Source organism: Salvelinus alpinus, chromosome 9, assembly GCF_045679555.1.
Source record: "Salvelinus alpinus chromosome 9, SLU_Salpinus.1, whole genome shotgun sequence".
NCBI lineage: Eukaryota > Metazoa > Chordata > Actinopteri > Salmoniformes > Salmonidae > Salvelinus > Salvelinus alpinus.
The window spans coordinates 5957241-6029329 of NC_092094.1; the positions used below are offsets into that span (position 1 = coordinate 5957241).

Consider the following 72089-nt stretch of genomic DNA (forward strand, 5'->3'; position numbering starts at 1 on the left):
ACTCTCCCCTGAGACAGTCTGCTACACCTGCAAAGTGGTACTCTCCTCTGAGACAGTCTGCTACACCTGCAAAGTGGTACTCTCCTCAGACAGTCTGCTACACCTGCAAAGTGGTACTCTCCTCAGACAGTCTGCTACACCTGCAAAGTGGTACTCTCCCCTGACAGTCTGCTACACCTGCAAAGTGGTACTCTCCTCTGAGACAGTCTGTTACACCTGCAAAGTGGTACCTTCCTCTGAGACAGTCTGCTACACCTGCAAAGTGGTACTCTCCTCTGAGACAGTCTGTTACACCTGTAAAGTGGTACTCTCCTCTGAGACAGTCTGCTACACCTGCAAAGTGGTAATCCTCTGAGACAGTCTGTTACACCTGCAAAGTGGTACTCTCCTCAGACAGTCTGTTACAGCTGCAAAGTGGTACTCTCCTCAGACAGTCTGCTACACCTGCAAAGTGGTACTCTCCTCTGACAGTCTGTTACAGCTGCAAAGTGGTACTCTCCTCTGACAGTCTGCTACACCTGCAAAGTGGTACTCTCCTCTGAGACAGTCTGCTACACCTGCAAAGTGGTACTCTCCTCAGACAGTCTGCTACACCTGCAAAGTGGTACTCTCCTCTGACAGTCTGCTACACCTGCAAAGTGGTACTCTCCTCTCAGACAGTCTGCTACACCTGCAAAGTGGTACTCTCCTCTGACAGTCTGCTACACCTGCAAAGTGGTACTCTCCCCTGACAGTCTGCTACACCTGCAAAGTGGTACTCTCCTCTGAGACAGTCTGCTACACCTGCAAAGTGGTAATCCTCTGAGACAGTCTGCTACACCTGCAAAGTGGTACTCTCCTCTGACAGTCTGTTACACCTGCAAAGTGGTACTCTCCTCAGACAGTCTGCTACACCTGCAAAGTGGTACTCTCCCCTGACAGTCTCCTACACCTGCAAAGTGGTACTCTCCCCTGAGACAGTCTGCTACACCTGCAAAGTGGTACTCTCCTCTGAGACAGTCTGCTACACCTGCAAAGTGGTACTCTCCTCAGACAGTCTGCTACACCTGCAAAGTGGTACTCTCCTCAGACAGTCTGCTACACCTGCAAAGTGGTACTCTCCCCTGACAGTCTGCTACACCTGCAAAGTGGTACTCTCCTCTGAGACAGTCTGTTACACCTGCAAAGTGGTACCTTCCTCTGAGACAGTCTGCTACACCTGCAAAGTGGTACTCTCCTCTGAGACAGTCTGTTACACCTGTAAAGTGGTACTCTCCTCTGAGACAGTCTGCTACACCTGCAAAGTGGTAATCCTCTGAGACAGTCTGTTACACCTGCAAAGTGGTACTCTCCTCAGACAGTCTGTTACAGCTGCAAAGTGGTACTCTCCTCAGACAGTCTGCTACACCTGCAAAGTGGTACTCTCCTCTGACAGTCTGTTACAGCTGCAAAGTGGTACTCTCCTCTGACAGTCTGCTACACCTGCAAAGTGGTACTCTCCTCTGAGACAGTCTGCTACACCTGCAAAGTGGTACTCTCCTCAGACAGTCTGCTACACCTGCAAAGTGGTACTCTCCTCTGACAGTCTGCTACACCTGCAAAGTGGTACTCTCCTCTCAGACAGTCTGCTACACCTGCAAAGTGGTACTCTCCTCTGACAGTCTGCTACACCTGCAAAGTGGTACTCTCCTCTGAGACAGTCTGCTACACCTGCAAAGTGGTACTCTCCTCAGACAGTCTGCTACACCTGCAAAGTGGTACTCTCCTCTGAGACAGTCTGCTACACCTGCAAAGTGGTACTCTCCTCAGACAGTCTGTTACACCTGCAAAGTGGTACTCTCCTCAGACAGTCTGCTACACCTGTAAAGTGGTACTCTCATCTGAGACAGTCTGCTACACCTGCAAAGTGGTACTCTCCTCAGACAGTCTGTTACACCTGCAAAGTGGTACTCTCCTCAGACAGTCTGCTACACCTGCAAAGTGGTACTCTCTGAGACAGTCTGCTACACCTGCAAAGTGGTACTCTCCTCTGAGACAGTCTGCTACACCTGCAAAGTGGTACTCTCCTCTGAGACAGTCTGCTACACCTGCAAAGTGGTACTCTCCTCTGACAGTCTGCTACACCTGCAAAGTGGTACTTTCCTCTGAGACAGTCTGCTACACCTGCAAAGTGGTACTCTCCTCAGACAGTCTGCTACACCTGCAAAGTGGTACTCTCCTCTGAGAGTCTGTTACACCTGCAAAGTGGTACTCTCCTCAGACAGTCTGCTACACCTGCAAAGTGGTACTCTCCTCTGACAGTCTGTTACACCTGCAAAGTGGTACTCTCCTCAGACAATCTGCTACACCTGCAAAGTGGTACTCTCCTCTGAGACAGTCTGCTACACCTGTAAAGTGGTACTCTCCTCTGAGACAGTCTGCTACACCTGCAAAGTGGTACTCTCCTCAGACAGTCTGTTACACCTGCAAAGTGGTACTCTCCTCTGAGACAGTCTGCTACACCTGTAAAGTGGTACTCTCCTCTGAGACAGTCTGCTACACCTGTAAAGTGGTACTCTCCTCTCAGACAGTCTGCTACACCTGCAAAGTGGTACTCTCCTCTGAGACAGTCTGTTACACCTGTAAAGTGGTACTCTCCTCTGAGACAGTCTGCTACACCTGCAAAGTGGTAATCCTCTGAGACAGTCTGTTACACCTGCAAAGTGGTACTCTCCTCTGAGACAGTCTGCTACACCTGCAAAGTGGTACTCTCCTCAGACAGTCTGCTACACCTGCAAAGTGGTACTCTCCTCTGAGACAGTCTGTTACACCTGTAAAGTGGTACTCTCCTCTGAGACAGTCTGCTACACCTGCAAAGTGGTAATCCTCTGAGACAGTCTGTTACACCTGCAAAGTGGTACTCTCCTCTGAGACAGTCTGCTACACCTGCAAAGTGGCACTCTCCTCAGACAGTCTGCTACACCTGCAAAGTGGTACTCTCCTCAGACAGTCTGCTACACCTGCAAAGTGGTACTCTCCTCAGACAGTCTGCTACACCTGCAAAGTGGTACTCTCCTCAGACAGTCTGTTACACCTGTAAAGTGGTAATCCTCTGAGACAGTCTGCTACACCTGCAAAGTGGTACTCTCCTCAGACAGTCTGCTACACCTGCAAAGTGGTACTCTCCTCAGACAGTCTGCTACACCTGCAAAGTGGTACTCTCCCCTGACAGTCTGCTACACCTGCAAAGTGGTACTCTCCTCTGAGACAGTCTGCTACACCTGCAAAGTGGTAATCCTCTGAGACAGTCTGCTACACCTGCAAAGTGGTACTCTCCTCTGACAGTCTGTTACACCTGCAAAGTGGTACTCTCCTCAGACAGTCTGCTACACCTGCAAAGTGGTACTCTCCCCTGACAGTCTCCTACACCTGCAAAGTGGTACTCTCCCCTGAGACAGTCTGCTACACCTGCAAAGTGGTACTCTCCTCTGAGACAGTCTGCTACACCTGCAAAGTGGTACTCTCCTCAGACAGTCTGCTACACCTGCAAAGTGGTACTCTCCTCAGACAGTCTGCTACACCTGCAAAGTGGTACTCTCCCCTGACAGTCTGCTACACCTGCAAAGTGGTACTCTCCTCTGAGACAGTCTGTTACACCTGCAAAGTGGTACCTTCCTCTGAGACAGTCTGCTACACCTGCAAAGTGGTACTCTCCTCAGACAGTCTGCTACACCTGCAAAGTGGTACTCTCCCCTGACAGTCTGCTACACCTGCAAAGTGGTACTCTCCTCTGAGACAGTCTGTTACACCTGCAAAGTGGTACTCTCCTCTGAGACAGTCTGTTACACCTGCAAAGTGGTACTCTCCCCTGACAGTCTGCTACACCTGCAAAGTGGTACTCTCCTCTGAGACAGTCTGCTACACCTGCAAAGTGGTACTCTCCTCTGAGACAGTCTGTTACACCTGCAAAGTGGTACTCTCCTCTGACAGTCTGTTACACCTGCAAAGTGGTACTCTCCTCAGACAGTCTGTTACACCTGCAAAGTGGTACTCTCCTCTGAGACAGTCTGCTACACCTGCAAAGTGGTACTCTCCTCTGAGACAGTCTGTTACACCTGCAAAGTGGTACTCTCCTCTGACAGTCTGTTACACCTGCAAAGTGGTACTCTCCTCTGACAGTCTGTTACACCTGTAAAGTGGTACTCTCCTCTGAGACAGTCTGCTACACCTGCAAAGTGGTACTCTCCTCTGAGACAGTCTGTTACACCTGCAAAGTGTTACTCTCCTCAGACAGTCTGTTACATCTGCAAAGTGGTACTCTCCTCAGACAGTCTGCTACACCTGCAAAGTGGTACTCTCCTCTGAGACAGTCTGCTACACCTGCAAAGTGGTACTCTCCTCTGACAGTCTGCTACACCTGTAAAGTGGTACTCTCCTCAGACAGTCTGCTACACCTGTAAAGTGGTACTCTCCTCAGACAGTCTGCTACACCTGTAAAGTGGTACTCTCCTCAGACAGTCTGCTACACCTGCAAAGTGGTACTCTACTCAGACAGTCTGCTACACCTGCAAAGTGGTACTCTCCTCAGACAGTCTGTTACACCTGCAAAGTGGTACTCTCCTCAGACAGTCTGCTACACCTGCAAAGTGGTACTCTCCTCAGACAGTCTGTTACACCTGCAAAGTGGTACTCTCCTCAGACAGTCTGTTACACCTGCAAAGTGGTACTCTCCTCTGAGACAGTCTGCTACACCTGCAAAGTGGTACTCTCCTCAGACAGTCTGCTACACCTGCAAAGTGGTACTCTCCTCAGACAGTCTGTTACACCTGCAAAGTTGTACTCTCCTCTGAGACAGTCTGTTACACCTGCAAAGTGGTACTCTCCTCAGACAGTCTGTTACACCTGCAAAGTGGTACTCTCCTCTGAGACAGTCTGTTACACCTGCAAAGTGGTACTCTCCTCTGAGACAGTCTGCTACACCTGTAAAGTGGTACTCTCCTCTGACAGTCTGCTACACCTGCAAAGTGGTACTCTCCTCTGAGACAGTCTGCTACACCTGTAAAGTGGTACTCTCCTCTGACAGTCTGCTACACCTGCAAAGTGGTACTCTCCTCAAACAGTCTGCTACACCTGCAAAGTGGTACTCTCCTCTGACAGTCTGTTACAGCTGCAAAGTGGTACTCTCCTCTGACAGTCTGCTACACCTGCAAAGTGGTACTCTCCTCTGAGACAGTCTGCTACACCTGCAAAGTGGTACTCTCCTCAGACAGTCTGCTACACCTGCAAAGTGGTACTCTCCTCTGACAGTCTGCTACACCTGCAAAGTGGTACTCTCCTCTCAGACAGTCTGCTACACCTGCAAAGTGGTACTCTCCTCTGACAGTCTGCTACACCTGCAAAGTGGTACTCTCCTCTGAGACAGTCTGCTACACCTGCAAAGTGGTACTCTCCTCTGAGACAGTCTGCTACACCTGCAAAGTGGTACTCTCCTCTGACAGTCTGCTACACCTGCAAAGTGGTACTTTCCTCTGAGACAGTCTGCTACACCTGCAAAGTGGTACTCTCCTCAGACAGTCTGCTACACCTGCAAAGTGGTACTCTCCTCTGAGACAGTCTGCTACACCTGCAAAGTGGTACTCTCCTCTGACAGTCTGTTACACCTGCAAAGTGGTACTCTCCTCAGACAATCTGCTACACCTGCAAAGTGGTACTCTCCTCTGAGACAGTCTGCTACACCTGTAAAGTGGTACTCTCCTCTGAGACAGTCTGCTACACCTGCAAAGTGGTACTCTCCTCAGACAGTCTGTTACACCTGCAAAGTGGTACTCTCCTCTGAGACAGTCTGCTACACCTGTAAAGTGGTACTCTCCTCTGAGACAGTCTGCTACACCTGTAAAGTGGTACTCTCCTCTGACAGTCTGCTACACCTGCAAAGTGGTACTCTCCTCTGAGACAGTCTGCTACACCTGCAAAGTGGTACTCTCCTCAGACAGTCTGCTACACCTGCAAAGTGGTACTCTCCTCTGACAGTCTGTTACACCTGCAAAGTGGTACTCTCCTCTGAGACAGTCTGTTACACCTGCAAAGTGGTACTCTCCTCTGACAGTCTGTTACACCTGCAAAGTGGTACTCTCCTCAGACAGTCTGTTACACCTGTAAAGTGGCACTCTCCTCAGAGACAGTCTGCTACACCTGTAAAGTGGTACTCTCCTCTGACAGTCTGCTACACCTGCAAAGTGGTACTCTCCTCTGAGACAGTCTGCTACACCTGACAGTTCCTAAATAACAGTCTTTATGAACCCATCATAACAGAACCAGTAGAAAGGGAGAACACACCCTGGTCCAACAATCGGCTGGTTGTTCTCTGAACGTCCTTCTGATGCCTGGTTTATATTTGTAAAAAAAATTGTGAAGAAATAGTTCCTCAAGAAAATAAAAAAATTATATTCACAAGCACTGGTGGTAATCTTAGTACAGTAAAACAATGTCTGTCTTCATTCGGTCAATACACAGACATCTTGGATATCTCAGTTACAATCACATGCTTCTGAAACTTCACACGAGATAAAACTAAGGTGATAAAAATCAAGAGGATGTAGGCTGCTTCTCCATTCAATTAGAATTCTAAAAGTTACTAGTAAGACAGAGAGATTCAATATCTCCCAGATAAAGCAGAGTTTTGCAGGACACAGCCTGTCTGAAAGCATAACATCTATTATCCACCTTTATGTTTGGATGTTCAGGGCAAAATGACAACTTAGCAGCTGTTATTTTCCAGATGGAAAACAAGAGAAATACTTATAAAAGGTTGAGAATTATTAAAATAATGGTGTCTAATTGGCAGATAACAACAATGCAAATCACTTTTTGGCAGCTATTAACTTTCTTCTGGAAACAACTAATGTTCTAATGCAAATGTTTTAATGAATCTGGTTCGAGAGGGATATTTCTTGATTAAATATCCGTTAAGAATTGAAATTGTTTAACATCATAAAATGCTAAACTACAAATTGCATTTTGGAAACTGACCATTTGCTAAATGTGTTCAGTTTGTAAGTAAAATATTGATACAGGATTGCACTACAGATTTACATATACTACGACTCAGAAAACATGTTTATTTACATAATTCCATCCTTACTGACTAAAACTGTTTTTTTCTTCAATCCAATTCCTTGTATTTTCAAGAACATTGTCAGGGACAGAGCCCATCTTTGATCTGGACAGGGACTGACCAAGCAGTGACTTCATTTACATTGAGTAGTTTGTGTATGGCAGACGCCACTGTTCTAAAGCCCATCGGCTTCCTGTTGTTATTGACTGATAGTAAACACATAAGAATGGGCCTTCGGGGTATCAGGTGTCATAAAGCATTCCCACCGACAGACAGCCCATAATAAAGTTACAATCTGGAGGAAAAGAGGAGTAAAACAGACCAATAACACTACGAACCGGAAGTTATTCCCCCTTATGGTTTTAGTTGGACAGAGAAGCTGAAACTTTTCATTTGACTCTATACTCCAGCATTTTGAATTTGAAATCAAAATGTTTTATAGGAGGCAACAGTACAAAATGTCACCTTTTATTTGATGGTATTTTCATATCTATTTTATCATTTAAAAATGAAAGCACTATTTTTCTAGTCCCCCCCCATTTGAAGGTTTCATAAGTATTTGAACAAATTCACTTAAAGTGTATTAAATTTAGTCAAATGTTTAGTTTTTGGTCCCACAGTCCTGCATGTAATGACTACATCAAGCGTGTGACTCTACAAACCTGTTGGATGCATTTGCAGTTTATTTTGGTTGTGTTTCGGGTTATGTTGTGCCCAATAGTAATTTATTTTCTAAACAAGTTTCTGAACACTTCAACATTAAAAGTTGGATGCTGCCATGATTACGGATAATCATGAATGAATCACGAATATTGGTGACGGTGAGAGGTTAGCATGTTTTTGGGGCATGATCTTTATGCATCTGTAACTTTCTCACTCATTGATATTTGGAGTTTCAGTGTACTTCCTGAAGTGACAGGAATTGAGATGGAATTGACCCCAAAACCTGTTTGTTAGTGACATTAAATAGCCATTTGGTTGTAAGGACAGTGCTTGTCCACACAGGAAACAAAATGCTGTTTGTCTACAGGTTTGCCATTGCATGTCACATTGTTGTACAACCACATTGCACAATTGTGCTTGAGAATAAATGGTGAACAGATATACTAAGTTCACTCAATGATAAAAGCCTTAGGGTGTTATAACCATAGCGGTGGTAATAACCATGATATCTGAGTGAGAGTGACTAACAAAATCAATGGGGTCGCCCCCCCCTCGGTCGGTAATTTGACCATGGCTAGACTACCTTACCAATCAAAATGTTTTATTTCTGACATGAGCTAATTGAGTGACTGACATAACAAGAGAGAAACTGCTGATACAAAACCAAATTTTGAAATTGGACCTTGTGTATTCTACCATTATAACTTAACATTAAGTTAATCTTTTTTTTGAGGGGGGGGGGGGGGGGGGGGGTTGATCTGTGGTGCCCATCCCTAACCTAGATCATGTAAACGGCTTCAAAGCTAACTGACCTGCTTTCCTGTTCTGGGTCACACGTACCCTTTTCACACTATCGTGCTGACTCCAACCGTACAGTTCTGGGTCAGATCTGTTATTTTCACACTATCGTGCTGACTCTACCGTTCTGGGTCAGAGCTGTTATTTTCACACTATCGTGCTAACTCCAACCGTACAGTTCTGGGTCAGATCTGTTATTTTCACACTATCGTGCTGACTCCAACCGTACCGTTCTGGGTCAGATCTGTTATTTTCACACTATCGTGCTGACTCCAACCGTACAGTTCTGGGTCAGATCTGTTATTTTCAGACTATCGTGCTGACTCCAACCGTACAGTTCTGGGTCAGATCTGTTATTTTCACATTGTCCTTTCCAGCACGGTTCCAGCAACAATGGTAGATGTGTAACCAGGCCAGGGCAGTATATCTTGCTTTGGCTCGGTTCAGCTCGGTTCAGCTCGGTTGTGTGAAAACAGTCATGGGCTCTGTAGGGGACTTTCTCACATTTTGAATCCTGTATTTCACATTGCTGAATAAATGGTTGCTAAACTCATCATGGAGTTTTTCTGTAGAAAATGAGGTTGTTTTAAAAACCATACTACTGGCTAGTACACTCACAGTACTCTCACAGTACACTCACCAACCCAGACTTATTTCCTTGTGAACTTGTACAGTACTTGGGAGAATTTAGAGTTTTTTATTTGAAGATAAAAATTTGAATTTCGATACGTCTGTTACTTTCTTTTTTTGTATTGTAAATCCAGAGAAACTGTTCAGAGATGTTCATACACTATATTTACAACAGTATGTGGACCCTCCCCCCTTCAAATGTGTGTATTTGGCTATTTCAGCCACAAACATTGGCTGTAGAATGGCCTTACTGAAGAGCTCAGTGACTTTCAACGTGGCACCGTCACAGGATGCCACCTTTCCAACAAATTTCTGCCCTGCTTGTAAGTGCTGTTTATTGTGAGGTGGAAACGTTTAGGAGCAACAAAGGCTCAGCCGTGAAGTGGTAGGCCACACACGCTCACAGAATGGGATCGCTAAGTGCTGAAGCACGTAGCGTGTAAAAATCGTCTGTCCTCGGTTACAACACTAACTACCAAGTTCCAAACTGCCGTTGGAAGCAACGTCAGCACAATAACTGTTGGTTGGGAGCTTCATGAAATGGGTTTCCATGGCCAAGCAGCCGCACACAAGCTTATGATCACCATATGCAATGCCAAGCGTCGGCTGGAGTGGTGTAAAGCTCACCACCATTGGACTCTGGAATGGTGGAAACACGTTCTCTGGAGTGATGAATCACACTTCACCATCTGGCAGTCCGACGGATGAATCTGGGTTTGGCGACTGCCAGGAAAACGCTACCTGCCCCAATGAGTAGTGCCAACTGTAAAGTGTGGTGGAGGAGGAACAACGGTCTAGGGCAGTTTTTCATGGTTCGGGCTAGGCCCCTTAGTTCCAGTGAAGGGAAATCTTAACGCTACAGCATACAATGACATTCTAGACGATTCTGTGCTTCCAACTTTGTGGCAAATGTTTGGGGAAGGCCCTTTCCTGTTTCAGCAATGCGAGGTTCATACTGAAATAATTGTCAAGATCGGTATGGAACAACTTAACTGGCCTGCACAGAGCCCTGACCTCAACCCCATCTAACATCTTTTGGGATGAACGCTGACTGCGGGGCCTAATCGCCGAACATCAGTGCCCAACCTCACTAATGCTCTTGTGGCTGAATAGAAGTCCCCGCACCAATGTTCGAACATCTAGTGGAAAACCTTCCCAGAAGAGTGGAGGCTGTTATAGCAGCAAAGGAGGGCCCAGTTCCATATTAATGCCCATGATTTTGGAATGACATGTTCAACGAGCAGGTGTCCACATACTTTTGGCCATGTAGTGTATGTGATAAAACCTCCCCTTCTCAGTAACACTTGATTTGAAGGGTACTTATATTAGAATTACATAACATTCATCAATCATAAATTGCACATTCATAAGCACACATTCATATTAAATACTTACACACTGCTTATGAATGTTATGTATATGGTTTATGAATGTTATAAAGTCCTTTTTATTTAGGTACCCTTCAAATAAAGTGTTACCAACCTTTCTGAGTTATTTATGTTCTTATCTATGCTAATTGAAATGGGATTCATTTTAAATATTTGTACAACTTTTTTTTTCTCCACCATCATGAAAATGTTAAAAACAATTAATTGTGATGGACTAACTGTGAGTTCGTCAATTCGCTCTGGCGATCTACTCCGATTTCTGAGCACTCCCGTCTGAGTGTCAGAGCGCAGAATAACTGCTGAATGGACAGTGTCAGTAAACGTCAGTCAAAAAGCGTCATTAAATTGTTGCCAACAGCACAGTTAGTCACCAACGCTCTGGATAACGTGAAAAAAGCCTCACCAGCTCTGCTAGGGCGAGTAAAATGGTCAGAGTGAGGTGTTCTCTCATTTGTGTCTGGAAGTAACTAGCTAATTTTAGCTGGTTAGCTTGTGTGCTTGACTGCCGTTGTGAGGCCAGAACGCTCGGATCAACGCTACTCCTCGGCCAGATGTGCGCTCTGAACGCTCCGTGAGCGAAACGCTCTCAATTTACGAACGCCCAGAGAGGCACTCTGGCGCTCTCTGTCACTCCAGAGTGAATTTACAAACGCATCCTAAATCTTTCATTCATTGTCATTTCATTGTGTCTGTTCTCCTGTGGCATGGTTTGGATTAGAAAAACAACAGCACAATAAATAATGCCAGAAAAATTTACTTTATTTTTTATTTTGTATTCTTCATGGTAAAAAAAGAGAAACGTTTCTAGATATAAAACATGCACTGAAATGTCAAAAATTGAGTTGAAAATGTTGTAGGTGAAATGATGTAGGCTGAAAGAACACAAGATGATTCAAAAGTTAGAAACTACTGTCTGATTTTAATGTTCACTGTGTTTTATACAGTATCAAAAAAAGTTGTTCACTTTTGAACATTTTTACAAAAAATTTCAAAAAATGTATTGTGCAAAGAGATGTAATTTTTTGGAGTACTTGAAATGCATTAATTAAAAGACTCGTTCAAAATTAACCGGATCCAGGATTCACTGTTTTTATTTTATTTTAGAATGTTCATCAGCTCTTCTATTGGTGTTCTATTGCAATGGACTGACTGTCTTTTTAATGGGAATACAATCTGAGACTGGCTGTCTTTTTAATGGGAATACAATCTGAGACTGACTGTCTTTTTAATGGGAGTACAATCTGAGACTGACTGTCTTTTTAATGGGAATAAAATCTGAGACTGACTGTCTTTTTAATGGGAATACAATCTGAGACGGACTGTCTTTTTAATGGGAATACAATCTGAGACTGACTGTCTTTTTAATGGGAATACAATCTGAGACTGACTGTCCTTTTAATGGGAATACAATCTGAGACTGACTGTCTTTTTAATGGGAATACAATCTGAGACTGGCTGTCTTTTTAATGGGAATACAATCTGAGACTGACTGTCTTTTTAATGGGAATACAATCTGAGACTGACTGTCTTTTTAATGGGAATACAATCTGAGACTGACTGTGTTTTTAATGGGAATACAATCTGAGACGGACTGTCTTTTTAATGGGAATACAATCTGAGACTGACTGTCTTTTTAATGGGAATACAATCTGAGACTGACTGTCCTTTTAATGGGAATACAATCTGAGACTGACTGTCTTTTTAATGGGAATACAATCTGAGACTGACTGTCTTTTTAATGGGAATACAATCTGAGACGGACTGTCTTTTTAATGGGAATACAATCTGAGACTGACTGTCTTTTTAATGGGAATACAATCTGAGACTGACTGTCTTTTTAATGGGAATACAATCTGAGACTGACTGTCTTTTTAATGGGAATACAATCTGAGTTTTGGCCCGTCTTGCATGTTTTTATTTGGGGAGACCCCCTGGCCAGATCCTTTCAACCCTAAAACCACGTTGATCTCCTATATATCCATACCATAGAGTGGGTATTACAACTGATGTCATTCTAATGTATGACGTACATTATCTATGTATTGTAAAATCATGACGTTAACAGAAACCGATAGGATCGTGACCATACTGTGTGTGTTTTTCATGGAAACCCCCAGGGCCATAGCACATACCAGGACATGTTCTGTGTCATAGATTGTCAATACAGATCCTCAATACAGTGATTGGCCGTTGGCATGTGCACACTGACTGAATGAACTTTCACCCACAACAGTTGAGTAGGATTCAATAAACAGTCTAACTAAAAAGCTAACTAAAAAGCAGCATTCCCCAAGAGAGGATGGCTTTCACTTCAGCAGTAATAAATTCATGAACTTCTTTGAGGAAAAAATCATGATCATTAGAAAGCAAATTACGGACTCCTCTTTAAATCTGCATATTCCTCCAGGGCTTAGCTGTCCTGGATCTGCACAGCTCTGCCAGGGCCTGGGATCGGGAGAGACACTTAAGTGTTTTAGTACTATATCTCTTGACACAATTATGAAAATAATCATGGCCTCTAAACCTTCAAGCTGCATACTGGATCCTATTCCTACTAAACTACTGAAAGAGCTGCTTCCTGTGCTTGGCCCTCCTATGTTGAACATAATAAACGGCTCTCTATCCACCGGATGTGTACCAAACTCACTAAAAGTGGCAGTAATAAAGCCTCTCTTGAAAAAGCCAAACCTTGACCCGGAAAATATAAAAAACTATCGGCCTATATCGAATCTTCCACTCCTCTCAAAAATTTTAGAAAAAGCTGTTGCGCAGCAACTCACTGCCTTCCTGAAGACAAACAATGTATACGAAATGCTTCAGTCTGGTTTTAGACCCCATCATAGCACTGAGACTGCACTTGTGAAGGTGGTAAATGACCTTTTAATGGCGTCAGACCGAGGCTCTGCATCTGTCCTCGTGCTACTAGACCTTAGTGCTGCCTTTGACACCATCGATCACCACATTCTTTTGGAGAGACTGGAAACCCAAATTGGTCTACACGGACAAGTTCTGGCCTGGTTTAGATCATACCTGTCGGAAAGACATCAGTTTGTCTCTGTGAATGGTTTGTCCTCTGACAAATCAACTGTACATTTGGGTGTTCCACAAGGTTCTGTTTTAGGACCACTATTGTTTTCACTATATATTTTACCTCTTGGGGATGTTATTCGAAAACATAATGTTAACTTTCACTGCTATGCGGATGACACACAGCTGTACATTTCAATGAAACATGGTGAAGCCCCAAAATTGCCCTCGCTAGAAGCCTGTGTTTCAGACATAAGGAAGTGGATGGCTGCAAACTTTCTACTTTTAAACTCGGACAAAACAGAGATGCTTGTTCTAGGTCCCAAGAAACAAAGAGATCTTCTGTTAAATCTGACAATTAATCTTGATGGTTGTAAAGTCGTCTCAAATAAAACTGTGAAGGACCTCGGCGTTACTCTTGACCCTGATCTCTCTTTTGACGAACATATCAAGACTGTTTCAAGGACAGCTTTTTTCCATCTACGTAACATTGCAAAAATCAGAAATGTTCTGTCCAAAAATGATGCAGAAAAATTAATCCATGCATTTGTTACTTCTAGGTTAGACTACTGCAATGCTCTACTTTCCGGCTACCCGGATAAAGCACTAAATAAACTTCAGTTAGTGCTAAATACGGCTGCTAGAATCCTGACTAGAACCAAGAAATTTGATCATATTACTCCAGTGCTAGCTTCCCTACACTGGCTTCCTGTTAAGGCAAGGGCTGATTTCAAGGTTTTACTGTTAACCTATAAAGCGTTACATGGGCTTGCTCCTACCTATCTTTCCGAGTTGGTCCTGCCGTACATACCTATATGTACGCTACGGTCACAAGACGCAGGCCTCCTAATTGTCCCTAGAATTTCTAAGCAAACAGCGGGAGGCTGTTCTCCTATAGATCTCCATTTTTATGGAACGGTCTGCCTACCCATGTGAGAGACGCAGACTCGGTCTCAACCTTTAATTCTTTACTGAAGACTTATCTCTTCAGTAGGTCATATGATTGAGTGTAGTCTGGCCCAGGAGTGTGAAGGTGAACGGAAAGGCTCTGGAGCAACGAACCGCCCTTGCTGTCTCTGCCTGGCCGGTTCCCCTCTCTCCACTGGGATTCTCTGCCTCTAACCCTATTACAGGGGCTGAGTCACTGGCTTACTGGTGCTCTTTCATGCCGTCCCTGGGAGGGGTGCGTCACTTGAGTGGGTTGAGTTACTGACGTGATCTTCCTGTCTGGGTTGGCGCCCCCCCCTTGGTTTGTGCTGTGGTGGAGATCTTTGTGGGCTATACTCGGCCTTGTCTCAGGATTGTAAGTTGGTGGTTGAAGAATCCCTCTAGTGGTGTGGGGGCTGTGCTTTGGCAAAGTGGGTGGGGTTATATCCTTCCTGTTTGGCCCTGTCCGGGGGTTTCTTCTGATGGGGCCACAGTGTCTCCTGACCCCTCCTGTCTCAGCCTCCAGTATTTATGCTGCAGTAGTTTATGTGTCGGGGGGCTAGGGTCAGTTGGTTATACCTGGAGTACTTCTCCTATCTTATCCAGTGTCCTGTGTGAATTTAAGTATGCTCTCTCTAATTCTCTCGTTCTCTCTTTCTTTCTCTCTCTCGGAGAACCTGAGCCCTAGGACCATACGTCACGGCAAACCGGGCATGATGACTCCTTGCTGTCCCCAGTCCGCCTGGCCTTGCTGCTATTCCAGTTTCAACTGTTCTGCCTGCGGTTATGGAACCCCTACCTGTCCCAGACCTGCTGTTTTCAACTCTTAATGATCGGCTATGAAAAGCCAACTGACATTTATTCCTGATTATTATTTGACCATGCTTGTCATTTATGAACATTTTGAAAATCTTGGCTCTCTCTAATTCTCTTCTTCTCTCTTTCTTTCTCTCTCTCGGAGGACCTGAGCCCTAGGACCATACGTCAGGACTACCGGGCATGATAACTCCTTGCTGTCCCCAGTCCACCTGGCCTTGCTGCTATTCCAGTTTCAGCTGTTCTGCCTGCGGTTATGGAACCGCCACCTGTCCCAGACCTGCTATTTTCAACTCTTAATGATCGGCTATGAAAAGCCAACTGAAAATTATTCATGATTATTATTTGACCATGCTTGTCACTTATGAACATTTTGAACATCTTGGCATAGTTCTGTTATAATCTCCACCCGGCACAGCCAGAAGAGGACTGGCCACCCCTCATAGCCTGGTTCCTCTCTAGGTTTCTTCCTAGGTTTTGGCCTTTCTAGGGAGTTTTTCCTAGCCACCGTGCTTCTACACCTGCATTGCTTGCTGTTTGGGGTTTTAGGCTGGGTTTCTGTACAGCACTTCGAGATATTAGCTGATGTACGAAGGGCCATATAAAATAAACTTGATTTGATTTGATTTAGCAGGAGCAGCAGTACAGTACCATGCCTCTAGCTGTTCATTATGTATCTACTGAACTGGCCAAATTCCACAGAACATATTAGCAGGAAACCCCAGACCAGTTTTGTGCTAACCTTCCACTTTGTGTACTCTGTGAGGAGGATCTCAATTTGTTTTGTCCCTCGGCTACTTGTGTCCTCCGTCCTTGCCTGCTTTTGAAAAATGTCAAAGGTAACGGAGGAGCGGAGTGCAAGGAGAGGAAACGTGGAAACAAATGCGCTTGTATGAAATGAGAATCTCCTTCTGTCATATGTTTGGCTTATGACACTGAGAACAAGGAGTGGAATATTAGCACAAACTGACTGGTAATCCATGCTAAGAATAAACACTACTTCTGGTTCTCCTGGCAGAGTTCTATACTGAGTACTGGGTTTGGGAGATGATACTGGGTGCTGGACTGTCCCCCAGACAGGAGTGAATAGAAGCCAGCCCAGATCTTCACGTCAGCCTCTGGCCCTGAACATCTCCTGGGAGTGGTGGGACAAAAAAAACACAACTTTTCATATTTAAAGCAAGAAAAACGAACAAAAAACCTAGTGGTTAGAGCTTTGGACTAGTAACTAAAGGTTGCAAGATCGAATCCTCAAGCTGACAAGGTAAAACAGTTGTTCTGCCCCTCAACCCACTGTTCCTAGGTGGGTGGGTCATTGTAAATAAGAATTTGTTCTTAACTGACTTGCCTAGTTAAATAACATTTTTTAAAAGTGGTTCAACGTTCAAATGTATTTTATTGACCACATAGAACAGCTTGTACAAGGCGACGGTCGGTGGAAGTCTGGCGCCACCAAGTGGACAATTATTTCAGTTCCCTTGTGGCAGCAGTGCTTCCAGAGATAGTTTATAAAAATGGCCCGCCGGGACCTTGGGTGTTGTGGGGGACCCTTCGCCTGGGGTCGAGGCTCCATTTCTTCTGTATCACCCCAGGGCATCCGTGGCTACCATGGCCACTGCCTGGAGGGTGGTCTCTACTCGTTTCGCTACCAGCAGGTTGCGGGAGGACCACAGTGCGTCCTTCAGACACGTAAGGGTGGGCCAGAGCTTGGTGGAGGCCTTCGGCCCACCCCATAACAGCACGAGCTGGGGCGTTAGGTCTTCCCCTGCTGGCAGACATGAGATCAGGGCCGGTTTTCTTCCACAGGTCCCTGGCGGGTCTCCCAGAGAACATATATTTTCTTTTGGAAAAGTTTTATTGTTGCATTTCCTTTGAAAACAGCTCACATATATTTTTGTACATAATTCTATACACATAAAAACGGCATTAAAGCATCAAAAACTATTTGAATTTGTTTTGATTAAATGGGTGACTGAGCACTATCTAGTGACATAGACTTTCTTAATTAAACCCAATATCCATCATGATTCTAATAAAAGAACCGTCCGGTTACCTTCGTCTGCTTTTTTCTTTACAACGGCAGGGGGTGCACCGTTCCTGGAGGTACTGCAATACCAGGTCGATGCGTGGAGTGGACGGAGCAAGCCCCTATTCCATCTCCCTATTCCAAAAATCAATTTAATATATGGTCCCCAGATAGGGGACGTATCAGATATTAAACTGATAAGAACAGATACTACACTTGATCTTAGCCAAAAGGCCGAGAAGCGATACCGCAATGCTTTCGGGAGGAAGGTGCCGTTCTCAGACACGTCAAATCCGGAAACGCTTACAGCAAAATGAGCTCTGTAAACATTACATCAAATATCAAAGATGATGATGCTGTTAAAAAATGGTGGCATAGATCGGGATTTGATCAACGTCGGGAAAAGACACTTTTCACTGATACAAAGTAACACATTGGTAGGATACAAAGTCACGCGGTCATCCGCCCTCCAATCGGAAACTAGACAAATCCTTATTGAGTTAAAACCAGATTTACAGCTAAATTGGAATAATAATCGATCAAATACGGGTGGGCGAAACAATTTGCAGATAATAATATTGACATAACATTTGATCTTTTATAAAAAATATCTCGGGAAGCGTTGATGCCACAAGGGAACTAAAATAATTGTCCACCTGGTGGCGCCAGACTTCCACCGACCGTCGCCTTGTGCAAGCTGTTCTATGTTGTCAATAAAATACACTTGAATGTTGAACCACTTGACTTCAATACATACATCAACGCAAAAATAGCCTATGTATTTTTTAAATCTGTCTATAGAGCCTTGTATGATAAGGCCATTGTGAGGATGCCTTTATAAAGTTTCCCTCCTAAATTACTAGAGGCCAAACTTCAACGATGTCCATGGCACTGGACTGCAGTGAGAGCTAGACCGACAGCGTGGCCTACGGAGTGGTCCCGGCCTGTGGTCCTGGCTGCCTAAATGTGTGCTCAGCACAATACATTTTTGCAAACATGACACTGTTGAGGCATACTTTTACAATTAGGCTTACTCAGTAACTACAACAAACTTCATTCATATCATGAACATAAAATGCTATTTACACACAAAATACTGTATATTGATGAATTAAAACTACACTGGTTTGATTCATTCTGAAAGTTAGGTTTAGGCTACTACATGATACTCACATTTTCACTATACCCATCATGAGGTTGCTACAACCTAGCCTATGAATGAAAGTTTACAACGTAGTTGCACAGGTTGAGAGACTTTTGAGTAATCAAGGTGACAGACATTGACACATTCAATACCACCTTGTTCAATCTTGCCTGCATCTAGCTGATCTAGAGTGTAATCATTAGTCCAACATTTGCAAATGAGAGTTTCCATTGGACAAATTCAGATATGTTTAACCCCGCTTGGTTCCGTTTGCTTTCGTTTTAATAAACAGTTTTCAACCGAATTGGCAGAATGAATACACCCCTGATCACTTTCAAAACTGTCACATAAACAGCACGATCCCTTTGATCGTTGGATAATTCCTTCTGGCATTTACGCTAATTCCTTCTGGCATTTCGCTTGTGGACTTCAGTGCACAACACATCAGCTGTCTGTGACCAGGCGAAAAAAAACTTTCCAAGCCAAAACTTCATATCATAACCACTAACTGCTACACACAGCCTACAATAGAGTACCACAGTATGAGTCATAATACCCATAACACCTAGCGGTCAAACAAGGAAATGGTTCCAAGAAATGGTTCCAAGTATTTCGGCAAGGTAATTTTCTTGCCTGCCGAAATTCTCCCCCCACTTCTAATTTACTTCATTTTGTGGCTAGAGTCAAATACTTTCTGTGGCACATATCAGAATCAAATACTCTCTGTGGCACATATCAGAATCAAATACTCTCTGTGGCACATATCAGAATCAAATACTTTCTGTGGCACATATCAGAGTCAAATACTCTCTGTGGCACATATCAGAGTCAAATACTTTCTGTGGCACATATCAGAATCAAATACTTTCTGTGGCACATATCAGAATCAACTACTTTCTGTGGCACATATCAGAATCAAATACTTTCTGTGGCACATATCAGAATCAAATACTTTCTGTGGCACATATCAGAATCAAATACTCTCTGTGGCACATATCAGAGTCAAATACTTTCTGTGGCACATATCAGAGTCAAATACTCTCTGTGGCACATATCAGAGTCAAATACTTTCTGTGGCACATATCAGAATCAAATACTTTCTGTGGCACATATCAGAATCAAATACTCTCTGTGGCACATATCAGAATCAAATACTCTCTGTGGCACATATCAGAGTCAAATACTCTCTGTGGCACATATCAGAATCAAATACTTGCTGTGGCACATATCAGAGTCAACTACTTTCTGTGGCACATATCAGAATCAAATACTTTCTGTGGCACATATCAGAGTCAAATACTCTCTGTGGCACATATCAGAGTCAAATACTTTCTGTGGCACATATCAGAATCAAATACTCTCTGTGGCACATATCAGAGTCAAATACTCTCTGTGGCACATATCAGAGTCAAATACTCTCTGTGGCACATATCAGAGTCAAATACTCTATGTGGCACATATCAGAATCAAATACTCTCTGTGGCACATATCAGAGTCAAATACTTTCTTTAGAACAAACCTCACGTCAGGATAGGCAACCGAAATGAATAATTAATGTATGTGTGTTATATTAAACGTAGAGGAGGGAGTAAAATGTAGGCAAGATATAAACATTTCAGAACAACTACTAGTCAAATAAGACATGAGAGAGATGACGAATTTCGGGCAAAGAGATTTATTTATAGACTAATACACTTGAAACAAATAGCCAAACCCGAAAACTGCATACATATATTGACTATGACAGCTGATATGAATGGTGAGTTAATCATCACATCAACGTTTATTCGTCACGTGCACCGGATACAGGGTGTAAATGGTACAGTGGAATGTTTACTTGCATCCTCTCCTAAACAAAAATATCCACAAATAGCTAAGTAATAAAGTTGTTTAAAAATAAAATAGTTATGATTGGAAATATATACACAATAACAATATACAGTATGAACTCTGAAATGTGTGTAAGTCATGTACTGATAACTTTACCTGTATGAGTGACAGTCCATGTTATCTGATGTATTTGTCTGAAGTCATTATTCAATAGGCTTTCTTTTTTTTTTACACTAGAATCTGTCAATCTCTATTTAAATATTTCTGTAAAGCCAATACTGAAAGACATTTCAATTTGCGTGATGTTTTGTCGTCTCTACCTTCTTGTCCTTTGTGCTGTTGTCTGTGCCCAATGTTTGCACCATGTTTTGTCCTGCTACCATGTTGTGCTGCTACCATGTTTTGTGCCTCTACCATGTTGTGCTGCTACCATGTTTTGTGCCTCTACCATGTTGTGCTGCTACCATGTTGTGCTGCTGCCATGTTGTGTTGTCATGTGTTTCTGCCATGTTGTGTTGTCATGTGTTTCTACCATGTTGTGCTGCTACCATGTTGTGTTGTCATGAGTTTCTGCCATGTGTTGTCATGTGTTTCTGCCATGCTATGTTGTTGTTTTAGTAGGTCTCTCTTTATGTAGTGTTGTCTCTCTTGTCGTGATGTGTGTTTTGTCCTATATTTTTATTTATCCCAGCACCCGTCTCCGCAGGAGGCCTTTTAACCTTTTGGTAGGCCGTCATTGTAAATAACAATTTGTTCTTAACTGTCTTGCCAAGTTAAATTTACATTTAAGTCATTTAGCAGACGCTCTTATCCAGAGCGACTTACAAATTGGTGCATTCACCTTATGATATCCAGTGGAACAAATAAAGAGGAACTGGAAGAGGTCTATTCCAGAGGCTCATCGACTTTTTATCGTGTAGCAAGAGTTACTCCTTCGCTAACGGCCATACTAGCCTGAATACGCCCGACCTCGGCTGCTAAGCAGGGTTGGACTTGGTTAGTACTTGGCTGGCTGACTGCCTGGGAATACCAGGTTCTGTACATTTCAACACGGTGTGTTCTTTCCTTGTTTGATCATCCGGCGAGCCACTGGCTTGTAATTTAGAACATTCATATTGTAATGAAACAGGCAGGGAGCGGGTCTCGAACCCTCGACCTTCTAGCCCGAAGTCCGGCGCGCTATCGGCTGTGACGCAAAAGCAGAGTCGATTTCCGCGCTTATAAACCCAAGGTCGTTACAGTATTCTGTCAGATCCAGTTAGTTAGAGGTGGTGTGGCTGAAAACCTCTGCCATTATAATGCTTTATTCACGCTCCCTGTTTTAACGTGCCAGCATGGGGGAGTGGGACCTAGGAGTTAGTCTGGCGAACACAAAGTCAGTTTTGTTGTTGTTGAGAGAACCAATCAATGTGTCGGCTCCATTTCTGAGCAAATGCTGCCTTTTTACAAAAAGGCTTCCTGTCCAGACCAGTGTGTCACAGCTCTAACCACGAAAATAACATGTCTTAAAACACGGAAGGCAGTCGGGAGGAAGCAAGATCAGGTGGGACCATTCTAGCCAATAAGAGGGCACGTGTGTGAACAATAGGCACAACTCTGCATATAAACAGTTTTTTTCCCTAAAAGTGGCCGTGATGTCACATGTCCTACCTTTATATATCAGTACATGTAACAGTATAACTTTACGTCCGTCCCCTCGCCCCGACCCGGGCGCGAACCAGGGACCCTCTGCACACATCAACAACTGACACCCACGAAGCATCGTTACCCATCGCTCCACTAGCCATTTCACATCCGTTACATACACTCAGAAAAACCTAAGCATGAGTGGGACTGGATGAACATTTTGGTTTTTGCCCTAGAACCAAACAAACCACAGCTGATTCAAATGATCAAAGCTTGATGATGAATTGATCATTTTAAGTCAGATGTGTAGCGCGAGGACAAACAACCTGTTCACCCCTTGGGATCCCCAGGACCCAGTTTGGAAAAAGGCCGCTATTGGACAGACTTTAAAACACGGCCCGCTATTGGACAGACACTTCAAAACACGGCCTGCTATTGGACAGACTTTAAAACACGGCCCGCTATTGGACACATTTCAAAACGCGGCCTGCTATAGGACACACTTTAAAACACGGCCTGCTATTGGACAGACACTTCAAAACGTGGCCTGCTATAGGACAGACACTTCAAAACACGGCCTGCTATTGGACACACTTTAAAACGCGGCCTGCTATAGGACAGACACTTCAAAACCCGGCCTGCTATAGGACAGACACTTCAAAACACGGCCTGCTATAGGACACACTTCAAAACACGGCCTGCTATTGGACAGACACTTCAAAACACAGCCTGCTATTGGACAGACTTCAAAACACGGCCTGCTATAGGACAAACACTTCAAAACACGACCTGCTGTTTCTGAATGTACCCTAACCCTAACTGAGCTCCAAAAGCCCAGGCCACCTTGGAGAATTTAAACTATGAATGAAACACAGAACACGTATTGGAATTGTTTAGTAAACCAGATGAAGAAATAATTTAAAGGTTAGAGTAGACCTATGTTCAGAGATTAATTCCCACAATCTATGTTACAAGCCATTCAAAATGTGTTTCATGTGATGTCAAAATGGTGAGAGGTCGGTATGCTTTTAACCCCTTGAATACCTTACAATCATAGCAATCCAGAAACATCCGGGTAGGGCAACAAGTACGCATTCTTTTTCCTCATGTATTTGTTTTCTTCAAATGGTGACACTAGTCCAGGGGCCTGTTGCACAAAAGTAGAATTAAGACATCCGGGATAAATGACTCAGCTGAGCTCAATGAAGCCAAAACATGTGCGTCCAGGCTTAATTGGTTGCACAAAGACCAAGCCAGGATGAGCAGACACGGATTCATTAAGCCAGGTGAAACCAATCCTGGATAGGTGCGCGCTCACGGCTCACTCAAATAGACCCCGCCACAGATCACAGATTAACTGATTTACCATGGCAACTAGAGCCGCGTACTTTTCACCGTCGGAAGCACAAATCCTCATGGAGGCATACGAGGAGGTAAAAGATATAATTAAGAAGAAAGGCAACACCGCCACAGTGATAAAGCAAAGAGAAAAAGCGTGGCAAAGTATTGCAGACCGCCTGAATGCGTAAGTAGTGCACAATTACACACTCACCGCTCCGCTGAAACATCACAATTACAATTCAAATATTTAATTCACATCTCCAAAAATGCAGTTGTACTGTAATTATGAAACGGTTAAATTTTTAATTGAAATGCACTGCAGATATGAGTGAAATTGTGTAAAGTAACTCCATCACACTGTATAAAGCTATGATACATTTTTTGATATTTTTACTGAAAACAAGACAAAAATACCAAGTAATTTTTTGCAGTGTGACTCCATTAAATGTGTGTGTGTGTGTGTGTGTGTGTGTGTGTGTGTAGATTAAACATGAACGGGCCAAAACGGACATGGCAGCAGGTCAAAATCAAATACAAGAACATTCTGCAGAATGGTATGGTCCCTGACTAATATTTAACAAAGCACAAGCATATATTGTACCCAGAAGGTGCCTGCTCACACATTGTCTGTACTGTTTTAGCAGTGAAAAAGAATACCCACAGACAAGGCACGGGTGGTGGGTCACCAAAGGCTGACCTTACCCCAGCAGAGGACATGGCCTTGGAGCTAAATAAAGGCAGGCCCGTCTTAGAGGGGATCCCTGGGGGGAAAGAGACGAGCATAGGTTCCTCCCAAGATGCCACCCGCTTCATTCAAGGTATGTCCTTCCATCTCTACATGGGATACAACCACATTCATATTGAATCAATTTGGACTGTCTGACTTTGGTTTACCTATTGCCTTGCAGTGTCTGGCAGCACTGTGTTCCTGTTAGAGCCACCAGCACAAGCACCAGACGATGCTGATCCAGTGAGTACTCCATCAAAGGCATACTGTAGGCCTGGCATGTCTTGTCTACTAGCTTCAATATGAATCCGATTAAATGTGATAGGGTGAAGGCCCCAGTGCAGCAGCAACAGCACATGATGGAGACGATGATGAGGAGGAGACCATCTCTCTGGATTCCAGAAGGCATGAGGTATCATGTTAAGACTGTGAAAGTACTATTTACTCTACAATGGTGAGGAGTCCTCATCAAAATCAAAAAATCTAATTTCTTTTACAGGACCCAGATGCTATACAGTGGGAAAACCAGCCTGGCAACATAGTGCGTATTAATAAAAGGACACCACATCCTGCCAAATTCCAGCTGCGCTAATTGTATTGTGTTCACAGAGCTCACAAGCTATCAGAAAGTTGTATGGCAACCACCTCCGGCACCAAATAGAACTGGCAGACATAGACATTCAGTACAAGAAGAAAAAGATGGAAAATCTTGCACTGGAGTCCGAAATAAAAAAGAGGACAATTAGGAAACTGGACCTTGAAATAAAAAAAACTTGAGAGGGAGGTGAGATATGCCTTCAATGTACACTGTATGCTAACTGTAACACAAATGTATTAATCATTATTTTTCTTTCCTCCCCCAGCTCCAAGAAGATGACACAGCTCAAAATAAAAATTAGGTATATTCTCGTAAAGTCAAGTGAGCCATGACATATGAGCTCTTATTGTGAGCACACAGGACGGTGGCATCTTTCTAAGGTTTTTTTTATTTTCCCAGCAATCAGTACAACCAAGTCATCGTTATAAGGCATCGCCCTCTTTTGCCCACCCCCCCAGCACCAGGTGTGGCCACTAGCCTATATGAAGGCCCAAAATTGTGTGTTCCTTTCTGCTCTGACAATGGCATGCCCATTCGTGCGAGATGTGGTGGATGAAGAAGCACTTGTGCTGAGGAGAGCCTTCAGGCGAGAAAGGGTCTTCAGGGACCGGTTGGACCCACTGGCCTTCCCTGATGACCATCTATATGAAAGATACAGGTTTTCTGCAGATGGCATCAGGTATCTATGCAGACTACTGGGTCCCAGGATTAAGCACCGCACTGCACGGAGCCATGCACTGAGTGTGGAGCAAATGGTTTGTGTGGCCTTGCGCTTTTTTGCTAGTGGAGCCTTCCTGTACTCAGTGGGGGATGCAGAACAGCTGAACAAGGCCACAATTTGCCGCACAATAAGGAGTGTGTGTCTGGCTATCAAAGCATTAGCAGATGTCTTCATCTCCTTCCCTGGCCACAGAAGACTCTGTGACATCAAAGAGGAGTTCTATAGGATTGCAGGTAAGAGGATCTACAAATTACAGGACAACTGTTAACACATAGTAGGATACTCATTACTTTGTGTGACAGGTTTCCCCAATGTCATTGGTGCAGTGGACTGCACACACATAAGGATAAAAGCCCCCTCAGGTGCCCATGAGGCCGATTTTGTGAATAGGAAATCCTTTCACAGCATTAATGTTCAGGTGAACATAACTTTTTGATATTGTCCATTGACGAACACTCTGCATTGCCAGTGATGTGCATTGATTGGTGTAATATTCCTCATCTTATGATTTCAGATGGTCTGCAATGCTGACTGTGTGATCAGCAATGTTGTGGCAAAATGGCCTGGCTCAGTCCATGACTCCAGAATCTTTCGGGCCTCTGAAATCTATCAGTGCCTATCACAAGGTAAGCCACACAACCCCTATTTATAACCATCATGGCTGTGTCAAGAATATCACTGTGTTTATGAGGTAGTAATGATGAGATTTTGTGTTGACAGGTGAATTCTCTGGTGTGTTGCTGGGAGACAGGGGGTATGGCTGCCAGCCTTTTCTCCTGACACCTTTCACAGACCCCCAGGAAGCACAGCAGGCCTACAACCATGCCCATGCCAGGGCCAGAGTTGAAATGACCTTTGGCCTCCTGAAGGCACGCTTTCACTGCCTTCACAAATTAAGGGTCAGCCCTGTTAGGGCATGTGATATTACTGTGGCTTGTGCTGTCCTCCACAATGTGGCCTGCCTGAGGAAGGAGAGGGCCCCCAGAGTGCCACCAGCCATGGACTGGGACAATCCGGCAATCTTCCCTGATGACGACAGTGGTCGGCTGCTGAGGGACCAATATGTGTTGAATTATTTTAGTTAGTATGTGTGCTTTCAATTTTGGTTAAATATGTCCTGCGGTGGCAGAGGAATTTGGTTTTTTTTGGGTTCGTTTTTTGACGAATTTGGCCTCTTATGATGTTTGTGCGGTATACTGTGTGTAATACAAGGCTGCAGGGAGGCTACTGCATCCATTCATTTGTCTGTTCAGTTGATGTGTATGGATTTGTCCTGCATTTATTTTAGTGTGCAGACATGCAGGGTGTGTTATATACAGACCTTTGAATGTGTATGTATCATTTTGTATAATATGCTTGGATTCTGTGCTTTCCATCTTGTAGAGTCACTGTGACTTCAGTTTCGAAAGGAGCTGATGGTTTACCTGCTTTGTTTTGTCCTTATTCAATAAAGGAACATAATGTTACACATTGTGTTTTTATATTCATATGGAATGTGTATTTGTTTATATGACAGAGTACTAGGGCCACACTGAAGAAAAAGGATGAAGTCATAAATTTATGAGGCTGGTTCTTTCTGCAGAAAAGCTACATATTGTTTTTACAGTTTTGATACTTATGACAATGTGATACTTAATATTCTGGCACATCAGCATGTCTTTGTTTATGAAACCATACTGAAGTACAATTTCACGAAATGCCCCACATCTGTCATTTTAACAACTGTCCTCCTTTAAAACAACTGGTTACAATATTATGACTTGTGTTTTTTTCCCCTCTGTGGCCCTAATATTCTATCATTTTATATATAGCCTTATAGTCTATGGGAAACTGTAAATTATCTAATGATAGCAACATCATCTAAAAATCATTTTTTATCCAAAATCATTGAAATTAATGATCACAAACGTTTAAATAATAACAGTGGGTCTAGTTATATGTGATAACAATGTATAGTGAGCAGTGAAATAACTATTGGTTTCCATTTGTGGTGACTGCTGACTGACATTAGGGATGAGATTAAATAGATCCTGGAATTTAGCCTGGTCTGGAGCAGGCTAGCTCCACAGAATAAATCTCCATGGTAATTTATACCATAACATATCCTCCTGCCCCCTATCCATCTTTAGTGCAACCGGATTACGGATCAATGGAGCCAGGATCACCAAGATATCCTGGCTTAATCCCTTATCCTAGTTTTGTGCAACAGGCCCCAGGCCACTGGGTAGTTTGATCTGTAGACCTAACGAGCTACATGTATTTGTGTCAGAGAAGATTTAGTTTTCCTGTACCTTTAAGAGTGGTGCGCAGTGGGAGGACTACACTGGGTACGTATTTCAAACACTTGACTCCTCCTAATTTTACGGGTTTCGTTTCCTGGTGGTCTAGTCTGTCGTGTTGTTGACCAAAAAAAACGAACAAATATCGTTTTTTACTGGACAAAATGGGTCAGTCGTTTCCGACCCCGGACTGCGAGCCCTCGGTGTGTCCTTTGTGCCACCGTATATGTCGGACTCCGACCGCGCTGGCATGCAAACATGTTTTCTGCTACTGCTGTATACAGGAGTTATGGAGTGGGTCGCCCACCGGTCCATACTACTGCCCCGAGTGCAAGGAGGAGTACAAGACTTTACCGTTTGGGTTTAAGAGAGACACTACCGCAAGTCCGTGGCGAGATGAAGCGCCTGCACATACACGCACTACCGCACCAACAGGTAACTTCCCAAATTCACCAGACAGTTCTGCCCATGCGCAATTAGCCTGGGGACAAGGATACAGGGGGTTTATTCATTACGCCGATTCGGTTGCAAAACGTTTCGTCTGTTACAAAACGTTTTGCAACACAAACCGTTTACTTCAAACGGAAAACATTTAGCAACGAAAACGAGAATTTCAATTGGACAAATTCTAATAGGTTCTTCCACGCTTCGTTCCGTTTGCTCTGTTTGGTTCTTAAACGGTAAACGGTTTCCGTTCCAAGACGTAATAAATACACCCCAGGTTGGCTGGCTAGTCTTGGGAACGAACATTTCCAAATGTAGGCTACTGCTGGGAAAGATGTACATGTGTAATGATACTTGGCCTACAGTAAAACTATAACACATTGTTTTAATATGGTGATGATGACTTGGCTATGAGAGAAACATTAACAACAGTATTAGGCTAAGTTGACTGACGCACAGGTCAAAGTCTACTGAAGTCCGTTGACTTGCATTAGAATAGAATAAGGTCAATTGATTATATCATCAAATAATATGATATTTCCCATAATTTTTTAACTCTGCATCGTTGGGAAGGGCTTGTAAGCAAGCATTTCGCTTAAAGTCTACACCCGTTGTAGTCTGTGCCGTGACAAATACAATTTGATTTGATTTAGCTAGGTTTGTGTCTTTTTGATGTCTCCCAAAATAGGCCTAATCACTACTAATGTATTTGTGTTATGTATGTCTTGTTGGGTATAGAAGGCAGAGCCAATGAAGAGGATGTCATTGAGATCAATCCGGTGGGCTGGACCCTTGGGAAGAGAGCCTCCATCTCTCTATCCAAGCGTCTGTTGGGGAAGAGACCAGCCAGTTCTCCTGTCCCAGGAGGCCATCTTCACAACAACAAGAGACAAGCCACTGGCAGCTCCTCTTCCTCCCACTCCAGGGGACAGTCTGGTGACCGTAAGAGACCCGCCTCTTCCTCCTCTTCAGCCAATCAGAACACGTCGTCTGACGTCGAGTTGTCCAGTGAGGAGGAGTTGCCAGCAGCACCATTTTCCTCAGCAACCAAACCGTCTAGTACTGCGTCCGTCGCCGCCAGAGGTCCGGACCTGACACGTGATAGGTCTAGGTCCCGTAGGAGAGACCCGCCCGTTGAGCTGGACGAACCCCCTGCTGCAACAGAACCTCTTACAAGAGAACCCCTGAATGACCCTAGAAATTCACCTGAAGCTGCAGCCGGTAACGTGAACGACACATCGCCGAGAAGAATCACCACCGTTGAACTGGACCCACCGCCACCCCCTGCAAGAGATCCGCACACACCCGCCAAGAATCCTGCTGAAACGCCCCACACGACCCATTTACGTTTAGTCACCCCTACGAAGGAGAAGCCTGTTGAAGCCGAGAGGGAGCCTCTTCCAGAGATCTCCAACAGATCCCCTGGTCTAATTGGCACCTCCACCTCTCCTACCCGTGCTGCCAACAAGATTTCCCCTGGACGTACCAACCTGTCCCCCAGCCTGGCTCGCCAAACCTCTAGGGAGACCTTCCTACCCTGCCACTACTGCCCCAGCCGAGGGGCTCTCCCTGCGGTGAAGACCTGCCTGGTGTGTGGAGCCTCCATGTGCTCCGACCACCTCCGGCCCCACCTGGAGTCCCCCGTCTTCCAGAGCCACACCCTGGTTCCCCCCGTGGAGGACACCTCACCCTGGAGGTAAGGGTTCATTCTAATTTGGGGAGAATCTCAATTTACTTTCCTTTTTCTGAGCTGCACAAAGTCAAATTCCTAACACCTTTGGACGATATTTGCAGTAAAGTCTTGAATTATTTTAAAATAATTTTGCGTTTCAACATTTCATTTTAAAGTTGACGATTTGTTTATTTCATTTATTATTTGACAAATCATTAAACTGCTGGCTAAAAGTACAACTTACATTTGTCATCAGGTGCCAGGAACACCAGGAGAGGAACCAAATCTACTGCCGTCAGTGTAGCGTGTGTGTGTGTACCGTGTGTACCGTGATCGGGTCGCACCGGGACCACGCTTGCATCAGCATCAGAGAGGCCGAGAGGGAGCTGAGGGTGAGAAACAGAGGAGGGGGATTACCTGACTGTTTACCAAACACACAACAACAACCTGATCACATCCCAGTTGTATCAGCCATAGTATTAATGTTGTCTTAAGTAACGTCGGTGGTAAATAACCGTAGCACACGTGTTATAGTATAAATACATGTTTCAGAGAACTAAAGCATGTTTTCTATTGATGGCAGGATGTTGTCACTATGTTTTTTTTTGTCTTGGCAGGGGAACCTGAAAGAGGAGACGGAGAAGATGCAGGAAACGGAACAGTCTTTAATCAGCAGAGTGACTGAGATGACAGAGAAGAAACAGAGATTCCAGGTAAAAGCAGACAGGACCTCAGTTGGACCAAGTATTTTTTAGGTCTGACCTGACGCAAAAGCCTAATGTACACACTCTGTATCCCTCTAAATCAAATCAAATGTTTTTTGTCACATGCGCCGAATACAACAGGTGTAGACCTTACAGTGAAATGCTGAATACAACAGGTGTAGTAGACCTTACAGTGAAATGCTGAATACAACAGGTGTAGTAGACCTTACAGTGAAATGCTGAATACAACAGGTGTAGTAGACCTTACTGTGAGATGCTGAATACAACAGGTGTAGTAGACCTTACTGTGAGATGCTGAATACAACAGGTGTAGTAGACCTTACTGTGAGATGCTGAATACAACAGGTGTAGTAGACCTTACAGTGAAATGCTGAATACAACAGGTGTAGTAGACCTTACAGTGAAATGCTGAATACAACAGGTGTAGTAGACCTGACAGTGAAATGCTGAATACAACAGGTGTAGTAGACCTAACAGTGAAATTCTGAATACAACAGGTGTAGTAGACCTTACAGTGAAATGCTGAATACAACAGGTGTAGTAGACCTCACAGTGAGATGCTGAATACAACAGGTGTAGTAGACCTTACAGTGAAATGCTGAATACAACAGGTGTAGTAGACCTAACAGTGAAATTCTGAATACAACAGGTGTAGTAGACCTTACAGTGAAATGCTGAATACAACAGGTGTAGTAGACCTCACAGTGAGATGCTGAATACAACAGGTGTAGTAGACCTTACAGTGAAATGCTGAATACAACAGGTGTAGTAGACCTTACAGTGAGATGCTGAATACAACAGGTGTAGTAGACCTTACAGTGAAATGTTGAATACAACAGGTGTAGTAGACCTTACAGTGAAATGCTGAATACAACAGGTGTAGTAGACCTCACAGTGAAATGCTGAATACAACAGGTGTAGTAGACCTTACAGTGAAATCTTGAATACAACAGGTGTAGTAGACCTTACAGTGAAATGCTGAATACAACAGGTGTAGTAGACCTTACAGTGAAATGCTGAATACAACAGGTGTAGTAGACCTCACAGTGAGATGCTGAATACAACAGGTGTAGTAGACCTCACAGTGAAATGCTGAATACAACAGGTGTAGTAGACCTTACAGTGAAATGCTGAATACAACATGTGTAGTAGACCTGACAGTGAAATGCTGAATACAACAGGTGCAGTAGACCTTACAGTGAAATGCTGAATACAACAGGTGCAGTAGACCTTACAGTGAAATGCTGAATACAACAGGTGTAGTAGACCTCACAGTGAAATGCTGAATACAACAGGTGTAGTAGACCTCACAGTGAAATGATGAATACAACAGGTGTAGTAGACCTTACAGTGAAATGCTGAATACAACAGGTGTAGTAGACCTTACAGTGAAATGCTGAATACAACAGGTGTAGTAGACCTAACAGTGAAATGCTGAATACAACAGGTGTAGTAGACCTCACAGTGAAATGCTGAATACAACAGGTGTAGTAGACCTCACAGTGAAATGCTGAATACAACAGGTGTAGTAGACCTGACAGTGAAATGCTGAATAAAACAGGTGTAGTAGACCTAACAGTGAAATGCTGAATACAACAGGTGTAGTAGACCTTACAGTGAAATGCTGAATACAACAGGTGTAGTAGACCTTACAGTGAAATGCTGAATACAACAGATGTAGTAGACCTCACAGTGAAATGCTGAATACAACAGGTGTAGTAGACCTTACAGTGAAATGCTGAATACAACAGATGTAGTAGACCTCACAGTGAAATGCTGAATACAACAGGTGTAGTAGACCTTACAGTGAAATGCTGAATACAACAGATGTAGTAGACCTCACAGTGAAATGCTGAATACAACAGGTGTAGTAGACCTTACAGTGAAATGCTGAATACAACAGGTGTAGTAGACCTTACAGTGAAATGCTGAATACAACAGATGTAGTAGACCTCACAGTGAAATGCTGAATACAACAGGTGTAGTAGACCTCACAGTGAAATGCTGAATACAACAGGTGTAGTAGACCTTACAGTGAAATGCTGAATACAACAGGTGTAGGTAGACCTCACAGTGAAATGCTGAATACAAGCCCCTTAACCAACAATGCTGTTTTAAGAAAGTATTAAGTTAAAAAAAAGAGAATAAAAGTAACAAATAATTTATGATTAGCAGTAAGAAAACAATAGCGAGGCTATATACAGGGGGTACCGGTACAGAGTCAATGTGGAGGCTATATACAGGGGGTACCGGTACAGAGTCAATGTGCGGGGACACCAGTGTCGAGGTAATTGAGGTAATATGTACATGTAGGTTGAGTTTTAAAGTGACTATGCATAGATAATAAACAGAGTAGCAGCAGCGTACGAGGGTCCATGACGCTCCATGCGCTAGACAGACTACTACACTGGCTGTATCTGTACGTTTTGGATACAACTATGTCTACATACAGCCAACTATGTCAACCCTGATTCCTCCTCCTCTCCCCAGGTGTTGCTAGGTGACGCGCGTGCGGGGGTGCTGCAGCAGTACGAGACCATGCGTGAGGCCCTGCAGCAGGAGGAGGCCACGGCCCTGCTGTGTGTGACTCGGGTAAATAAGGAAGAGAACCGGCTCAACTCTAGCCTAAAATAAAACAACAATGAAAGTCAACTGAGGTGGGCTGTAACCTGCAATGCATGTATTCTAGTAGGATAATGGTGCCTTAAAGCTGAAAACGAGAGAAACAAAGCCTTAATTACGACTGCATTATAAAAGTAGGGGGGGGAATCAGGTGTGTCGGTGCAGGGCTGGAACAAAAACATGGGCTGTACTTTAAGTAGTAACACTGTTGTCGCTCTGACTGGCTCAACAATAGTCGGATTTGATTGAAGCTTGGTGTTAAATTCAAATCTCCCTTTACCTTCACATCACAGCCAATATGACACCAATGTCCGTGACGACTGGAAATCGTCCTGATTGGAGGTACACAACACACGCCTCTCGTCATGAGGTGGACGTTACCGTCCATTTTTAACACGGTCGTTAGCATTAGGCAAAAAAGACAATGTCTTGCCCTGACCTAGCTCAATATCTAGGTGTCCATAAAGTGACCATCGACTTGCCACCTTTCGGACTGAATAAGTTTGTAGGGGCAACAGTTTGATTAAATGTATAATTTATCGCTCGCACGTGCTCATTTCTGTCCATTAAGAACCGAAGATGTGCTAGCTATTTGTAGCATTTCAGACAATGCTAACATGTTTTTTGTTTTGTTGCCAAAGCTCAGTTCTAACACTGGGTCTCAACTCGGTTGCTCGGCAACAACACAGCTAATACTAAATGACAAAAAGTATGTGGACACCTGCTCGTTGAACATCTCATTCCAAAATCATGGGCATTAATATGGAGTTGGTCCCCCCTTTGCTGCTATAGCAGCCTCCACTCGTCTGTGAAGGCTTTCCATTAGATGTTGGAACATTGCTGCGGGGACTGATGTTGAGCGATTTAGGCCTGGCTCGCAGTCGGCGCTCCAATTAATCCCAAATGTGTTCGATGGGGTTGAGGTCAGGGCTCTGTGCAGGCCAGTCAAGTTCTTCCACGCCGAACTCGACAAACCATTTCTATATGGACCTCGCTTTGTGCGCGGGGGTTATTGTCATGATGGAACAGGAAAAGGCCTTCCCCAAACTTCAAATGGCTAGCTAAACATTACATGTAAACAGAGCCTCAGTTGTACACTGACTGGAGATGCATGCTTGGTAGCATCAGAAAAAAACTCCCCAGTTTCTAACATCCGTAACACATTCCAGTACGCTGCTTCTCCTGTCTTCTTGACATTTTAATCCAGATGTGTGCTGGTTTAACAGTGCCAAACGAAACAACTCTGCTGCTCTGTTGGATATTTGTCAACAACTCTGCTGCTCTGTTGGATATTTGTCAACAACTCTGCTGCTCTGTTGGATATTTGTCAACAACTCTGCTGCTCTGTTGGATATTTGTCAACAACTCTGCTGCTCTGTTGGATATTTGTCAACAACTCTGCTGCTCTGTTGGATATTTGTCAACAACTCTGCTGCTCTGTTGGATATTTGTCAACAACTCTGCTGCTCTGTTGGATATTTGTCAACAACTCTGCTGCTCTGTTGGATATTTGTCAACAACTCTGCTGCTCTGTTGGATATTTGTCAACAACTCTGCTCTGCAAGGCCATTCCAGTGGCACGGCTCTAAGTGGGGGGGGGGGGGGGGGATTCACGGCTCTAAGGGGGGGGGGGGGATTCACGGCTCTAAGGGGGGGGGGGGGGGATTCACGGCTCTAAGGGGGGGGGGGGAGGATTCACGGCTCTAAGGGGGGGGGAGGATTCACGGCTCTAAGGGTGGGGGGGGAAAGGATTCACGGCTCTAAGGGGGGGGGGAGGATTCACGGCTCTAAGGGTGGGGGGGGGGGGGATTCACGGCTCTAAGGGTGGGGGGGGGGGAGGATTCACGGCTCTAAGGGGGGGGGGGGGGATTCACGGCTCTAAGGGGGGGGGGGGAGGATTCACGGCTCTAAGGGTGGGGGGGAAGGATTCACGGCTCTGGCTTTTCATGTGGATATCTTGTGTAATGCACATTTTAACAGAATCTACTTTCAGTGTAAAAACCATGACAATTTAAAATACATTTTAAGTGAGAAGTAAGCATTGGTATGAAGAAAAGAAAGGAAATTCACATGAGCACTAAGATGCCTACTCCACCCATGCTCTAGTAAGGTTTTTCCAGCACAGCTTTGACCTACTACAGTAGCTATGTTGGTCTATTGTACTTCAAACAATGTGTATGCAGGTTGCTTAGGATTCAAAACCTTCTCAAACTGCATTGTGGTGCTCATGGGAATTTCCTTTTATTTTTCGGACTCAGACCAATGCCTACTTCTCACTTAAAACGTAGTTAAAAAATGTATTTTACAGTAGTGAGTGTATTTATTATGTGTGTGTGTGTGTGTGTACCCAGGAGGAGAGCAGGGCGGTGGGAGGACTGGAGGAACAGCTGGCACAGCTGCAGGAAACCCTCTCCTCCCTCCAACGGGGTCTTCGTACTCTGGAAGGGCTGGCTGACACCCGGGGCGCCGCACGCGTACAGGAACAGTCCTTCATCATGGTACATCCTCTTACTTCCTGTAGGAACATAGGGCACACACTAAAGGGGTACTACTATAAGGAAAGTGTTTGTGTGCATACCGCACTTAAATACATGTAACAGTGGCTTGTCTCTTGTTGTCGTGACGATGGTCACCTGGAACCCATGTTTTCCTATCTTTTGTTTTGTTCTTGACAGGAGTACAGTAAGATAACCAAAAGGTAAGCAACTATTATAAATGACGATAGGCTAATTCTCATATAGTCTCTAAGAAAGAAACAAAGTTTAGAAAAGTGAAATTTTAAGAAAGAACTAAGGCTTCTGAATAGCTAGAAAAGTCAAGTCCTACCAAGTCAGCGGAACTGAGTCAGTATGTTAAGTAGAAAACCTTGTCTAAGCTCTCTTATATAAGTATAGAATCATTTTATAAATTATTCAGACCACTATTCCCCAACATCCTCCTACAGATTTATTGCCTTGGTGAAAATATGTATGCTATGTTTTTCTGTAGGTCAGCCTGAATTCACTGTCGTAGCATTGTGACGTGTACGGATGCTGTAGTTAGCATTGTGACGTGTACGGATGCTGTAGTTAGCATTATGACGTGTACGAATGCTGTAGTTAGCATTATGACGTGTACGAATGCTGTAGTTAGCATTGTGACGTGTACGGATGCTATAGTTAGCATTGTGACGTGTACGGATGCTGTAGTTAGCATTGTGACGTGTACGGATGCTGTAGTTAGCATTGTGACGTGTACGGATGCTGTAGTTAGCATTGTGACGTGTACGGATGCTGTAGTTAGCGTTGTGACGTGTACGGATGCTGTAGTTAGCGTTGTGACGTGTACGGTTGCTGTAGTTAGCATTATGACGTGTACGAATGCTGTAGTTAGCATTGTGACGTGTACGGATGCTGTAGTTAGCATTGTGACGTGTTAGGATGCTCTAGTTAGCATTGTGACGTGTTAGGATGCTCTAGTTAGCATTGTGACGTGTTAGGATGCTCTAGTTAGCGTTGTGACGTGTACGGATGCTCTAGTTAGCGTTGTGACGTGTACGGATGCTGTAGTTAGCGTTGTGACGTGTACGGATGCTGTAGTTAGCGTTGTGACGTGTACGGATGCTGTAGTTAGCGTTGTGACGTGTACGGATGCTGTAGTTAGCGTTGTGACGTGTACGGATGCTGTAGTTAGCGTTGTGACGTGTACGGATGCTGTAGTTAGCGTTGTGACGTGTACGGATGCTGTAGTTAGCGTTGTGACGTGTACGGATGCTGTAGTTAGCGTTGTGACGTGTACGGATGCTGTAGCTAGCGTTGTGACGTGTACGGATGCTCTAGTTAGCGTTGTGACGTGTACGGATGCTCTAGTTAGCATTGTGACGTGTTAGGATGCTGTAGTTAGCGTTGTGACGTGTTAGGATGCTGTAGTTAGCGTTGTGACGTGTTAGGATGCTGTAGTTAGCGTTGTGACGTGTACGGATGCTGTAGTTAGCATTGTGACGTGTACGGATGCTGTAGTTAGCATTGTGACGTGTACGGATGCTGTAGTTAGCATTGTGACGTGTACGGATGCTGTAGTTAGCATTGTGACGTGTACGGATGCTGTAGTTAGCATTGTGACGTGTACGGATGCTCTAGTTAGCATTGTGACGTGTACGGATGCTGTAGTTAGCGTTGTGACGTGTACGGATGCTGTAGTTAGCGTTGTGACGTGTACGGATGCTGTAGTTAGCGTTGTGACGTGTACGGATGCTGTAGCTAGCGTTGTGACGTGTACGGATGCTCTAGTTAGCATTGTGACGTGTACGGATGCTCTAGTTAGCATTGTGACGTGTTAGGATGCTGTAGTTAGCGTTGTGACGTGTTAGGATGCTGTAGTTAGCATTGTGACGTGTACGGATGCTGTAGTTAGCATTGTGACGTGTACGGATGCTGTAGTTAGCATTGTGACGTGTACGGATGCTGTAGTTAGCATTGTGACGTGTACGGATGCTGTAGTTAGCATTGTGACGTGTACGGATGCTCTAGTTAGCATTGTGACGTGTACGGATGCTGTAGTTAGCGTTGTGACGTGTACGGATGCTGTAGTTAGCGTTGTGACGTGTACGGATGCTGTAGTTAGCGTTGTGACCTGTACGGATGCTGTAGCTAGCATTGTGACGTGTACGGATGCTCTAGTTAGCATTGTGACGTGTACGGATGCTGTAGTTAGCATTGTGACGTGTACGGATGCTGTAGTTAGCGTTGTGACGTGTACGGATGCTCTAGTTAGCGTTGTGACGTGTACGGATGCTCTAGTTAGCGTTGTGACGTGTACGGATGCTCTAGTTAGCGTTGTGACGTGTACGGATGCTGTAGTTAGCGTTGTGACGTGTACGGATGCTGTAGTTAGCATTGTGACGTGTACGGATGCTGTAGTTAGCGTTGTGACGTGTACGGATGCTGTAGTTAGCGTTGTGACGTGTACGGATGCTGTAGTTAGCGTTGTGACGTGTACGGATGCTGTAGTTAGCATTGTGACATGTACGGATGCTGTAGTTTAGTTTCCGGGAATATTTACAGAATTAAAAATAGTTGTATTATGGTTTGTTAGTAATAGTAGTACAGCCTGTATTGAGAGTAAACCTCATATCCTGTTTCCTCCCCCTCCAGTGTGTCTGAGAGCTGTTCTGTGGAGGAGATGGAGGTTCCAGAGGAGGTGGACAGAGCCAGGCTGGGATGCCTACAGCAGTGGACTGAGAGGCGGCTGGTCTCAGTGGTCATCTCCCTGCCTGACCGGGACCCCTTCAGGCTGCTCTGTAAGTGACCCCCCCCTCCCCCCTATCTCATACAGTACCTACACCAAAGGTTCCCAAACTTTTTTGGCCTGCGACCCATAAAATATGCGTCCCCAAAAAAATGGGCTATGACCATCTATTACAAATCAGCCTGACAGAATCTGACAGTATTTCAATCGGAAGGAAGTGAAATGCATCAGAAAGGTTTTGGCAAGTTCAGAAGATAAGGTAAAAAAAAAAAAATTGCATGATTTTCTATGTAGAAAATAACATCGTTAATGATCTTTTCACCCGCCCCCGTCTGATTTTAGTTCCTGGTCTTGTCCACTCTGTTCTAACGAGTCCTTCGCGGCTTGGTCCGTGTAGAAGGACACTGAAGACACACGCGTGTTCGTGTTCGTCGTATCTGTCAGTGAAGGGGTCATAATATGTCGTAGCTTAAACCGTTCAAAAGATTGAGCTACATTTTGTAGGAAGAAAACAGAAACCGCTCTGTTGATTACAACCCAATCTAGAGGCTATCAGAGGTGACTGACGTTCTATAAACCAATCTAGAGGCTATCAGAGGTGACTGACGTTCTATAAACCAATCTAGAGGCTATCAGAGGTGACTGACGTTCTATAAACCAATCTAGAGGCTATCAGAGGTGACTGACGTTCTATAAACCAATCTAGAGGCTATCAGAGGTGACTGACGTTCTATAAACCAATCTAGAGGCTATCAGAGGTGACTGACGTTCTATAAACCAATCTAGAGGCTATCAGAGGTGACTGACGTTCTATAAACCAATCTAGAGGCTATCAGAGGTGACTGACGTTCTATAAACCAATCTAGAGGCTATCAGAGGTGACTGACGTTCTATAAACCAATCTAGAGGCTATCAGAGGTGACTGACGTTCTATAAACCAATCTAGAGGCTATCAGAGGTGACTGACGTTCTATAAACCAATCTAGAGGCTATCAGAGGTGACTGACGTTCTATAAACCAATCTAGAGGCTATCAGAGGTGACTGACGTTCTATAAACCAATCTAGAGGCTATCAGAGGTGACTGACGTTCTATAAACCAATCTAAAGGCTATCAGAGGTGACTGACGTTCTATAAACCAATCTAGAGGCTATCAGAGGTGACTGACGTTCTATAAACCAATCTAGAGGCTATCAGAGGTGACTGACGTTCTATAAACCAATCTAGAGGCTATCAGAGGTGACTGACGTTCTATAAACCAATCTAGAGGCTATCAGAGGTGACTGACGTTCTATAAACCAAGCACGATTTTATTTCAGAGTTTCTCTCGCGATCCCATTTTAAAATCAGGCGACCCCTAGTTTGGGAAACGTTACCCTACACCGTACCAGCTCCCTACTCAAATGGAAGTGGATATTCAGCCACGGGTATTAAAATAGGTTAAGGTTAGGATTAACATTAGGGTTTAGGGTTAAGGCATGGGGTTAGTGAACCGCCATCCGGAACCATTCAAAATCTGCCTGTCTATATCAATCACAGCACCAGACAAGTTCTGTTAGACACAATGCCAATGACTATGGGTAGTTTTTGACTGACAAACCTCTTCTGCTCATGCCCCTCGTGTGTGTGTGTGTGTGTGTGTGTGTGTGTGTGTTCTGTGCAGATGGCGCCAGCCCCCGTCTGGACCCGGACACAGCCCACCCCAAGCTGCTCATCTCTGAGGAGAACAGGAAGGTGTCTTACAGCGAGGTCCAGCAGGCCTACCCGGAGCATGGGGCTCGCTTTAGCTCCTTCCCCCAGGTCCTGGCCTCTAAACCCCTGGAGGGGGGCCGTGCGTACTGGGAGGTGGAGGTGGAGGAAGACGAGGGCAAATGGAAGGTAAGAGGTCAGAGGATGTACCGTTTAAGCTCAGAGGATGTACCGTTTAAGCTCAGAGGATGTACCGTTTAAGCTCAGAGGATGTACCGTTTAAGCTCAGAGGATGTACCGTTTAAGCTCAGAGGATGTACCGTTTAAGCTCAGAGGATGTACCGTTTAAGGTAAGAGGATGTACCGTTTAAGGTAAGAGGATGTACCGTTTAAGCTCAGAGGATGTACCGTTTAAGGTAAGAGGATGTACCGTTTAAGCTCAGAGGATGTACCGTTTAAGGTAAGAGGATGTACCGTTTAAGCTCAGAGGATGTACCGTTTAAGGTAAGAGGATGTACCGTTTTAAGCTCAGAGGATGTACCGTTTAAGGTAAGAGGATGTACCGTTTAAGCTCAGAGGATGTACCGTTTTAAGGTAAGAGGTCAGAGGGGTTATAGACAGGCAGATTACTGTTGGTTTCTTAGCATCTGCTAAATGGCATATTATTCTAATATGTTATAGAGGAGATTATAATTTTATTAAGGTAAAACATCACATAGCATATAGCTAGTAACACAACAACATTTTCACATTCCTCATCCCTATTGCATTAACTAAGCCCTGTCGAGTACATTATTGATTTTCTATTTTTGGAAACCCTTTTATTGGCACTATTTAGCTAAATCAAATGCCCCCCCCCCCCCCCCCAACAAAAAAGGAAAATGTCACTACCTAGTACAGCGTTGTCATAGTCCACTGCGCTTGTCTACAGGTGGGAGTCTGCGAGGGTCAGATCGGTCGTAAAGGTCAGAAAGACACCTGCCGTATCGGCTTCAACCCCTATTCTTGGTGCCTGCTGAGTGAGAAGGGGCAGATAGAAGCTCTGCACGACAAGGTATGTGGATGTGATCGCTGATGTGGACGCTTCCATACAATTACACATATAGAATTGAATCAGATCTCTGTGGATGCTTCTATGTACAACACCAAGAGAAATTCCTAGGAACATTTTTTTTTTTTTGCTGCTGCATTGCAATACATTTTTCTCTCTCGTTCTGATTCTGAAGGTGGCTGTCCCCGTGGAGGTCGAGGGGCTGGAGAGGGTAGGGGTTTTGCTGGATTTCGAGGAGGGAAGCCTGTCGTTCTATAAAGTGGCACAAGGGGGCGCTCTGATCTTGCTCCATTGTTTTAAACAGAAGTTCAGTGAACCATTGTATCCTGCACTAGCCGTGTCTAAAACACAGCTCAACATTCCTGATCTGTTCCAGCCAGCCACTGTTAAGTCAGAATAGTTACACGGGACACTTCAGTTCTCTATAAATCTTAAAGGGGCAATCTGGGATTCAAATAACAACAAGCGGTCAATCCGCCACTATTTTGTTTTGTAAACCGCCGATGAGTGGAGCTAGAGAATCGAATAGTTCCAGACAGGCTCAGTAGAATAGTGCACAGTGAGGAAGTTAAGTTTTCTATAGATCATAAATAACATTTTTGTGTAAGCAATAAAAAAAAATACATTTTTATACATGTTAATCAAATAGAGGATTGCAAAGAGAAATCTCAATGTAGAGATAATCTTAAATATTATTATGTATCATTGTTTTAAAATGTGATGTAATGAGAAGCATAAATAGACTGAGTGGACAAAACATTAGGAACACCTGCCCTTTCCATGACATAGACTGACCAGGTGAAAGCTATGATCCCTTATTGGTGTCACCTGTTAAATCCACTTCAATCAGTGTAGATGAAGGGGAGGAGATGGGTTAAAGAAGGGGTTTTAAGTCTTGAGACATGGATTGTGTATGTGTGTCATTCAGAGGGTGAATGGGCAAGACCAAATAATTAAGTGCCTTTGAACGGGGTATGGTAGTATGTGCCAGGCGCACCGGTTTGGGTCAAGAATTGTTTTGACCTGTCAATGTTTTTAATTTGCTGTTTTTGATTTTGTTATACTCTTGTGAATTCTATGGTTTTTATTCTGTCTGTAATTGTGTAATGACTTGATGCTGCCTATCTTAGCCAGGACGCTCTTGAAAAATAGATTTTAAATCTCAATGAGCCCTTCCTGGTTAAATAAAGGTTAAATAAAAATAATAAATAAATAAAAGAACTGCAACGCTGCTGGGTTTTTCACGCTTAACAGTTTCCCGTGTGTATCAAGAAGGGTCCACCACCCAAAGGACATCCAGCCAACTTGACACAACTGTGGGAAGCAATGGAGTCCACATGGGCCAGCATCCCTGTGGAACGCTTTCGACGCCTTGTAGAGTCCCACGCCCCAAATTGAGTCTGTTCTAAGGGGAAAAGGTGGGGGGTGGCAACTCAATATTAGGAAGGTGTTGTTAATGTTTTGTATACTCCGTGTAGAGGTCTCTCTTCAGTATAATCTGCATTGTTTGGGGTTTTTAGGTTGGGTTTCTGTATGGCACTTTGTGACATCTGCTGATCAAATAAATTTGATATATTGACTTACCTTTCCATTTCTGTACTGGTTGTCTGGGTCAGGGCTGCTGTTTTGATGTGCCAATTCATAGACAAGTTCTCTGTGTTTGAGGCGACTAAGACCATGAAACTGGTCCGCGAGTTTCTTGATGTGTTTAGCTCAGAGCTCAGACTCCGTGTCATCAGATACGACTTTGTGTTCCTCTGCTCCTCTAAATCACAGAGTCTCTTTCACACAGGTAAGTTTTTTTTCTCAATGTACCTCTTCAGTGACATTCAGTCTTTCATCCTGCTACTCTACTGGACCTCTTCTTCTCTCAATTCCTTGGCTCTCTAAAGAACCTCAACAGAAGGCTAGACCCCTGCTCGTTCTACGTTTGTTTACACGGGACAGGATGATGTCTGCTCCGTAACGATACACATGCACAAGTCTGGAGTTCGTGTACATGACATGTTTTTAAAATATTATGCATATTATTTTTTTAAACAGACTAAATGTAATCATTTGTATTGGGTATTTGATTTAATAGGACAATGCTTTAACCTTAACTCTGTGGTCCAACTCATTCCAAACCATCTCAGTTGGGTTGAGGTCAGGTGATTGTGGACGCCAGGTCATCTGATGCAGGACTCTCCTTCTTGGTCAAATAGCCCTTACACCGCCTGGAGGTGTGTTAGGTCATTGTCCTGTTGAAAAACCCCAAATGATAGTCCCACTAAGCGCAAATCAGATGGGATGGCGTATCGAAATAAATTTGGCCTAACTAGAACCAGACGTTAGAGAGTAACTAACTAGAACCAGACCTTAGAGAGTAACTAACTAGAACCAGACGTGAACTAGAACCAGACGTTAGAGAGTAACTAACTAGAACCAGAGTTCCATGTTAATTGTCCTATCCTGGTGGAGTTCCATGTTAATTGTCCTATCCTGGTGGAGTTCCATGTTAATTGTCCTATCCTGGTAGAGTTCCATGTTAATCGTCCTATCCTGGTAGAGTTCCATGTTAATTGTCCTATCCCGGTAGAGTTCCATGTTAATTGTCCTATCCCGGTAGAGTTCCATGTTAATTGTCCTATCCCGGTAGAGTTCCATGTTAATTGTCCTATCCCGGTAGAGTTCCATGTTAATTGTCCTATCCTGGTGGAGTTCCATGTTGATTGTCCTATCCTGGTGGAGTTCCATGTTGATTGTCCTATCCTGGTGGAGTTCCATGTTAATTGTCCTATCCCGGTGGAGTTCCATGTTAATCGTCCTATCCTGGTAGAGTTCCATGTTAATTGTCCTATCCCGGTAGAGTTCCATGTTAATTGTCCTATCCCGGTAGAGTTCCATGTTAATCGTCCTATCCTGGTGGAGTTCCATGTTGATTGTCCTATCCCGGTAGAGTTCCATGTTAATTGTCCTATCCCGGTAGAGTTCCATGTTAATTGTCCTATCCCGGTGGAGTTCCATGTTGATTGTCCTATCCTGGTAGAGTTCCATGTTAATCGTCCTATCCCGGTAGAGTTCCATGTTGATTGTCCTATCCCGGTAGAGTTCCATGTTAATTGTCCTATCCCGGTAGAGTTCCATGTTAATTGTCCTATCCCGGTAGAGTTCCATGTTAATTGTCCTATCCTGGTAGAGTTCCATGTTAATTGTCCTATCCTGGTGGAGTTCCATGTTGATTGTCCTATCCCGGTAGAGTTCCATGTTAATCGTCCTATCCTGGTGGAGTTCCATGTTAATTGTCCTATCCCGGTAGAGTTCCATGTTAATTGTCCTATCCCAGTAGAGTTCCATGTTAATTGTCCTATCCCGGTAGAGTTCCATGTTGATCGTCCTATCCCGGTAGAGTTCCATGTTGATCGTCCTATCCCGGTAGAGTTCCATGTTGATTGTCCTATCCCGGTAGAGTTCCATGTTAATTGTCCTATCCTGGTAGAGTTCCATGTTAATTGTCCTATCCTGGTAGAGTTCCATGTTAATCGTCCTATCCCGGTGGAGTTCCATGTTGATTGTCCTATCCCGGTAGAGTTCCATGTTAATTGTCCTATCCCGGTAGAGTTCCATGTTAATTGTCCTATCCTGGTAGAGTTCCATGTTAATTGTCCTATCCCGGTGGAGTTCCATGTTGATTGTCCTATCCTGGTAGAGTTCCATGTTAATTGTCCTATCCCGGTAGAGTTCCATGTTAATCGTCCTATCCTGGTAGAGTTCCATGTTAATTGTCCTATCCTGGTAGAGTTCCATGTTAATCGTCCTATCCTGGTAGAGTTCCATGTTAATTGTTTTCTCATCCTTCTTCATTGTGATCCACAATGCATCAGCCAATCCAATGATTACTCCTACCGTTAGTAAATAGTTTGTGTGTTGATGCACGCAGTGAGTCCGTAATCATTACTAATGTGCTACTGCGTGTGGCTCATTAAAGCCAGTGTGTCTGTTAGCTGCCTGGTGTCTTCAGGAGTGTTCACAGACCACAGTGCCGCGATGCCAGGAGAGGCTTAGTAGGCCGCTGTGATGCCACGTAGCTCTGTGTGTGTGTGTGTGTGTGTGTGTGTGTGTGTGTGTGTGTGTGTGTGTGTGTGTGTGTGTGTGTGTCAGTGCTCGCCCTGCTCTGTGTCTGAGAAAGCTGCTGTCTGTCGGATGCCATCCTGCAGCCAGGGCTGCGTCCCAAATGGCATCCCATAGGGCTCTGGTCAAAAGTAGTGTACTATGGTAGAACGCTTCATTATTGTAATCTTCTCTCTGAAGCCACTGTTTCATCTTCCTCCACCTTTGTTCTTGTCCTCTGCTCTGTGTATCACCTTCCCTTTGTTTTTCTCTCAGGTTTTATTCTCTTCTGTCTGGTCACTTCTGTCTCCTCTCTTCTGTCTCGTCTCTTCTGTCCTGTTTGTCTCTTCTGTCCTGTTTGTCTCTTCTGTCTTGTCTCTTCTGTCCTGTTTGTCTCTTCTGTCCTGTTTGTCTCTTCTGTCCTGTTTGTCTCTTCTGTCTCGTCTCTTCTGTCCTGTTTGTCTCTTCTGTCCTGTTTGTCTCTTCTGTCTTGTCTCTTCTGTCCTGTTTGTCTCTTCTGTCTCCTCTCTTCTGTCTCGTCTCTTCTGTCTCGTCTCTTCTGTCTCGTCTCTTCTGTCCTGTCTTGTCTCTTCTGTCCTGTTTGTCTCTTCTGTCTCCTCTCTTCTGTCTTGTCTCTTCTGTCTCGTCTCTTCTGTCTCGTCTCTTCTGTCCTGTTTGTCTCTTCTGTCTCGTCTCTTCTGTCCTGTTTGTCTCTTCTGTCTCCTCTCTTCTGTCCTGTTTGTCTCTTCTGTCTTGTCTCTTCTGTCTCGTCTCTTCTGTCCTGTTTGTCTCTTCTGTCTCCTCTCTTCTGTCCTGTTTGTCTCTTCTGTCTTGTCTCTTCTGTCTCGTCTCTTCTGTCCTGTTTGTCTCTTCTGTCTCCTCTCTTCTGTCCTGTTTGTCTCTTCTGTCCTGTTTGTCTCTTCTGTCCTGTCTTGTCTCTTCTGTCCTGTTTGTCTCTTCTGTCTCCTCTCTTCTGTCCTATTTGTCTCTTCTGTCTTGTCTCTTCTGTCCTGTTTGTCTCTTCTGTCTTGTCTCTTCTACCTCTGCTAAAGTACTTCATTATAGTATTCTGTCTGGTAGGACAAAGGTTGCTGCTGCTCTCTTTGTCCCTGTCCACCACACCCCTCGTCGCTAGACAACATTACTTAGGTTGTGTCCCAAATGCCACCCTAAAACCTACGTCAGGGATGGGCGACTCCAGTCCTCAGAAGCCTGATTGAGTGTCACACTTTTGCCCCAAGCCCCAGCTAACACACTGACTCCAATAATCATCTGATTATGATCTATCGGTTTAGAATGCAATTAGTTTTAATTACGGTGTGTTAGCCAGGGATAGAGGAAAACGTGTGACTTTGGGCCTTGACAACTGGAGTTTACACATCCCTGCCCTACATAGTGCACTACTTTTAACTAAGAGTCCTATGGGCCTTGGTCAAAAGTAGTGCACTGTAGAGAATAGGGTGCTATTTTGGACGTAGCCGCAGTTAGGAAAAGAGGGATATTCCTTCACAGCTCTGACGTGTGCGTCCTGACTGCCCTCTGTCGGCATGGCAACGTGTGAGCTTCTGGTCCCTGGCATCTGACTAACCCGGTCACCTGTGCCACAGCGTCACACAACAGAACACACACACACACACACAACACCACACACACATAAACTAGAAAGCTGATCTCTGGCAGCTCTGACGCCGAGGCCACCTGTGGAACAGTGTCAACAGAAATCAGATGAGGATGTGATGAGACTGTTATTGGGTGACATGCCTATTAATTTCTTCATCCTACCTTCCCTCCCGCCTATTCATTTCTCCCCTCATCCTACCTTCCCTCCGCTATTCATTTCTCCCCTCATCCTACCTTCCCTCCCCCCTATCATTTCTCCCCTCATCCTACCTTCCCTCCGCTATTAATTTCTCCCCTCATCCTACCTTCCCTCCCGCCTATTCATTTCTCCCTTCATCCTACCTTCCCTCCCGCCTATCATTTCTCCCCTCATCCTACCTTCCCTCCCGCCTATCATTTCTCCCCTCATCCTACCTTCCCTCCCGCCTATTCATTTCTATCCCTCCCCTCCCCCTCGCTCCCTCTATCCCTCCCCTCCCCCCTCTATTCCCTCACCCCTCTATTCCCTCACCCCTGCCTATTCACTCATTACCCTTTCTATTCCCCATGCAGGCAAATCAATCCTCCGTGTGTGTACCTTCACACAAAGCAGGCCCTATTGACTTTCATGACTGAATCTTTCATCTTTCCCCTTTTTCTTTTTGTTGCCCGTCTGTGAGCAAGGTCTTTATATTGTGTAACAGAAGTACCTTGTTGAATAGAGGTGAATCTTACATGGGCTTTTGAATCATAGGCATTCAACACAAACACTCCCATTATCTTATTTTTTTTTTTTAAAGGTGACGTTAAACATCGCTGACGTCACCGTTGCTCCCGGGCCGATAGTCGGAAAACGCTGTGCTGCCTGACGTAAGACTATATTGACAAGCCCTGTAATCATTTGGAAATATAATGACATTGAATCCACACGTGTACTGACATGCTGATAACTTCTTGTCTGGTCACAGTATTCACTGAACGAGGCATGTATCTGCACTGTGAACGAGGCATATATCTGCACTGTGAACGAGGCATATATCTACACTGTGAACGAGGCATGTATCTGCACTGTGAACGAGGCATATATCTGCACTGTGAACGAGGCATGTATCTGCACTGTGAACGAGGCATATATCTGCACTGTGAACGAGGCATATATCTACACTGTGAACGAGGCATATATCTGCACTGTGAACGAGGCATATATCTACACTGTGAACGAGGCATATATCTGCACTGTGAACGAGGCATATATCTACACTGTGAACGAGGCATATATCTACACTGTGAACGAGGCATATATCTGCACTGTGAACGAGGCATATATCTGCACTGTGAACGAGGCATATATCTGCACTGTGAACGAGGCATATATCTGCACTGTGAACGAGGCATATATCTGCACTGTGAACGAGGCATATATCTGCACTGTGAACGAGGCATATCTGCACTGTGAACGAGGCATATATCTACACTGTGAACGAGGCATATATCTGCACTGTGAACGAGGCATATATCTGCACTGTGAACGAGGCATATATCTGCACTGTGAACGAGGCATATATCTACACTGTGAACGAGGCATATATCTACACTGTGAACGAGGCATATATCTACACTGTGAACGAGGCATATATCTGCACTGTGAACGAGGCATATATCTACACTGAACGAGGCATATATCTGCACTGTGAACGAGGCATATATCTACACTGTGAACGAGGCATATATCTACACTGAACGAGGCATATATCTGCACTGTGAACGAGGCATATATCTACACTGTGAACGAGGCATATATCTGCACTGTGAACGAGGCATATATCTGCACTGTGAACGAGGCATATATCTACACTGTGAACGAGGCATATATCTGCACTGTGAACGAGGCATGTATCTGCACTGTGAACGAGGCATGTATCTGCACTGTGAACGAGGCATGTATCTGCACTGTGAACGAGGCATGTATCTGCACTGTGAACGAGGCATGTATCTACACTGTGAACGAGGCATATATCTGCACTGTGAACGAGGCATATATCTACACTGTGTGTGAAAGTGTATTGAGATACATGATCTAAATCACATCAGTTCATCTCGCCGTGCATCATATTTCCAACAGCTTTATTGCACCCGCGGTCATGGTGGCAAATGCATATTTTTACTCCTAGTGTTGTTGTTAGGATGTGTTCCAAATGGTAACCTGTTCCCCATATAGTGTGCCCTATGGGCTCTGGTCTAAAGTAGTGCACTATATAGGGAATAGGGTTCTATGGGGCTCTGGTCTAAAGGTCTAAAGTAGGGTTCTATAGGGCTCTGGTCTAAAGTAGTGCACTATATAGGGAATAGGGTTCTATAGGGCTCTGGTCTAAAGTAGTGCACTATATAGGGAATAGGGTGCCAGTAGGGACTGATCCTTGGTGCTTAAAGGCCATTACTGCTAACTGCTATGTAATCTTCTCTCTTTCTGCCCACATTGTAATGGAGATGCCCTTTACTGAACTATCAACACACAGTGATTAGGAGGAGACAGAGGGGCCAGGGAGGAGACAGAGGGCCCAGAGAGGGAGACAGAGGGCCCAGAGAGGGAGACAGAGGGCCCAGAGAGGGAGACAGAGGGCCCAGAGAGGGAGACAGAGGGCCCAGAGAGGGAGACAGAGGGCCCAGAGAGGGAGACAGAGGGCCCAGAGAGGGAGACAGAGGGCCCAGAGAGGGAGACAGAGGGCCCAGAGAGGGAGACAGAGGGCCCAGGGAGGGAGACAGAGGGCCCAGGGAGGGAGACAGAGGGCCCAGGGAGGGAGACAGAGGGCCCAGGAGAGGGAGACAGAGGGCCCAGGAGAGGGAGACAGAGGGCCCAGGAGAGGGAGACAGAGGGCCCAGGAGAGGGAGACGGAGAGGGGCCCGGAGAGGGAGACGGAGAGGGGCCCGGAGAGGGGCCCGGAGAGGGGCCCGGAGAGGGGCACGGAGAGGGGCCCGGGGAGGGAGAGGGGCCCGGGGACGGAGAGGGGCCAGGGAGGAGACGGAGAGAAGGCCCAGAGAGGGAGAGAGGGGCCAGAGTGAGAGAGAGAGGGGCCAGAGTGAGAGAGAGAGGGGCCAGAGAGGGAGAGAGGGGCCAGAGTGAGAGAGAGAGGGGCCAGAGTGAGAGAGAGAGGGGCCAGAGTGAGAGAGAGAGAGGGGCCAGAGGGAGAGAGAGAGAGGGGCCAGAGAGGGAGAGAGGGGCCAGAGTGAGAGAGAGGGGCCAGAGTGAGAGAGAGAGAAGGGCCAGAGTGAGAGAGAGAGAGAAGGGCCAGAGTGAGAGAGAGAGAGAAGGGCCAGAGTGAGAGAGAGAGAAGGGCCAGAGTGAGAGAGAGAGAAGGGCCAGAGAGGTAGGGAGGGGCCAGAGAGAGAGAGAGAGAGAGAAGGGCCAGAGAGGGAGAGAGGGGACAGTGAGGGAGAGGGCATCTATCTCGTACTGCAGCCTCTCTCTGGCTGGGATGGCTTCAGCTCGTGTGCCTCCCTGTCTCTATCTCTGTTTGGAGTTAACTCTCTTCTCTCTCTCTCTCCCCCTTAACCCACTAGCTGTATCTCAAAACGTCTGTCTCTGAGCTTGTAAGTTGGCCAATGCCTTCAGGAGTTAAGAGTTTTTTTCGGATGACTTTTGGAGATGGCTCTGTGTTTTTGTTGTCTGCCTCCAACCTCCACAGTCAAAATGTCAGCCAGGAAAGGTCTCCTCTCGTCTCAATGCTGTCTGGGTCCTACCATTTCACTGATTGGGTTCCCTAGCAACCTCTTAACACGTACTAGACTTTTTGTACCGTCAGCTACACATATTACTCTGAATTAATGTGAACTTGCGTACTTGCTAGTTGCTACGTCTCGACCCCTTGAAGCAGGTCAGTGTAAATGGTCTCGTTGAGCCAACACTCCTACAGTATATATGGTAATAGAGCTCGCCAGTCTTAAAACTCCAGAAATGAGTTACGTGTGGTTGGTTCAGCCATCCCTATGGGGGAAAAAAGTTTGGGATGACCGCCGAAAATAAGGTCGGAGATTAACACAAGTTTAGATCATTTTTTTATTTTTTTATTACATAAATGCTTCAAAATTCACAAAAAAAAGTGACGTTAGCTGAAAAAGATTATCTCATAGAACAAAACGTTTACTGTTTACCACAGACCTTATTTTCGGGCGTTTTTCCAAAAACCCTACAAATGCCCTTTAATTTCCCCATAGGATTTGTCCAACGAACCATAGTGGAACTAGCGCCTACAAAAAGACGCCATTACTATTTTTGTCTATAGCAGAGCAATGTTTTTCAAACAGCTGAAATGTATAGACATTTTCCTAATATTTGAGACTTGTTTTATAGATTGTTTTTTTACCTGAAATTGCAGTAACATCCTGTTACATTCTAAAATTGTAGCCATAGCTGCAGGCCTGCACTGAGCCACATAAAACTACGGAAGCCCATCCCCACCAAAATAAACACGTAAAATGTAGATCCTACCAATAGGATATGTATTTGTAACATTGTGGGATGATTTCAGAGGTGACATCACAGGTCTTAGATTGGTTTGGGGAGGAAATTGTTTTCCTGATCTGGTAGTAGATTTTTGTCTGTTCACACTGCTATGCTTTATCTTGGCCAGGTCGCAGTTGTAAATGAGAACTTGTTCTCAACTAGCCTACCTGGTTAAATAAAGGTGAAATAAAATAAATAAATAAATAAAAATAACCTAATCAACTCTGGACCCTACATGGTGCAATGCCATAGTAATAAATCAGCTGTGAATAAACTGTTTTATCTATTATGGGACCAGATCCTTTTTATGAATCAGGTAATAGTTTTGGGGCTGCAGGTACAGTGCCTTGTTAAAGTATTCCTCCCATTTGGCATTTTCCTGTTTTTGTTGCATTGCAACCTGGAATTTGAATGGATTTTTCTTTGGATTTCATGTAATGGACATACACAAAATTGATCAAATTGGAGAGAAAAAAATTCTAAAAATCTAAAATGCAAAAGTGGTGCTTGCATATCTATATTCACCCCCTTTGCTATGAAGCCCCCTAAATAAAATCTGATGCAACCAATTACCTTCAGAATTCTGCAGAAGAGATTGGAGTATCTGTCCATAGGACCACTTTAAGCCGTACACTACACAAAACTGGGCTTTATGGAAGAGTGGCCAGAAAAAAGCCATTGCTTAATAAAGACAAAAAATAAGCAAACACGGTTCTGTTTTTTTGTCTTATTTCTTCTTTGTTTCACAAGTGGTAGGCATGTTGTGTAAATCAAATGATACAACCCCCCCCCCCAAAAAAAACATTTTAATTCCAGGTTGTAAGGCAACAAAATAGTAAAAATGCCAAGGTGGATGAACACTTTTGCTAGCCACTGTAGCCTAGTGGTTAGAGCGTTGGGCCGGTAAAAGGTTGCTAGATCGAATTCCTGAGCTGACGAGGTGAAACTCTGTCGTTCTGCCTCTGAACAAGGCAGTTAAACCCACTGTTCCCCGGTAGGCCGTCATTGTAAATAAGAATTTGTTCTTAACTGACTTGCCTAGTTAAATAAAGGTTAAATAAATAAATATAAATAAATATAAATAAAAATGAAGGCAAGGATGTAATGTGAATTAAAAAGTATAATTCTCTTTCCCACTCCTCTGTTCTTCATATCTCCTAGTGGGAATATCTGACCTGGGTTGGGACACACACAGTCAGAGCTCCGGTTTAGGTGAAACTCCATTGGCATTTTCAGCCACACAATAGGAATCTGTGTGGTTAAAATGTGGTCAATGTTAGTTCTGGCTGTAGAGTGTAACAGGCTGATGTGGAGAGAGAGAGTTGTAATGGGTTGAATCCTGTCTGCAGAGGCAGTATTATGTAGGAATCCTGTCTGCAGAGGCAGTATTATGTAGGAATCCTGTCTGCAGAGGCAGTATTATGTTTGAATCCTGTCTGCAGAGGCAGTAGGAATCTGGTCTGCAGAGGCAGTATGAATCCTGTCTGCAGAGGCAGTATTATGTAGGAATCCTGTCTGCAGAGGCAGTATTATGTAGGAATCCTGTCTGCAGAGGCAGTATTATGTAGGAATCCTGTCTGCAGAGGCAGTATTATGTTTGAATCCTGTCTGCAGAGGCAGTAGGAATCCTGTCTGCAGAGGCAGTGTTATGTAGGAATCCTGTCTGCAGAGGCAGTATTATGTAGGAATCCTGTCTGCAGAGGCAGTATTATGTAGGAATCCTGTCTGCAGAGGCAGTATTATGTAGGAATCCTGTCTGCAGAGGCAGTATTATGTAGGAATCCTGTCTGCAGAGGCAGTATTATGTAGGAATCCTGTCTGCAGAGGCATCAGGAATCCTGTCTGCAGAGACAGTATTATGTAGGAATCCTGTCTGCAGAGGCAGTAGGAATCCTGTCTGCAGAGACAGTATTATGTTTGAATCCTGTCTGCAGAGGCAGTATTATGTAGGAATCCTGTCTGCAGAGGCAGTATTATGTAGGAATCCTGTCTGCAGAGGCAGTATTATGTAGGAATCCTGTCTGCAGAGGCAGTATTATGTAGGAATCCTGTCTGCAGAGGCAGTATTATGTAGGAATCCTGTCTGCAGAGGCAGTACAAATCCTGTCTGCAGAGGCAGTATTATGTAGGAATCCTGTCTGCAGAGGCAGTATTATGTAGGAATCCTGTCTGCAGAGGCAGTATTATGTAGGAATCCTGTCTGCAGAGGCAGTATTATGTAGGAATCCTGTCTGCAGAGGCAGTATTATGTTTGAATCCTGTCTGCAGAGGCAGTAGGAATCCTGTCTGCAGAGGCAGTGTTATGTAGGAATCCTGTCTGCAGAGGCAGTATTATGTAGGAATCCTGTCTGCAGAGGCAGTATTATGTAGGAATCCTGTCTGCAGAGGCAGTATTATGTAGGAATCCTGTCTGCAGAGGCAGTATTATGTAGGAATCCTGTCTGCAGAGGCAGTATTATGTAGGAATCCTGTCTGCAGAGGCATCAGGAATCCTGTCTGCAGAGACAGTATTATGTAGGAATCCTGTCTGCAGAGGCAGTAGGAATCCTGTCTGCAGAGACAGTATTATGTTTGAATCCTGTCTGCAGAGGCAGTATTATGTAGGAATCCTGTCTGCAGAGGCAGTATTATGTAGGAATCCTGTCTGCAGAGGCAGTATTATGTAGGAATCCTGTCTGCAGAGGCAGTATTATGTAGGAATCCTGTCTGCAGAGGCAGTATTATGTAGGAATCCTGTCTGCAGAGGCAGTACAAATCCTGTCTGCAGAGGCAGTATTATGTTTGAATCCTGTCTGCAGAGGCAGTATTATGTAGGAATCCTGTCTGCAGAGGCAGTACAAATCCTGTCTGCAGAGGCAGTATTATGTTTGAATCCTGTCTGCAGAGGCAGTATTATGTAGGAATCCTGTCTGCAGAGGCAGTACAAATCCTGTCTGCAGAGGCAGTATTATGTTTGAATCCTGTCTGCAGAGGCAGTATTATGTTTGAATCCTGTCTGCAGAGGCAGTAGGAATCCTGGATGTATGAAACCATTTCCTCTCACAGCTTTGCAGTCGTCTCTGAGTCTGATCAGTCCAGGTAATTTCACCCCACAAACCCTCACAGTTTAATGAACCACATGATTACATCCAACTGGTTGTTCTGACGAGTCTCCCCAAACCCTCACAGTTTAATCAACCACATGATTACATCCAACTGGTTGTTCTGACGATTCTCCCCAAACCCCCACAGTCACATGATTACACCCAACTGGTTGTTCTGACGAGGGGGAATGTCATGACTCTCCTGTGATGATCTGAAGGATCAGGTTACAGGTCCGCTCAATAGCGTGCTCTCTCTCTCGTAGAGGGGGAGAGCGGGAAGTCGACTGTTTTATGGCGGTCGTTAAAATAAGCTGCCTCTATGCTCTGTAGTGTTCGAGATTGGAATGTAAACTGTGGAACACAGAGAGACAGACACTTGGACAATCAAAAGTTTGAATAATTAAACAATATTTCTAGTTTTGAGAATGTGGGAATGGTCCGTGGGTATTTTAAAGAACAATTCTGTCAAAGTTGCTTCATTTGGTGACCTCATGAAAGACAGGAGACCCACATTACTGCATCTCTGTTTTTGTTAGATTTACATCTATATGTTAGATACAATTAATAAATATGAAACTATTTGTGAAAAGTTGTAATGTGATGTTAGCCTTCTAAATGAGAGTATGGATTTTCATATAAAGATTATCTAGTCAGTGGCCACGCCCCCGTGAGGCCAGACATTACATCAGGTGCCCCTTTTTTCCACAGAGTATAAAACCATTTCCTACAAAATGTACATTAAGTCAGAGAACGTCGGGACGGAGTCCCCACGTTGGAATGACTACAATTCTATAGGCCATTAGATTAGAAAACATGCAGCTGACGCTACATGTGAAATGGTTAAGAGCTACACCTCTATAGGCCATGGAAACCATACGGCGTGTAGCGTTGGCTACACGGTTAGAAATGGTTATAAAAACATTACCACAGAAGGAGAAAATGTCAGACAAGGACTTTTCAGTCTGCAGCTGAAATGTACGTAGCCTAGGACGAAGAATACCGACGACCGCCGAAACATCTATCTACGCAACAACCTGGGTACGCCTGATGTATCCATTAGCAATGCAACTAGAGACTTTTCTGTTGACTCTCTCCAGCAGATGGACCGGCGACCACAGAGCGAGACAAGACATACAATCGTAAATATGTAAATTGTTATTTATTATCAAATGAGCGGTTGTTCATGTTCAAAGTACTAGCAATTTCTATGAGTGTAGTTATCAGCTATGAGTCTCCCACTCTTGAGCGGTCCCCAACCCCTTTCCTTTGTTTACCAAGCCGTCATATCGTTTTTGTCCACTAGGGACTTTTTCTTTGTATCATGTAATACTCAATGTATGATCTAATTGTGTGTTTCATGTATTTCTGTGATTTGATTTGTTAGTTAGTAAATAAATAATTAAGTCAACTTGTAAATCGCTGATTCATAATTTATGCGAGGGTTCGTGCAGATATCCAAGGGTTTGCGACATTCAGAATATGACTGAGGTAATAATAATATTAAAACAAGACTGTACTCGATAAGATATGAAAATATCTGAAGAGTTATATTCGGGAATTGAAACTCTATAAACAACATATTCCCGTGGTTCCCTGACTTCCTAGTTATTTAAAGTTACATAATTAGTTTAATCGCATAATTAAATTACACATAGAGAATTGATTTGATAAGATACAGTCTTCACATTTAATGATCGTCAACGACACGACACAGTGAAATAATTAATAAATCACGCGAGAGGTTCCAGATCTGGGCGAAAAGGTGCCGGAACAAACAAAGTAAAATCTGAGAGGTGCTTTTTCTGGCTCAAATTAACCTGTTTGGGATAGGGGGCAGCATTTTCACTTTTGCATGAAATGCGTGCCCAGAGTAAACTGCCTGCTACTCTGTCCCAGATGCTAATATATGCATATTATTAGTAGTATTGGATAAAAAAAACACTGTGACGTTTCTAAAACTGTTTGAATGATGTCTGTGAGTATAACAGAACTCATATGGCAGGCGAAAACCTGAGAAAAATCCAACCAGGAAATGGGAAATCTGAGGTTTGTAGTTTTTCAAAGCTTGGCCTACCGAAACCCCATAGACACTGTGTATAAGTTGCACTTCCTAAGGCTTCCACTAGATGTCAACCGTCTTTAGAAACTTGTTTCAGGCTTCTGCTATAAAGGAGGGGGGAAATGGGAGCTGAATGAGTCATGGGTCTGGCAGAGCTCCCGACAGAGTTAGCTCTCGTTCCAGTGCTTTGCTACAGACAATGGAATTCTCCGGTTGGAACATTATTGGTGATTTATGTTAAAAACATCCTAAAGATTGATTCCATACATTGTTTGATATGTTTCTACGACCTGTAACGGAACTTTTCGAGTTTTTGTCTGGACCTAGTGCTCATGAAGATGGATTAGTGGGCTGAACACGCTAACAACTAGTGGCTATTTGGACATAAATTATGGACTTTATGGAACAAATCAGTCATTTATTGTGGAACTGGGATTCCTGGGAGTGCATTCTGGTGAAGATCATCAAAGGTAAGTGAATATTTATCATGTTATTTCTAACTAGCGGATATTTATTTGGCTGGATTGGGCTCTGAGCACCGTACTCAGATTATGCTTTTTCCGTAAAGTTTTTTGGAAATCTGACACAGCGGTTGCATTAAGGAGAAGTCTATCTTTAATTCTGTGAATAACACTTGTATCTTTTATCAATGTTTATTATGAGTATTTCTGGGATTTCTGTGGTTATCTGCAACATCACCGGATGTTTTGGAATCAAAACATTACTGCACGTAACGTGCCAATGTAAACTGAGATTTTTGGATATAAATATGCACTTTATCGAACAAAACATACATGTATTGTGTAACATGATGTCCTATGAGTGTCATCTGATGAAGATCATCAAAGGTTAGTGATTATTTTTATCTATATTTCTGCTTTTTGTGACTCCTATCTTTGGCTGGAAAAATGGCTGTGTGTTTTTTTGACTTGGCTCTGAACTAACATAATCATATGTTGTGTTTTCGCTGTAAAGCCTTTTTAAAAGTCGGACACGATGGGTAGATTAACAATATGTTTATCTTTCATGTGCTGTATTGGACTTGTTAATGTTGTGAAAGTTACATATTTCGGAAAAATATTTTTGAATTTCGCGCGCTGCCTTTTCAGCGGAATGTTGTCAAGGGGTTCTAGAAAGGTTAACGTTAGCTACTGCTGTGGCTTGAGACTGCTAGCTAACAGTAAACTGACAGGAAAAGGCTCTGACAGGACGGATTCATGGCTACGATGTGAATTTGTGGTAAGTTGAGAGAGTATTCACTACTATGGACTTTGGTCAAAATCAAAACTTCGTTAACCAATACGTTTTTATGTGAGGCTGCCTGTAACAGACTAGCTAACGGTAACGTTAACGCTGTCTTTTAAATTCGACATAAGTTACGTGGCGATGATATCTAGTTGTACGTTGTATTTAATGTAGTTTTGCTATCTGTGCCAGGCTATAAATGACACAGATGATATCTAGTTAACGTTGTATTTAATGTAGTTTTGCTATTTGTGCCAGGCTATAAATGAGACAGATGAAGTAACATCATGCACATATCTTTTCATACTCAATTGCTTCTGTGTCCCTGAGGCGTCAGTCTCTTCACACCTGACTAAACTCTGGATCCACATCCATCCATTCGATGTCCTCATTTACATATGATCTATTTCATCACCCACTTTTTTTTGGTTTCCATTTATATCTCTGTGGATTACCTCAGACAAACTCGCTACAGCAATATACCAGTATGTCCAGGCACCATTAGTATAGACAACACATTACAAAGATAACAGGAAGCAAGACTCTTCACACCTGACTAAACTCACAATTCACAACCATTTACATATCTGATCCATCCCATCTTTCCCTATATTTACATATGTGATCCCTTCATTTCTCTGTCAGATAAACCAGCTATATCCAGCCACTACTGGTATTCGTACTGACAACACATAACAAAGATATCCTGTTTGGTACAGTTGTTCAAATTGTGGCACTAGAAATTACAAGGTTTTTGTCCAAAGCCCGAAGTACAATCACATACAAATCATCTGGATAAATACAGTACAGAGCCTTCAGAAAGTATTCACATTTCTTGACTTATTCAACATTTTGTTGTGTTACAACCGGAATTTAAAATGGATTAAATTGAGATTGTGTGTCACTGATCTAGACACAATACCACATAATGTCAAAGTGGATTTAAAAAAAATATATATATATATATACAGTGGGGAGAACAAGTATTTGATACACTGCCGATTTTGCAGGTTTTCCTACTTACAAAGCATGTAGAGGTCTGTAATTTTTATCATAGGTACACTTCAACTGTGAGAGACGGAATCTAAAACAAAAATCCAGAAAATCACATTGTATGATTTTTAAATAATTAATTTGCATTTTATTGCATGACATAAGTATTTGATCACCTACCAACCAGTAAGAATTCCGGCTCTCACAGACCTGTTAGTTTTTCTTTAAGAAGCCCTCCTGTTCTCCACTCATTACCTGTATTAACTGCACCTGTTTGAACTCGTTACCTGTATAAAAGACACCTGTCCACACACTCAATCAAACAGATTCCAACCTCTCCACAATGGCCAAGACCAGAGAGCTGTGTAAGGACATCAGGGATAAAATTGTAGACCTGCACAAGGCTGGGATGGGCTACAGGACAATAGGCAAGCAGCTTGGTGAGAAGGAAACAACTGTTGGCGCAATTATTAGAAAATGGAAGAAGTTCAAGATGACGGTCAATCACCCTCGGTCTGGGGCTCCATGCAAGATTTCACCTCGTGGGGCATCAATGATCATGAGGAAGGTGAGGGATCAGCCCAGAACTACACGGCAGGACCTGGTCAATGACCTGAAGAGAGCTGGGACCACAGTCTCAAAGAAAACCATTAGTAACACACTACGCCGTCATGGATTAAAATCCTGCAGCGCACGCAAGGTCCCCCTGCTTAAGCCAGTGCATGTCCAGGCCTGTCTGAAGTTTGCCAATGACCATCTGGATGATCCAGAGGAGGAATGGGAGAAGGTCATGTGGTCTGATGAGACAAAAATAGAGCTTTTTGGTCTAACTCCACTCGCCGTGTTTGGAGGAAGAAGAAGTATGAGTACAACCCCAAGAACACCATCCCAACCGTGAAGCATGGAGGTGGAAACATCATTCTTTGGGGATGCTTTTCTGCAAAGGGGACAGGACGACTGCACCGTATTGAGGGGAGGATGGATGGGGCCATGTATCGCGAGATCTTGGCCAACAACCTCCTTCCCTCAGTAAGAGCATTGAAGATGGGTCGTGGCTGGGTCTTCCAGCATGACAACGACACGAAACACACAGCCATGGCAACTAAGGAGTGGCTCCGTAAGAAGCATCTCAAGGTCCTGGAGTGGCCTAGCCAGTCTCCAGACCTGAACCCAATAGAAAATCTTTGGAGGGAGCTGAAAGTCCGTATTGCCCAGCGACAGCCCCGAAACCTGAAGGATCTGGAGAAGATCTGTAGGGAGGAGTGGGCCAAAATCCCTGCTGCAGTGTGTGCAAACCTAGTCAAGAACTACAGGAAACGTATGATCTCTGTAATTGCAAACAAAGGTTTCTGTACCAAATATTAAGTTCTGCTTTTCTGATGTATCAAATACTTATGTCATGCAATAAAATGCAAATTAATTACTTAAAAATCATACAATGTGATTTTCTGGATTTTTGTTTTAGATTCCGTCTCTCATAGTTGAAGTGTACCTATGATAAAAATTACAGACCTCTACATGCTTTGTAAGTAGGAAAACCTGCAAAATCGGCAGTGTATCAAATACTTGTTCTCCCCACTGTATATATTTTTTTTTTTACAAATGAATTAAAAATGAAAAGCTGAAATGTCTTGAGTCAATAACTATTCAACCCCTTTGTTATGGCGATGCCTAAACAAGTACAGGAGTAAAAATGTGCTTTATAAGTTGCATGGACTCACTCTGTGTGCAATAATAGTGGTTAACATGATTTCTGAATGACTACCTCATCTCTGTACCCCACACATACGATTATCTGTAAGGTCCCTCCGTCGAGAAGTCAATTTCAAGCACATTTTCAACCACAACGACCAGGGAGGTTTTCCAATGCATCACAAAGAAGGGCACATAATTATTGGTAGCTGACATTGAATATCCCTTTGAGCATGTTAACTTTAATAATTACACTTTGGATGGTGTATCAATATACCCAGTCACTACCGAGATACAAACGTTCTCCCTAACTCAGTTGCCGGAGGGGAAGGAAACCCCTCAGTGATTTCAAAGTTACAGTTACATAGTTTAATGGCTGTGATAGGAGAAAACTGTGGATGAATCAACAACATTTTAGTTACCTAAATGACAGGGTGAAAAGAAGGAAGCCTATACAGAATAAAACTATTCCAAAACATGAATCCTGTTTTTAATAAGGCACTAAAGTAATACTGCAAAAATGTACCTTTTGTCCTGAATACAAAGCGTTATGTTTATGGCAAATCCAACACAACACATCACTGAGTACCACACTTCATATTTTCAAGCATGGTTGTGGCTGTCTCATGTTATGGGTATGCTTGTCATCGGCAGAAACGTAATAGAGCTAAGCACAGGCAAAATCCTAGAGGAAAAATGGTTTCAGTCTGCTTTCCAACAGACACTGGGAGACAAATTCACATTTCTGCAGGACAATAACCGAAAACACAAGGACAAATATGTACTGGAGTTGCTTCCCAAGACGACATTGAATGTTCTTGAGAGGCCTAGTTACAGTTTTTACTTAAATCTGCTTGAAAATCTATTGCAATACTTTAAAATGGATGTCTAGCAATGATCAACAACCAACCTGAAGCTTGAAGGATTTAAAAAATAATAATGGGCAAATATTGTACAATCTCTAGGTATGCAAAATATGGTCTCTGTACGCCTCCAGAGGCTCCGCAACTGCGTCACACCATCCGTACGGCGCCTTCGACCACATTTTCACATCAAGCATAAATTGTCACACGAAGCAATTTCTGTTGTTTGCAGCAAAGTTGCATCTCAGTTGATGCGTGTCACCCCCCTCCCCCCAAAAATACATTGCATTACACCGCACGACATACAATTAAATTCTATTTCACGCAACTGATTGTATGCTAAAAAAAAATATCTAACATGACACGTCATATGACCGTTGAAACATCTACCATGATCATCATTTAAGTTTAACTTGCTAGCTCTATATATATACGTATCAATATGTATGTATTAGCTAGTTTAATAAAGGCAAAGAAAATCAGGTGTCGTGACATGGACACACACCAAAGAGGTCCCAAGTTATAGAATACTTCCAAGGTATTGACTTTTCACAGTACAGGCTACATTCAAATCATGATATATTGTAAAGTGAATGATACATTGTAAAGTTAGCTAGCGTTAGCTAACGTAACGAAACTTGCTAGCTAGCTAGTTAGCTAACAATTAATATCTAAATATATTCAGCGTGTCAGCTAGCTAGTTAGCTAACGTAACAAAACTTCCTAGCTAGCTAGTTAGCTAACAATTAATATCTAAATATATTCAGCGTGTCAGCTAGCTAGTTAGCTAACGTAACAAAACTTCCTAGCTAGCTAGTTAGCTAACAATTAATATCTAAACATATTCAGCGTGTCAACTAGCTAGCTAACTCGGATGAGTATTTGTTTTTAATAGCTATGACTCTTTGTATCTGTCTTGAGCGCATATCACTTGGGGATCCGAAGGAAGAGGGATGCCAGGGAAGCTGCTCTGTCAGCCCTTCGTGATATACTAGGGAAAGACGCAGGTAGCTAGCAATGTAACGTTAGGCAAAATAGTGTTAAGTTACCAAAATAAATCCTGTTATTTTAAACTAGCTAATCCGTTATTAGACATTGTATTAGAAGTGTACTTTCCCCAAACGTTTCAAATATCAAGGAACTTCCGAACTACATTTTGGGAGGGAGAACAAGATAGTAGAGCAGTCCAAGAGTTCAGGGACAGAAGAGGTGTATGTGCCGAACTGGGTGCATTTCATACGCTTGCACTTCCTGCGGCATGTCTTGAAAGCAGGACCAGGCCAGGACAACCTGACCACACGCGATGACGATGAGCTCTTCGAGCTGACTCCAAGAAGTCTAGTTGGCTACATAGCAATACAACTATTGGACATTTCATTCTAGACTAGCCTATGTGATAACCCAGGATACAGAACTATTGCAAACACCTGGTGGCAGCAATGTGTAACTGCGTTCTCAAATACCACATTACCACAGTTTTAGTGGGTGGGAGTAAAGTAAGAATGTCTTTTAATCTTCATGAAAGACAATGAGGACAGACACATCACCGAGCCAGAGGAGACATCACCTCCCACCAGCATCTCAAGGAGAGCACGCAAGAGGGCTGCAGTCGATCAGGCCAAACAGGAGGTGAACTCCCAGGTGGAAAAACATATTGAAGGGAACCGAAACTGACACAAGTACCATATTTGGACAGTATGTGGGGAAAACCTTACAAGGTTTGCCAATTAGAGCGAGAGAAAAGGGGCAAAGATGGAAATCCAGTCCATTCTGGTTAAACATTTACTGGAGAAAATGACTGATGAGTAAATGATCATCTAGATGAAACAACACACTTTGTGTTCTCTTTTAACCAAAATTGTCCTGAATATATTTAGTTATCTATTCATTGGTTAATAAATTAAACGTTATGCATTCCAATTTGGCTTTTCTTATCTAATAATCATCATTCTAATGATCTATCCATCTAGAGTCTAGATAGCAGAGTGATATTCCATGGCCTATGATGTTGTTCCATGACATGTGGCCTTCTTCATATGCAGTCAGTGGTAACGGCCATGCTGCCGGCTAACAGCTCCAACTCATGAGCTGAAGTAGTCAAAGAACTCTTGTCGAATTTGCCTCTTGGCCTCTTGGGATTGGTGGTTTCCAGTGTTGACTCTCACGGACGGCAGAGGGCCCTGTCTGTGCCACTGACCAGGTATGACGACACCGGTCTCCACAGCTTCACAATCTACCATCTCTGGTGGTGTGTAGACCAGCTTGGATTTAGTTGCTATGCAAAATAACTATTTGTCTGCTCTGGTTGCTGGATAACGATCTTGTAACTTGCTAGCTAGGTAGCTCCGCTAACTCAGTCGCGTCAAACATTGAACCTGGAATGACAGTACACTAGTTGCATTTTATTTTGTTTTGAGCTTTTTTTTTCTCTTTGGCATTTACTTGGATGTTTCCATGACAACGACGTTGATACGTGATTTCGACTGACTCAGAAAAAGTGGTCTTGTCTAGTCTGGGCATCGTTCACTCTATGGGTGTGTTCGTAAATTCACTCTGGCTATCTACTCCGATTTCAGAGCACTCGTCTGAGTGTGCCAGAGTGCAGAATAACTGATGAATTTACGAACGCACAACACCCCTTGAATATGACCGGTGTTGGTCCCATGTTTCTTCAGCTGTGAAATAAAAAAAATCCCAGAATTGTTCCCTATGCACAAAAAGCTTATTTCTCTCTAACTTTGGGCACAAATATGTTGACATCCCCGTTAGGGTGAATTTCTCCTTTGCCAAGATAGTCCATCCGCCTGACGGTTGTGGTCAGCTGATTAAACAGCATGATCATTACCAGGGGGACAACTTTCACTGGGGACGGGGGGGACGGGGGGGTAAATCGCATTTTTGTCCCCCCTCAGTTTTATCATTGGAATGTGATAAAAAACGAGGCATCGGTGTGCTTGAGGACCATGCACCGGCCTCCCAGCGGTCCGTTAGGCTGTTTGGAGTGTTTAGCCGACTGGATAAACTTCTATACAACCAAAGTTGTGCCCCTGATCATTACACAGGTGCAACTTGTGCAGGGGACAATAAAAGGCCACTTTAAAATGTGCCGTTTTGTCATAGAACACAATGCCACAGATGTCTAAAGTTTTGAAGGAGCGTGCAATTGGTGTGCTGACTGCAGGAATGTCCACCAGAGCTGTCGCCAGAGACTTTTATGTTTATTTCTCTACCATAAATTGCCTCCAACAATGTTGTAGAGAATTCGTGTAAGTACATCCAACCGGCCTCACAACCAGTTATCTTACCCAGACTAGCCTACAACACCACAATACAATTACTCTAACCAGACTAGCCTAAAACACCACAATACAGTTATCCTACCCAGACTAGCCTACAACAACACAATACAGTTATCCTACCCAGACTAGCCTACAACAACACAATACAGTTATCCTACCCAGACTAGCCTACAACAACACAATACAGTTATCCTACCCAGACTAGCCTAAAACACCACAATAAAATGACCTACCTAGTCTAACATACACTACTAGTATCCTACCCTAGACTAACATACAATACTAGTATCCTGACCTAGACTAACATACAATACTAGTATCCTGACCTAGACTAACATACAATACTAGTATCCTGACCTAGTCTAACATACACTACTAGTATCCTACCCTAGACTAACATACACTACTAGTATCCTACCCTAGACTAACATACAATACTAGTATCCTGACCTAGTCTAACATACACTACTAGTATCCTACCCTAGACTAACATACACTACTAGTATCCTACCCTAGACTAACATACAATACTAGTATCCTGACCCTAGACTAACATACAATACTAGTATCCTGACCTAGACTAACATACAATACTAGTATCCTGACCTAGACTAACATACAATACTAGTATCCTACCCCAGACTAACATACAATACTAGTATCCTACCCTAGACTAACATACAATACTAGTATCCTACCCAGGCTAACATACAATACTAGTATCCTGCCCTAGACTAACATACACTACTAGTATCCTACCCAGGCTAACATACAATACTAGTATCCTACCCTAGACTAACATACAATACTAGTATCCTACCCTAGACTAACATACAATACTAGTATCCTACCCAGGCTAACATACAATACTAGTATCCTACCCTAGACTAACATACAATACTAGTATCCTACCCTAGACTAACATACAATACTAGTATCCTACCCTAGCCTAACATACAATACTAGTATCCTACCCTAGACTAACATACAATACTAGTATCCTACCCTAGACTAACATACAATACTAGTATCCTACCCTAGACTAACATACACTACTAGTATCCTGACCTAGACTAACATACAATACTAGGATCCTACCCTAGACTAACATACAATACTAGTATCCTACCCTAGACTAACATACAATACTAGTATCCTACCCTAGACTAACATACAATACTAGTATCCTACCTAGGCTAACATACAATACTAGTATCCTACCCTAGACTAACATACAATACTAGTATCCTACCCTAGACTAACACACAATACTAGTATCCTACCCTAGACTAACATACAATACTAGTATCCTACCCTAGACTAACATACAATACTAGTATCCTACCCTAGACTAACATACAATACTAGTATCCTACCCTAGACTAACATACAATATTAGTATCCTACCCTAGACTAACATACAATACTAGTATCCTCCCTAGGCTAACATACAATACTAGTATCCTACCCTAGACTAACATACAATACTAGTATCCTGACCTAGACTAACATACAATACTAGTATCCTACCCCAGACTAACATACAATACTAGTATCCTACCCTAGACTAACATACAATACTAGTATCCTGACCTAGACTAACATACAATACTAGTATCCTACCTAGGCTAAACTACAATACTAGTATCCTACCCTAGACTAACACACAATACTAGTATCCTACCCTAGACTAACACACAATACTAGTATCCTACCCTAGACTAACATACAATACTAGTATCCTACCTAGGCTAACATACAATACTAGTATCCTGACCTAGACTAACATACAATACTAGTATCCTGACCTAGACTAACATACAATACTAGTATCCTACCCTAGACTAACATACAATATTAGTATCCTCCCTAGGCTAACATACAATACTAGTATCCTCCCTAGACTAACATACAATACTAGTATCCTACCCTAGACTAACATACAATACTAGTATCCTACCCTAGACTAACATACAATACTAGTATCCTACCCAGACTAACATACAATACTAGGATCCTACCCTAGACTAGCCTACAACACCCCATTGTAATGAATAATTGCATTCTTGTTTTGAAGTGATTACAACGTTCTAGCCTGCAGTGAAAATGTGATGTGAAAAATGGTGCTGAAGCCCTGTGATTTGAATGTTCCATTAGATTTGGATCAGTTGTGGTTCCTTACTCTCAACGGTTTATAAGGTCTAGGAAGTCACAGTAGCAGGCCAGTCTGGCTGTATTTTCACTTCTGTTGATGAAAGCGTTGTCTGTTACAGATCATCGTTCTCCCAAGTCGCCCTGTAATAGTGTGGTCATATGCTCCGAGCGGGCCCACTTATTCAGGAAAGCTTAACGCACACTCTGTGTAGCGAAGACGCTGAGAGTCGAGAAGCAGTTAAACAACAAACGTGGAACGAGTCAACATAGCAGTGGCGTTTTCTCATAAACACAGAAACAATACTGACTGGGGAAAGAACCTACGGGAGTGACATATATAGGGGAGGTAATACGCAGGTGTGCGTAATGATGGATGCCAGGGTAATGATGGATGCCAGGGTAATGATGGATGCCAGGGTAATGATGGATGCCAGGGTAATGATGGATGCCAGGGTAATGATTGATGCCAGGGTAATGATGGATGCCAGGGTAATGATTAATGCCAGGGTAATGATGGATGCCAGGGTAATGATGGATGCCAGGGTAATGATTAATGCCAGGGTAATGATAGATGCCAGGGTAATGATTAATGCCAGGGTAATGATGGATGCCAGGGTAATGATGGATGCCAGGGTAATGATGGATGCCAGGGTAATGATGGATGCCAGGGTAATGATGGATGCCAGGGTAATGATGGATGCCAGGGTAATGATTAATGCCAGGGTAATGATGGATGCCAGGGTAATGATGAATGTGTAAATTAGATGCTGCAGGAAAATTAAGGGACCACAATGGAAATAAATCCTCGACTTTATTGTGCAATCCCGGTCACTTTTAAAATTGTTTGTGTATATATGGGCTCCCGAGTGGTGTAGTAGTCTAAGGCACTGCATCTCAGTGCTTGAGGTGTCACTACAGACACCCTGGTTCAATTCCAGGCTGTATCACAACTGCTTGAGATTGAGAGTCTCATAGGGTGGCTCACTATTGGCCCAACATTGTCTGGGTTTGGCTGGTGTAGGCTGACATTGTAAATAAGAATTTGTTCTAAACTGACTTGCCTAGTTAATAAATAAAGGTTAAATAAAAAAAAGTGACAAATCAATCAATCCAAACTATGCAGAGGCAGTTTGATGAATGGATAGAGACATCTGTTACAAAACACCAAAATGTTTAATGACATTCAGAGATTGCCACGCCTTCTATACTGGGTGAGCCTATAAGGTAGGGAGGAATGTGTTTTCTGTTTGTCTGGATTGTCAAGCCACGCCTTCGATCCTGGGTGAGCCTATAAGGTAGGTAGGAATGTGTTTTCTGTTTGTCTGGATTGTCAAGCCACGCCTTCTATACTGGGTGAGCCTATAAGGTAGGGAGGAATGTGTTTTCTGTTAGTCTGGATTGTTAAGCCACGCCTTCTATACTGGGTGAGCCTATAAGGTAGGGAGGAATGTGTTTTCTGTTTGTCTGGATTGTCAAGCCACGCCTTCTATACTGGGTGAGCCTATAAGGTAGGGAGGAATGTGTTTTCTGTTTGTCAAGATCGACATAGTCTATTTACTATGGTGTTGAAAAACGCAAACCATGTCGATATGTTTTGTTTATTGGTTGTGTGGTGCGTTGACACAGAAACCTGTTGGTGGAAAATGTGTCGCATATCATTTTATATAATTATAAATATCGCATCAAAATGTTGAAAATCAGATTTCCTCCGAGCTGATGATTATCTGCAGCCGTCTCTGATCGTGAAGTAACGAAAACAGGCAGGGAGATTGAACTCCTCTGTGGCGGTCGGCGAACCCTCGAACCTTCTGGCTCGTCGCCCTGCGTGGCATCGACCGTGCCACAAAAGAGAAGTAGATGTTGACGTTTATAAACACAGGGTCACTACAGTTATTGTTAGTTGTGGTTGTAAACATTATGGGTGTTTAATTTATTTGACAGTACAAGGGGAGGGTCATGTGAAAATATTTTGTACATTTGGGGAGGGGGGGGTGGGTGTATTATTTTTTATGCCCACTTGAGTTTTTTTTTTTTATCATAGATTTTTTAAATATCATAGATATTTATTTATTTTACTTTGACATTACAGAGTTTTGTGTGTGGATCATTGAACAAAAAAAGGACAATTACATCCATTTTAATCCAACTTTGTAACATAACAAAATGTGTAAGAAGTCAAGGGGTGTGAATACTTTTTGAAGGCGCTGTAACTGTAAATGTATGCAGTGAGGGGTAATCTAGAGTGATTCAGTGCTAAAGCTGCTATTCACTGCTTTACAGAGAGAACCATCGCCTTTATTTTCTCCTTAGTTCTGGTGTGTTCCAGAAGAACACAGATCCTGATACAGAGAGAGAGACCGGGAGAGAGAGAAACACAGAGAGGAGACAGAGAGATACACAGAAAGAGAGAAATACAGAGAGAGAGAGAGACACACATAGAAAGAGACAGAGAGATGAGAGAGAGAGAAACACAGAGAAGGATACAGAGAGAGAGAGAGAGAGAGAGAGAGAGACACACACAGAGAAGAGACAGAGGGAGAGAGAGAGAGAGAGAGAGAGAGAGAGAGAGAGAGAGAGACAGAGAGATACAGAGAGAGAGAGACACATAGAAGAAACAGAGAGAGAGAGAAGGAAGAGTAAGATGGGGGAGATAAGTGGAGAGAGAGGGCTTCAGGGAGGCGGGTGATGATGTGTTGAAGACATCCTTGCTGTTCGATTCCATGTAGAAAGGTCATGTTTATACTACCAGACTGAAGAGGAGGACATCCATTTTGGGATGACGTACGGTACACTTCCTGTCAGGGAACACCCACACATGGACACACACACACACAGCTACAATGTTTCCTGAGGTTTGCCAATTTCTACCAGCGTTTAATTCGAGGCTACAGCACTCTGGCGGCCCCCCTCTCGGCACTCACCTCTCCCAAGGTACCGTTCACATGGTCCCCAGCGGTTGACAGAGCCTTTGTGGACCTGAAGCGTTGGTTCACTACGGCCCCCCTCCTCATCCATCCCGATGAGTTTGGATGGATATCCATCCTCAACCCTGTTAGTTTGGGGTTGAGGTCGATGCTTCTGACATTGGAGTGGGGGCTATCCTGTCCCAGCGATCCGTCCAGGACCAAAAGCTCCATCCCTGTGCCTTCCTGTCCCATCGTCTCAAATCTGCAGAAAGAAACTACGACGTAGGTAACCGAGAACTCCTGGCGGTCAAGATGGCACTGGAGGAGTGGAGACACTTGCTGGAGGGAGTAGAACATCCGTTTTTGGTTTGGACCGAACACAAGAATTTGGAATATCTCAGCACAGCCAAGTGTCTTAACTCCAGACAGGCCCGGTGGGCTCTGTTATTCACCAGGTTCAACTTCACCATTTCCTATCGGCCAGGATCCAAGAATGTTAAACCTGACGCCCTCTCTCGCCTGTACAGTCTCGCTGCCACATCCTCTGACTCCGAGACCATCCTCCCTACCTCATGCCTTGCGGCTGCTGTGGGCTGAGGTATTGAGACCCTTGTCCACAAGGCACAACGTTCCCAGCCTGCCCCTGGAGGGGACCTGGCTAACCGGTTGTTCGTCCCTAATTCAGTCCGGTCCTGGGTCCTGGAATGGGCTCATTCCTTCAGGCTTACCTGTCATCCGGGTTCCTGTCGAACCCGTGCTTCTACACCTGCATTGCTTGCTGTTTGGGGTTTTAGGCTGGGTTTCTGTACAGCACTTTGAGATATCAGCTGATGTAAGAAGGGGTTTATAAATACATTTGATTTGATGATTCCTCCGACAACGTTTCTGGTGGCCCACAATGGTTCCTGACGCCTTGGCCTTCATCGCCGCATGCACCATTTGTGATCAGAATAAGACTCCGCGGCAAGCCCCTTCCGGCCTCCTTCAGCCACTACCTGTCCCTCATCGTTCCTGGTCCCATATCTCCATGGACTTTGTCACTGGGCTCCCTCCATCTGATGGCAACACCGTCATTCTGATGGTAGTCGATCGGTTATCCAAGGCCGCCCATTTCATCCCTCTCCCCAAACTACCCTCTGCCAAAGAGATGGCCCAGTTCATGGTGCAGCAGGTCTTCAGGATCCACGGACTCCCAGTGGACATGGTCTCCGACCGGGGTCCTCAGTTATGGTCTCAGTTCTGGAAGACGTTCTGCACCCTTATTGGGTCTTCGGCCAGCCTGTCCTACGGATTCTATCCCCAATCCAACGGCCAGTCGGAGCGGGCAAACCAAGACCTGGAAACAACCTTAAGATGCCTTCTCGACCAACCCCACTACCTGGAATCGACAACTGGTTTGGGTGGAGTATGCCCGAAACACTCTTCCCTGTTCGGCCACGGGACTCACCCCATGGAGCACTCGAAAGGGGAATCAGCCTCCACTCTTCCCAGAACAAGAGCAGGAAGTCAACATATCCTCGGCCCAGATGTTCGTCCGCCGCTGTCGGCGTACTTGGAGAAGAGCCCCGGGCGGCGCTTCTCAAGACTAACTCCCGGTATTGTCGACAAGCGGATCGCCGCCGGACTCCAGGTCCTCGCTATCGCATTGGGCAGAGGGTATGGCTATCCACATGAGACCTGCCCCTTCGGGTGGAGTCCTGCAAACTTTCCCCCCCGTTTCATTGGTCCTTTCCCCATCTCTAGAGTCCTTAGTTCCACTGCTATTTGTCTTTTGTTACCTGTACTCTCCGTATTCACCCTACGTCCCATGTGTCTAGGATTGAGTCCGTGTAGGGCACTACTTTTGACCAGAGCCCTATAGAACCCTATATAGTGCACTACTTTTAACCAGGGCCCTGTGGGAAGTAGTGCACTATATTGGGAATAGGGTGCCATTTGGGATGTAACCTGGGTCTCAGAGACAGAGTTACTGGACAGATCTATCAGGTCTGGGACCAGGCCACCACAGATCTGTGACCAGGCCACCACAGATCTGTGACCAAGCCACCACAGATATGGGACCAGGCTACCACAGATCTGGGACCAAGCCACCACAGATCTGGGACCAGGCCACCACAGATCTGGGACCAAGCCACCACAGATCTGGGACCAGGCCACCACAGATCTGGGACCAAGCCACCACAGATCTGGGACCAGGCCACCACAGATCTGGGACCAGGCCACCACAGATCTGGGACCAGGCCACCACAGATCTGGGACCAGGCCACCACAGATCTGGGACCAGACCACCACAGATCTGGGACCAGGCCACCACAGATCTGGGACCAGGCCACCACAGATCTGGGACCAGGCCACCACAGATCTGGGACCAGGCCACCACAGATCTGGGACCAGACCACCACAGATCTGGGACCAAGCCACCACAGATCTGGGACCAGGCCACCACAGATCTGGGACCAAGCCACCACAGATCTGGGACCAGGCCACCACAGATCTGGGACCAGGCTACCACAGATCTGGGACCAGACCACCACAGATCTGGGACCAGGCCACCACAGATCTGGG

At 44.1% G+C, this 72089-nt stretch overlaps 2 protein-coding genes and 1 non-coding gene across 7 annotated transcripts; 2 read left to right on the plus strand and 1 right to left on the minus strand.

The window, feature by feature from the left end:
• Positions 1-17402: 17402 nt before the first annotated feature.
• On the minus strand, positions 17403-17593 carry LOC139531210 (U2 spliceosomal RNA). The gene has a single exon (XR_011666308.1). It is a non-coding gene; the product is annotated as a U2 spliceosomal RNA (small nuclear RNA).
• Positions 17594-23091: 5498 nt separating this feature from the next.
• LOC139584206 (putative nuclease HARBI1) lies at positions 23092-26821 on the plus strand. 5 transcript variants are annotated; one of them, XR_011676732.1, is made up of 8 exons: positions 23092-24106; positions 24197-24258; positions 24341-24427; positions 24515-24799; positions 24879-24914; positions 25013-25567; positions 25849-25960; positions 26055-26821. XR_011676732.1 is itself a non-coding variant. In XM_071415779.1 (7 exons), the coding sequence occupies exons 1-5, from the start codon at positions 24004-24006 to the stop codon at positions 24790-24792; spliced, it is 462 nt and encodes a 153-aa protein (XP_071271880.1). In that variant the 5' UTR covers positions 23092-24003; the 3' UTR covers positions 24793-25567; positions 25849-25960; positions 26055-26821. The 5 variants fall into 5 exon arrangements, 2 of the variants coding, with proteins under 2 accessions (XP_071271880.1, XP_071271879.1); XR_011676734.1 differs by having other exon boundaries at positions 23092-23842; positions 23930-24106; positions 24515-25567; XM_071415779.1 differs by having other exon boundaries at positions 24515-24556; positions 24625-25567.
• An 854-nt stretch (positions 26822-27675) lies between these two features.
• LOC139584207 (tripartite motif-containing protein 16) lies at positions 27676-42624 on the plus strand. The gene is made up of 11 exons (XM_071415781.1): positions 27676-28048; positions 28796-29753; positions 29986-30121; positions 30347-30442; positions 32945-33046; positions 35428-35574; positions 35752-35774; positions 38209-38354; positions 39965-40179; positions 40922-41044; positions 41217-42624. Exons 1-11 carry the CDS (start codon positions 27778-27780, stop codon positions 41439-41441), a joined length of 2442 nt encoding a protein of 813 aa, XP_071271882.1. The 5' UTR covers positions 27676-27777; the 3' UTR covers positions 41442-42624.
• The last annotated feature ends 29465 nt before the right edge of the window (positions 42625-72089 follow it).

What these genes read in the sequence shown, in the direction of transcription:
- LOC139584206 (XM_071415778.1), top strand. Translation starts at nt 25,499, where the DNA reads ATGTCTTCATCTCCTTCCCTGGCCACAGAAGACTCTGTGACATCAAAG. An exon ending in GGAGTTCTATAGGATTGCAG is followed by an intron (nt 25,568 to 25,848) that starts GTAAGAGGATCT and finishes TTATGATTTCAG; the next exon opens with ATGGTCTGCAATGCTGACTG. An exon ending in CTATCAGTGCCTATCACAAG is followed by an intron (nt 25,961 to 26,054) that starts GTAAGCCACACA and finishes TTGTGTTGACAG; the next exon opens with GTGAATTCTCTGGTGTGTTG.
- LOC139584207 (XM_071415781.1), top strand. Translation starts at nt 27,778, where the DNA reads ATGGGTCAGTCGTTTCCGACCCCGGACTGCGAGCCCTCGGTGTGTCCT. An exon ending in AGAAGAAACAGAGATTCCAG is followed by an intron (nt 30,443 to 32,944) that starts GTAAAAGCAGAC and finishes TCCTCTCCCCAG; the next exon opens with GTGTTGCTAGGTGACGCGCG. An exon ending in GGACCCCTTCAGGCTGCTCT is followed by an intron (nt 38,355 to 39,964) that starts GTAAGTGACCCC and finishes TGTTCTGTGCAG; the next exon opens with ATGGCGCCAGCCCCCGTCTG.